The following is a 72,089-nucleotide window of genomic DNA, read 5'->3' on the forward strand; positions in this document are numbered from 1 at the left end:
CAATGCCAATTTAGTGGTGCGCCGAAGGAAGATCCAAATGAACATCTTCGTACCTTTAATAGGATCTGCACTCTATTTAAAATAAGAGAAGTGGAGGATGAACAGATATATCTCATGTTATTTCCCTGGACTTTAAAGGGAGAAGCCAAAGATTGGTTAGAATCGTTACTTGAAGGGGCGATTGATACATGGGATGTTTTAGTTGAAAAATTTCTTAAACAATTCTTTCCGGCATCTAAAGCCGTGAGACTTCAAGGAGAAATTGTTACGTTCACACAAAAGCCAAATGAAACTTTATATGAAGCATGGACAAGATTTGGAAAGTTATTAAGAGGATGTCTGCAACATGGTTTAGACACCTGTCAAATAGTACAAATATTCTACCAAGGATGCGACATCACTACAAGAAAAGACATCGATATAGCAGCTGGTGGTTCCATTATGAAGAAAACAACAACTGATGCTTACAAAATTATTGATAACACTGCTTCCCACTCACATGAGTGACACCAAGAAAAAGATATCGTTAGATCATCTAAAGCAGCTAGAGCCGATTCTAGCCATGACTTAGATTCCATTTCCGCAAAGATAGATGCGGTTGAGAGACGAATGGAAAAGATGACTAAAGATATCCACTCAATACGAATTAGTTGTGAGCAGTGTGGAGGACCACATTTGACAAAAGATTGTCTCAGTATTGAACTAACAATGGAACAAAGAGAGAATGTTTCATACATAAACCAAAGGCCTGGAAATAATTATCAGAATAATTATCAACCGCCAAGACCGATCTACAATCAAAACCAGAATTATAACCGAAATGTTCCATACAACAACCAACAAGGTCCTAGTAATTAACAAGTATCCAATAATACTTACAATCAACAAAGACCTAATTTTCAAAATAAACCACCACAAACCGATGATAAAAAGCCGAATCTAGAAGATATGATGTCGAAGCTAGTTGATTCTCAAACTCAGTTTTTCACATCTCAAAAACAAACCAATGAACAAAATGCTCAAGCATTTAGAAATCAACAAGCTTCTATTCAAAATCTGGAACAAGAAGTAAGTAACTTAGTAAGGTTAATAGGTGAAAGAAAACCGGGAAGTCTACCTAGTGATACAAATGCTAACCCCCGGAATGAAACAGCTAAAGCCATTACCACGAGAAGTGGTATTACACTTAAACCACCTGAAATACCTGTAATTTCTGATGAAGCTATTCCTACTCCACAAGAACCACAACCTGAGCAAGATAAGGAAAAAGAACCGGTAGTTGAAAAGGTTAATGAAGATAACACAGTTAAGGCTAAACCTTATGTTAAACCATACCAACCACCACTTCCTTACCCGAGTAAAATGAGAAAAGAGAGACTTGAAGCTGAGCAATCCAAATTCTTGGATATGTTTAAACAGATAAATGTAAATCTCCCTTTTATTGATGTGATTTCAGGAATGCCTAGATATGCTAAATTTTTGAAAGATCTAATCACAAATAGAAAGAAAATGGAAGAACTCTCGGCTGTTACTATGAATGCTAATTGTTCTGCAGTGCTGTTGAATAAGATACCAGAAAAATTATCTGATCCAGGAAGTTTCACAATTCCATGTTTTCTGGGTAGTCTTAGTTCAATAGAAGCATTGGCAGACTTAGGTGCTAGTATAAATCTAATGCCGTATTCACTATACGCTAAACTAGACCTTGGAGAATTGAAACCAACACGAATAAGCATACAACTAGCCGATCTATCAGTAAAATATCCTAGAGGGATAATGGATAACATGCTAGTTAAAGTTGGTACTTTAGTATTTCCAGTAGATTTTGTTATTCTAGACATGGAAGAAGATTCTCGAGTTCCTCTCATATTAGGAAGACCATTCTTAAACACGGCCAAAGCAATAATAGACGTGTTTGGTAAGAAATTGACCCTAAGTATAGAGGACGAGAGTGTTACCTTTTCTGTTGATAGAGCAATGCAACAACCGCAATCTGCAGATGATACATGTTATTATATGCAAACTATAGAATCACATGCAGAATTGTTAGAAGAATTTCCAGAATTACAAGGAACAGGAGAATGTTCTTTAGGAGAAGGAACTGAACCAATTGATGAAACTGAAATGTTAGCTACACTTATGGCTAATGGATATGAACCAACAACAGAAGAAATTCAAATGCTAAAAGAGGAAGACAGATATCGATACAAATCATCGATAGAAGAACCATCGACATTAGAGTTAAAGCCACATCCAAACCATTTGAAATACGCTTATTTACATGGTGAATCTAAATTACCTGTAATAATATCGTCTTCTCTTACTGAAAATGAAAAATCTCAACTCATTTCTGTGCTAAAAGCTCATAAACCAACCATTGCATGGAAGATTCATGATATTAAAGGAATAAGTCCTTCGTATTGCACACATAAAATCCTTATGGAAGAAGGTCATAAAACGTATGTGCAACACCAACGAAGACTAAATCCTAATATGCAAGATGTTGTTAAGAAAGAAATAATTAAACTGCTTGATGCAGGTTTAATTTATCCAATCTCTGATAGTCCATGGGTAAGCCCAGTTCAATGCGTACCTAAGAAGGGTGGCATGACTGTCATTACAAATGAGAAAAATGAGCTTATTCCTACTAGGACTGTAACAGGATGGCGTGTTTGTATAGATTATAGAAAATTGAATGACGCCACCAGAAAAGATCACTTTCCCTTACCTTTCATTGATCAAATGTTGGAAAGATTAGCCGGAAATAGTTACTATTGTTTTCTTGATGGTTTTTTCGGATATTTTCAAATTCCAATAGCACCCGAGGACCAAGAGAAAACCACATTCACGTGCCCTTATGGTACTTTTGCTTATAAATGCATGCCATTTGGACTTTGCAACGCCCCTGCAACCTTTCAAAGGTGCATGATGGCGATTTTTCATGACATGATAGAAGAATGCATGGAAGTTTTCATGGATGACTTTTCAGTCTTCGGTGATACTTTTGAAACATGTCTAGTTAATCTAGAACGAATGCTTATTAGATGCGAACAATCAAATCTAGTACTTAATTGGGAGAAATGTCATTTCATGGTTAAAGAAGGCATCGTTCTTGGACATAAAGTCTCAAAGGAAGGAATTGAAGTGGATAGAGCTAAAGTAGATGTAATTGCTAAACTTTCACATCCCACCAATGTTAGAGGAGTTAGGAGTTTTCTAGGGCATGCCGGTTTTTACCGACGTTTCATAAAAGATTTTTCTAAAATTGCCACTCCTATGAATAAACTCCTAGAAAAGGATGCTCCATTCATCTTTTCAGATGAATGCATCAAATCTTTTAATATACTTAAAGAAAAACTCACTAATGCGCCAATCATGATAACTCCAAATTGGAATCTACCGTTTGAACTTATGTGTGATGCAAGTGATTTTGCAATGGGAGCCGTTTTAGGACAAAGGATTGAAAAACGATTTTAACCTATATATTATGCTAGTAAGACCTTACAAGGAGCACAAACAAATTACACAACTACTGAAAAAGAACTCCTTGCTATTGTCTTTGCTTTTGACAAATTTTGTTCATATCTCGTTCTAGCAAAAACGGTGGTTTATACCGACCATTCTGCTCTTAGATACCTATTTTCGAAACAAGATGCCAAGCCACGATTAATCTGTTGGATCTTACTCTTACAAGAGTTTGATATTGAAATCCGAGATAAAAAGGGAGCAGAAAATCTAGCCGCTGATCATCTTTCTCGTCTTGAAAATCCTGAATTAGAAGTTCTAAATGAATCGCCATACAAGACAACTTTCCTGATGAATATCTATTGAGGAAAGATTATAGTGAAATTCCATGGTTTGCAGACTATGCAAACTACTTAGTATGTGGATTCCTTGAAAAAGGATTATCGTACCAAAAACGAAAGAAATTCTTTAGTGATATAAAACACTATTTCTGGGAAGATCCACATTTGTTTAAAAGTTGTCCCGATGGAATAATACGCCGATGTGTATTTGGAGATGAAGCTAGTCAAATTTTAAACCATTGTCACACAGGACCAACAGGAGGGCATTATGGGCCTCAACTCATCGCACGAAAAGTTTATGATGCTGGATTCTATTGGCCTACAATTTTCAAAGACGCACACCTTCTTTGCAAATCCTGTGATGCATGTCAAAGGGCCAGAAAAATAGGTCAACGTGATGAAATGCCACAAAATGTCATTCAAGTATGTGAAGTATTTGACATTTGGGGTATTGACTTTATGGGTCCATTTCCAAAATCTCATAATAATCTCTACATTCTCGTTGCCATTGATTATGTATCTAAATGGGCGGAAGCACAAGCTCTCCCAACTAATGATGCACGAGTTGTAGTCAACTTTTTAAAACATCTTTTTGCAAGGTTCGGAACACCGAAAGCTTTAATAAGTGATCGAGGTACTCATTTTTGTAATAATCAACTTGAGAAAGTTCTCAAAAGATATGGAGTAACTCATAAAATCTCCACTGCATATCACCCACAAACAAGTGGACAAGTTGAAAATACCAACCGAGCTTTAAAACATATTCTAGAAAAAACCGTAGGATCAAATCCGAAGGAATGGTCCATTAAATTGGAGGATGCTCTCTGGGCTTTTAGAACAGCCTACAAAACTCCAATTGGAACCACACCTTTTAGAATCGTTTACGAAAAAGCATGTCATCTTCCAGTAGAAATTGAACACAAAGCATTTTGGGCTTTGAAGACATGTAATCTTGATTTACATGAAGCCGGACGTCTACGATTAAGTCAACTAAACGAATTAGAAGAATTAAGACATGAAGCATACGAAAATTCGTTAATCTATAAGGAAAAAATGAAGAAATGGCATGATAAAAGAATCAGAAGTTCAAAAGAATTTAAAGAAGGAGACAGAGTTCTTCTTTTCAATTCACGATTCAAGCTATTTTCTGGAAAATTGAAATCAAGATGGTCTGGACCATTCATGGTCAAAAGAGTTTTCCCATATGGAACAGTAGAGTTAATAAATTCAAATGGGATTGAATTTAAAGTTAATGGTCACAGAGTTAAACATTACATACATGGTCCGATGAAAGTTGACAATGAAGTCAATCATAATTTCACCACCCAAGAAAACCCTCAAAATGAAAACATAAATATGTTATCAACAACATATGAAAAATCAAAATTGGAAAATAGGGAGGATTCAAATTTGAGTGATGAAGAAGAATTCTTATACAAACCTCCCATTCCAAGAAACAAAGAAAAATGTGAACAAGAAGTTCAAATAGAAGTGAAAGAACCAAGAAAAGAACATTCGAAAAAGGTTTACAAACCATCTCGACTTACTAAAGCAGGAGACCCCGGTGAATTTATCATTTCTTGCTTGCTTAATGATGGTGCTGTATATAATGGACTCGCAGATTTAGGAGCAAGTGCAAATATTATGCCTCTTACCTTATACAAAAGATTAGGTATGGGTAAATTAAAACCAACTAAAATAGGTGTTCAATCATTTGACCTAACCATTAAACACCCGGTTGGAATAGCAAATAATTTACTTGTTAACGTGGGAAGTTTGACCTATGTTGCAAACTTCATAGTGATTAATATGGAGGAAAACCTTGATATTCCTCTAATTTTAGGTCGCCCATTTTTAGCAACCACCGAGGCATTCATTGATGTAAGAGAAGGTAGAATGACACTTAGGGATGGTGATAAATCGATCACCTTTGTGAACCGAAAGTTTAGATCTCCACCAACCCAAACTGTTAAACCAATAAAAACGCATAAGTATGGAGAAGATGAAGAAACACTTGATGATGATCCGATCACAAAGAACCCCGTTGATGGTAAGAAATTAGATGAACCCGTTTTTAACAGTTCAACGAAGAAACTTTATAAACGGATTCACGATGCTAGGATTAAGGGAAACTTTAAGTTATGTAACCGATTAATATCCAATTTATCACCAAAGAAAAGGCGATGTTAGTTGAATTTGTGAAAGTTACGGAGGAAATCAACAAATGGATTGAAGTAAAAGTCAAAGATATTCAAGTTGTTGATGATCCAATTGAAAATAACGTTAATCACAATTTCAACTAAGTGTGGGGAGGTTCGAATCTTTTTAGGGTAATATGTATTTCTGTTAGAGTTAGATTTTCTGTTTCCGTGTAGTTCTAGAGAATAGAATCCAAATGGTCTTTCCCTAGCAGACCCTAAAGAACTAGTCTTCTCCCCCCGTTCTGAATTTTTATTTTTTTTAGGTTTTACGAGATGAAGACTTCATGTGAACTAAACCATGGTCTAATGCTACACGCTTTGATCACTAAACGTAATAGTGACACCCTTCCAAGTGAAATAGTATCATTAATCAGTGGTAAATTGGACGGAGTAAGAAAAGAATCCAGGAACGAAAATAATAAGTTACAATTTGGTAAAGGAAAATCAAAATCCGTAGCGAAAAGAAGAGCACGACACCTTGAAAGATGTCACAAATGCGGAAAATGGTCACACGAAGGTAAATGTTCAAATAATCAAACCTATTCAAATACCGAATTTGTTACGCTATGCAGAGATGGACCATTCATATGTTTAGAAGAAAAAACGTTGAATGCTCGAGGTTACGCCTATGTAGCTATGGAAAACCAATTAGTCCGACTATCTTATGAGTGGGCTAGAGCATATCACTAAGAAATCTATCTCACATGTAAGTATGTACAGTTTTCATTTTTATTTTTATTTAACCTTTTGATAATAAACGCTAAATTGTTCGCTATAAAGTATTAAATTGGTATTCAATAAAATTAGGTCTTGCGACCGAAATTATTGATATCATACAAAAATTTATTACATCACTGTGAAATTTACCGTTTATTCTTAAGGTATAAATATCTTTAATCAATCAACCCAAAATATTTTAGAAATTCGTCATGAGTTAAACTAGGTTATGGAACCGAAATTACTTTACCGAAAAGAGGGGCGCATATTTTTGATAATATTTGATTGATTAAAGTGGGATAAAAGCCAAAAAGATTTTTAATTTTATTTTTACTTTGTTTTTCAAATTAATATATAAATATTAAAATAATATTGTAAACTTTTTAAATCAATATATTTAAAATTGTAAATATTTGAAAAATTAATACTTTTAATATAAATTTGTATGTATAAAAATAAAAATATAATTTAAGTTTGGTGTGAATTTTTAATATGAATTTTTAATTTTATGCATTTTAAATTTAAGTTTGGTGTGAATTTAAAAACAAAAAATTTACTTTATTTCGCGAAGTTAAAAATATGATTTTTAAAATTCGTCGTAAGTTGAAGACTAGGTCGTTGAACCGAAATTGCTTTACCCGAGGGAGGGACGAGAACTTTTATTATTATTATTTTTAATCTTATTGAACTAAAGTATGCCAAAAACATTTAAAAAACCCAAAAATCTTTACTTTTAAAACCGCGCTTTGAATTGACAAATTTTAAAATTTTGTCGAGGGACGGACTAGGACAACGATCCGAAACGCCCTCATCCTAAAAAGAAACAAATTTTTAAAATTTTATGTTTTATTAAGTATAAGGTTTTTATATAAAAAAAAAAAAAGCAAAATCACTGTACCCGGATCCCCATGCGATCGCATGGGAAGTGAACTCCAACCTCATGCGATCGCATGAGGCTGGAAAACAGGCCAGATAGAAAAAGCAGCGTGCTGCTCTGCTCTTCACCACAAAACACACACATATACACGAAGATACTCCCAAATCACCTCTAAAATTCGCCAAAATTCACCGTAATTCGTCAAATTTTTCGCTCTAATCATGAAATTGTTCAGAAGTTTATCAAAAAAGGTAAAAATTACACTCCTAAACTCTAAAAATTCCTAGTTTTTGTGATAATTACCAATATTTTGCCTAATGCAATTTTGTTAATTTCTAGTGTAATTAGTGTTAAATTGTTAGTATATTATGCATGTATAACCTAAATTGATGCTATTTAACATGATTTGAAGCCAAAAACTTCAAAATTTTTAGAAATCTAGGGTTTGTGTTCTTGAGCAATTTGGGGCTTTTTGATATAAACAGGTTATGGCCGATTTTTGTCATGAATTATTGCTAAATTGAGTAGTGTAACATGTTTAGGTAGCTAAATGATCCAAACATTGATCCTAAACATGATTTTTGAAGATTAAAGTGGACTTTTTATTTGCAAAATTCATGAACTTGATTAATTTGATATAATTGTCATTTGAGACTTGTTTAATTGTTAGTAATGACTATTTTAACATGTTATTTGAGTTAAATGCTTATGAACTTTGTCTACATTTTCATATGTGCTTATTTGAAAAAGTGTAGAATTGTAAAAAAATGTGAAAATGTGTATAAGTTTAATTTTGATTGAACATGTTATTGTGATTGTTTTAAGTTGTTATTTTGCTAACACTATACATATTTGGATGCACAAATTTTGTGTTTAATGTGTTTTACAGAGAGCCGATACTGGAGGTTCATCATCATCATCATCTAGACGACCTGCTCCAGAACCAGAACCAGAAATGCAATATGAACCTGAACAAGTACCACAACAGGAACAACAACATCAGCCTGATCAACACGTACCTTATTATGATCCACTACAGTTACCTAATGAATTCGTAGTATTTCCGATGCATCCGCCTGTAGAATACCCAACGATTCCTGAACACACGTTGCATCCTACATATCAAAGTAATAAATTCAAATTAATAACGAAAGATGTAGAGGTGCCTAGGGTAATTGATTGGGATCCTTTGGAAAGGGTCCAACTTGCTGACTGTGTTAGAGAACATCTGATTCAAAGGTATGGCTGTTCTTCTTTTACATATTGGGAACGATTATTCACCATTCATAGACCTGTATACAAGGAATGGTGTGTAGAACTTATGAGTACTATAGCATTAAATGTAGATGTAGATAGATTAGATGATAGAAGTTTTCTTAGGTTTATAATTGGCGGTAGGATGTACAGGATGTCCATGTTGGACATGGCTAGGGCATTACAGATATATACGCCCGCTGAATTGCTACTACCCGATTGTATGAATTTGATTTATCGTGGTGAAAGGATAGATAGGAATTTTGACGCGAACGCCGTCTGGAGGCGTATGTCGGACTATAATGTTTTTGGACGGGGAGGAACACATACCTACTTACATATTAACAAAGCAGAGCTTCGCATAATTCATAGATTTTTGGCTAACTCGATTACACAGAGAGGTCACAACAAGGAAAAATTGACCTTACATGATTTATTTTACCTAAAGTGTATTCGAGACCCAAGAGGCTTTGTTAATATCCCCTACTGTGTTGGTTTTTATTTATCTAAGATGGTTGAAGGAATACAGGAAGGGGGGATAATTGGAGGAGGTATTTTTGTTACTCTCATTGGAGAGTATTTAGGTGTAGATAAGAACCAAGGGGGTCCACTTATGAAATGTAGGGAACATGTAGAGCTTTTAGGATTGAGGGTTTATGCGGGTACTAAGGTATTGAAGAGTAGATGCAACCAGGCAATACCCTATGTAGGTAGTCATCCTCAGGTAGAGAGAGGCTCAGATGAGGAGATGGAGGAAGCGGATGACATTAGGGATGTCATTCGAGAGGCTATGACTGATGTCTACCAGCATGTAGATGAGGTAGACATGACAAACGCGGAGATATTTCGTCGGATGGAGCAGTGGCAAGCCCGGAATGATTACGAGCATTCCAGGCAACGACAGCATGATAGATGGGACTATCATCAGCGTCAGATTATGAGCCGGCTGTCACCTCAGGAGCCCTACATCTCGACCAGACCAGCTTACTCTCCTCCACACTAGCCCGAGATGAGACCACCTTATACTCTCTACGACCCTAACCAGGCATACCAGTACACCTATCACCAACCATGGAACCCGGACGATGACATGAACTGGAACCCCTATCCATGATTGATATAGTTCCTGTTGGTAATTTATATGATTTTTAATTTTTATTATTTCTGTTTATTTATGTTTAAACACATTATATTATGATACTTTTATTGTAATGTTTAATATTTTTATTATGTTGTACTAATGTTTCATATTTGATTTGAAAGTGGGATTTTAAGTCCCATTTCAAATTACCATGCATGTTTATATTTGTATTGTATGTATTTTATTTCATGTACAAAACAGGGTAAAACGGCGCATTTTCAAAGACTGACATTAAGTTCAGCAAAAGCTAGTACTTTTGACGACAAAACGAAAAACAAATGTGATGTAACAACAAGACGGAATGAACAAATGATATGCACCATTTATCATTCAGCAAACAAATGCCAATATGTTTGGAAACTTTGGTAAAATTTAATCATTTTTCTACGCTAATCACCCTCAATAATTTAAATTGTTACTGATTTCTTGCAAATGAGGACATTGCAAGATCTTAAGTATGGGAAGGGGTTAAATTCTTCCGGAATTTTAAAAATTTTTGACTTGTACACTTGGTTATCATTAAAAATACTAGTAACGCAGTAGTTGTATTAGAATCTAGTGCTCTCTGATAATAAAGAACAGCCCTAGTCTTATATACTGACTACCCAATTCTAGTAAAATTTTCAAAATTTTCAATTAAATGAATTAAAAATCATGTTTATACATATTTATGAACGATAAAACTAGGTGTTAACACCGAAATTATTGTTACCTCGGAAAGGACATAAATTGATAAACAAACCAAAATGTTAGAATTCATTTAAAATGGAATAGAGTACAATAAAAAGGCAAAGAAAAGAAAATAAAAACCAAGTGTGGGAAAAATTTACCAAGTTATTTAAAACATAAGTCACATATTTTTGTAACAAATAACTGAAGATACTTTTGCTTTGGACTAATCTAAATAGTTTTACCCGATTTACTGTAATATATTTGAAAGAAAAGATGGATCTACACGATGAATCAATTCCATCATTAAAAGGAAGTAAAGTCTTCCGAAAAAGAAACGCGCTTCTTGATTTAGGTCATGAAGTTGTCGTCCAGACCAGCTGTAGGTTGACGAAAAATCTAGAAAAGTCATCACTAAAATCAGCAGGAAATCCACGGACCTCAGCATCAAACAGGGTCGCCAAGTGGTCAGACTTATCCTAACCATGAGAGGATCTGTCTCGTAAAATGGGGAGGACGCAGTGCAAATTAGCTGGATAAGACTAATGAATCAGATCCCTAGAAAGGATAATCTCCTTAAAGATCAAAAATCAGCTTTTAAGACTGATATTACTCAATCTTTGAGATTGACCTTAAAGATTGAGAATTACAAACTCATGGAATTCAATGATATCTAAACTCGAGCTTGAACGAGAAAATATTTTGATCAAAATTACAAAATGATTTGTTTTCTGAAAACCCATTTTCAATGCGTTCATTACTATTGAACGTAAAATCATAGGAATTCACCTGGAATTCATTAGGTCACCTGAACCAAATCGGGTGTGAACTGTAAGAACGGTGGTTGCATAGCATGGTCGAAGACAGGACCTTGTGCCAAACCTAAAAATTATAAGGGTGAGCTTTACTATTGCTCCTACCAAGGATAGTAATTGCATCCGACACGTTATAGACCATAATTAAAAGCATGTCAGGGGACATTGCCTTAACAGTTGCTTGTTCAACGCTTTCCTTTACAACCGGACGGTAGTTTACTGAAAGGTAATATACGGAGCAAGTATACTGGACGTGTTGCTTTCCCAATACAAGGATAGCAAGTGGGTGACACAAAACCACAAGTTTTAAGCTAAAATTTTCAAATATGAAACCCACCAAACCCACAAAAATAATTTACAAACACCGGTGAAGGGTTATTCCAGAAAACTTATCTAGGGTAAAAGCTAGATTAAATTTTTAAAAGATCCAATGTTTTCATAAAGATCCAATTTCCTTAAAGGATCTAAATTTCTATAGTCATGTGGGACTATAAAGCACATCGTTACTACCATTGTTTATACCGTCGTATAGAAATCACTGATGTACAAAGTGTGAAGAATAAAGAAGTGATTCTAGTATTTTTATTTCAAGACTATATTGCTTGAGGAAAAGCAACGCTCAAGTGTGGGAATATTTGATAATACTAAAAATGAACATATATTTCATAGCATTATCCCTCAAGAAAGACAAGCTTTTAGTTGCAATTGTTCTATTTACAAGTGATATTTGTTTAAATAATAAAAGGTGAAGACAAAAGACAGATTCGACGAATTGAAGACGCAAACGACCAAAAAGCTCAAAAGTACAAAATTGATGTCGTGCGAGGTGTATATAAAATAGCTATTAAATTTAGCAGGAAATACTATTAAATACGATACAATTTTACACAAGATATTTATTTATTTACAAAATGGATATACTTAAACCTTGCTACAACACTTATAGGCAGTGTACCTAATTGTACAGTAGTGTAGTTTTTAGTAAGTCCGGTTCGTTCCACAGGGAATCTTTTTAAACAAAGCTTAACGCTATATTAGTTTACTTTTATAAAAATACAAATATATATATAAGTAATATTATTATTATAAAGGGGGGTTTTTACCGTTTAATGACCGGTTTGTCGATTTTAAAACTTTAGTCGCAGTTAAAACCAAATGTAAAATATTAAAAATAAATACAAGACTTAAATTAAAGCGTAAAGTAAATAACGATAATGAAATTGCGAATAATAAAGGTGTGATAAAATAAACTTGCGATAATTAAAAAGTACGATAATTAAAAGTGCAATTAAATACAATAACAATAAAAATGCAATAATTAGAAGTACAATTAAATATAAAATAAAGGAAATTAAATATGAAATAAAAGAATTATGCTTATTTAAACTTCCATAATCATGATGTTTGACGTGTTGATTTTAGTTTTATGCCCATGGGTTAATTGTCCTTTGTCCTGGATTATTTAATATGTCCGTCTGGTTTTTGTCCATAACAGTCCATCAGTCATAAATATAAAGTGCGAGTATCCTCGTCAAATTATTCTTATACCCGAAGTTAAATATTCCAACTAATTGGGGACTCAAACTGTAACAAGATTTTAATACTTTGTTTAATAATTACATCAGGATGTCGACTGAGTGTAACCCAAGGTTTTAATATTTTGTTATCAATTATACCAAGTGTCCTTGTACATAATTTCACCCCTGTTTTAATTATTCTAGTGGCTATTAATCCATTCCCGTGTCCGGTTAAATGAACGATTATTCGTACATATAAATACCCCGCCCATCGTGTCCGATCGAGTGTATATGGTAATTTATAGGGACGCCCAATTGTAAATCTTTATATTAACATTAACAAACTATCATTTAGTTAAACAAATATAAAGCCCATTAATAGCCCATAGTCTAATTTCCACAAGTGTCGTTCTTTTGTCCAAACCCCAATTATGGTACAAAGCCCAATTACCCAATTTTAGTAATTAGCCCAACATCATGATTACTTCGGATTAAATAAGCATAATAATAACTTAGCTACGAGACATTAAATTAAAAAGGTTGAACATAACTTACAATGATTAAAAATAGCGTAGCGTTACACGGACAGAATTTCGACTTACACCCTTACAACATTCGCTAACATACCCTTATTATTAGGATTAAAATTAAAATTAAAATTAAAATTAAAATATAAATATAAATATATACGATATAGATAGAGAGATGGATATATGTTGGATGATGGAAAATGATCAGAATTCGGTTGGCTTTATAGGGAGTTTCAAACTTTGGGTCTCCGCGACTCGCGGCCCATTTTGCCTTCAAACTCCGCGAGTCGCGGAGTTCGTAAATACAGCTTACCAGCTTTTGGCTCTTTGTTTGCCGACGATTTTTATTTATTTATTTATATAATATATAAATAATTATAAGAATTATTTAAATATTATATTATATTTATGTGCATAGTTGACTTGTAATTTTTAGTCCGTTGTGTCGAGCGTTGAGAGTTGACTCATGTCCCGGTTCCGGATTTTCGAACGTCCTTGCGTACAATTTAATATCTTGTACTTTGCGTTTTGAATCTTGTACTCTTGTAATTTCGAGACGTTTCTTATCAATAATTGGAACCTCTTTGATTGTCTTTTGTACTTTTGAGCTTTTTGGTCGTTTGCGTCTTCAATTCGTCGAATCTATCTTTTGTCTTCACCTTTTATTATTTAAACGAATATCACTTGTAAATAGAACAATTGCAACTAAAAGCTTGTCTTTCTTGAGGAATAATGCTATGAAATATATGTTCGTTTTTAGCATTATCAAATATTCCCACACTTGAGCGTTGCTTGTCCTCAAGCAATATCGTCTTGAAATACTAGAATCACTTCTTTATTCTTCACACTTTGTACATCAGTGATTTCTATACGGCGGTATAAACAATGGTAGTAATGATATGGTTTACAGTCCCACATGACTATAAAAATTTAGATCCATTAAGGAAATTGGATCTTTATGAAAACATTTGATCTTTTGAAAATTAAATCTAGTTTTTACCCTAGATAAGTTTTCCGGAATAACCCTTTACCGGTGTTTGCAAAATATTTTTGTGGGTTTGGTGGGTTTCAGATTTGAAAATTTTAGCTCAAAACTTGCGGTTTTGTGTCACCCACTTGCTAACCTTGTATTTGGAAAGCAACACATCCAGTTTACTTGTCCCGTATATTACCTTTCGGTAAACTACCGTCCGGTTGTAAAGGAAAGCGTTGAACAAGCAACTGTTAAGGCAATGTCCCCTGACATGCTTTTAATTATGGTCTATAACGTGTCGGACGCAATTACTATCCTTGGTAGGAGCAATAGTAAAGCTCACCCTTATAATTTTTCGGTCTGGCACAAGGTCCTGTCTTTGACCACTATGCAACCACCGTTCTTACGGTTGACACCCGATTTAGTTCAGGTGACCTAATGAATTCCAGGTGAATTTCTAGGATTTCACGTTCAATGGTAATGAACGCATTGAAAATAGGGTTTTCAGAAAACAAATCGGTTTGTAATTTTGATCAAAATATTTTCTCGTTCAAGCTCGAGTTTAGATATCATTGAATTCCATGAGTTTGAATTCTCAATCTTTAAGGTCAATCTCAAGGATTGAGTAATATCAGCCTTAAAAGCTGATTTTTAATCTTTAAGGAGATTATCCTTTCTGGGGATCTAATTCATTAGTCTTATCCAGCTAATTTGCATGGTGCCCCCCCCATTTTACGAGATAAATCCTTCTCATGGTTAGGATAAATCTGACCACTTGGCGACCCTGTTTAATGCTGAGGTCCGTGGATTTCCTGCTGATTTTAGTGATGACTTTTCTAGATTTTTCGTCAACCTACATCTGGTCTGGACGACAACTTCTTGACCTAAATCAAGAAGCGCGTGTCTTTTTCGGAAGACTTTACTTCCTTTTAATGATGGAATTGATTCATCGTGTAGATCCATCTTTCTTACAGTAAATCAGGTAAAACAGTTTAGTTTAGTCCAAAGCAAAAGTATTTTCAGTTATTTGTACAAAAATATGTGATATATGTTTAAGATAACTTGGTAAATTTTCCCACACTTGGCTTTTATTTTCCTTTTTATCGTCCTCTATTCCATTTTAAATGAATTTTAACATTTTGGTTTGTTTCACAATTTATGTCCTTTTCGAGGTTACAATAATTTCGGTGTTAAAACCTAGTTTTATCGTTCATAAATATGTATAAACATGATTTTGAGTTCATTTAATTGAAAATTTTGTAAAATTTTACTAGAATTGGGTAGTCAGTATATAAGACTAGGGCTGTTCTTTATTATCAGAGAGCACTAGATTCTAATACAACTACTGCTTTACTAGTATTTTTAATGGTAACCAAGTGTATAAAGTAAAAATTTTAAAAATCCGAAAGGATTTAACCCCTTCCCACACTTAAGATCTTGCAATGCCCTCATTTGCAAGAAATCAGTAACAAATTAAATTTTTGAGAGTGATTTGTGTGAAAATGATTAAATTTTACCAAAGTTTCCAAATATATTGGCGTTTGTTTGCTGAATGATAAATGGTGCACATCATTTGTTCATTCCATCTTGTTGTTATTTCACATATATTTTGCATCATGTCGTCAAAATTAGTTGCTTTTGCTGAACTTAATGCCAGTCTTTGAAAATGCGTTGTTTTACCCTGTTGTGTACATAAGATAAACTGCAAACATATACACATATTTTTGAAGTTTGGTATATTACCCCACATTCAAAAATTATTAAAATCTAAGAAAAAAAGTTAGAAAATTATAAAAACTATTACAATATTAACATAAGTATTAAACGTATCAATATTACAAATTACAAAATAAATAAAACTAAGTAGACTAGGGATGATACTGGTACCAATAGGGATTCCAAGCATAACCATAGGTGCTATAAAATGCTTCGGCAGGGTTATACGTAGGATATGGTGGTTGCATCTCTATAGACCAGGAAGGGAATATGGGTTTTGGTGTAGGAATATAGTTTCTACCTATATATTGGCAATGAGCTATGATTTGGTTTTGATGAACTTGCCAATCTTCAAATGCTCTCTGTCTAGCATTTTTGTACTCCTGTGAAGCTATAAACCTTTGCATTTCTTGCATTTCATTTCCCCCTCCTACATTACCTTGCTGTTGGTTTCTCTCAAGTTGTGGATGTCTACCATGGTATTGGACTGCGGCATTATTTCGCCTCTTCAAAACTTTCACACCATGGTATACATTTAAACCTATAGTATCGCGGGGTTCTGGTTCTTCGACTAATAATCCCCCCGACTTATATCCGCACCGAGATATTCAGCAATCAAAGTAATAAAAATACCACCTCCTATTATGCTATGCGGTCTCATCCCCCTAACCATAGCTGATAAATAATAACCCACACAATAAGGTATACTTACAGCGCTTTGTGGGTCTCGAATACACATATGGTAAAACAAATCCTGTTCATTTACCTTTTCCTTGTTCTTACCTCTTTGTGTAATCGAATTAGCTAAAAACCTATGAATCACTCTTAATTCAGCTCTATCTATATCCAAAATAAGAGTAATTTCCCCCTTTGAATCGGTGATGGCTTGTCATTTGACTCCATACACCGTGTGTATCAAAATTTTCATCTATCTTTCTACCGTTTAGTATCAATCCTCTACAATCGGCAGATGCTAACTCCTCAGGCGTATATATACGTAAAGCCTGAGCCATGTCTAGTAAAGACATGTGACGCATCGAACCTCTAAACAAAAATCTAATAAAAGATCGATCGGTTAAACTAGCTACCCAATCATTTAATTCTATACTACACAACAATTCTTCACACCATACTTTATATACAGGTCTACGCATGGTGAATAAACGTACCCAGTCATTAAAACTAGAATTACCATACCTCTGTGCAAGTAATTCCCTAATTGGCCCGGCCAATTCTACAGCTTCTAATGGTCCCCATTCTATGACCCTAGGTACCTCAACAACTTTAGAATGAAGAGTATGCAACCCCCTTTGATACTTTGGATAATCTATCCAAAGTCTGTTAAATCTCAGGTTCGGATGCAAATCTTCCAAGTGCATATCAGAAAATGTCATGACTGGATGAGGTATATCTTGCTTGTAGTAGTTATCCACCTCCTGTTTTTCTGCATTCTCAGCAGGAGCATTGCGAGCTTGGGATGAAGATTCACCCCTTTCAGTCTGCAAAACACATCAAACACAATTTTTGTGCATCCAAATATGCATTAGTGTCAGCAAAATTATCAATCAAAATAATTACAATGACATGATCAATTTATATCAAACTTAAGCTCATTTTCACATTTTTATCAAATCTACACTTTTTCAAATAAGCATATACGAAAATGTTCGCCAAGTTCATAAGCATTCAACTCAAATAACATGTCAAAATAATCATTATTAGCAATTAAACAAGTTTTAAATGACATTATCTCTTAAAAATCAAGTTCATGAATTTTAGACTTGAAAAAGTCCACTTTAATTCTCAAAATCATGTTTAGGCTCAAAGTTTGGATCATTTAACTACCTAAACATGTTACACTACTTAATTTAGCAACAATTCATGATAAAAATCGGCCATAACCTGTTTATATCAAAAAGCCCCAAATTTGCTCAAGAACACAAACCCTAGATTACTCAAAATTTGAAGTTTAAGGCTTCTAATCATGTTAAATAGCATCAATCTAGGTTATACAAGCATAATACATAAACAATTTAAGCATAATTACACTAAAAAGCATCAAAATCAAATTGGGGAAAAAATTGCTCAAGAACACTAATTTTCGGATTAAATGGTGTTTAGGTGTAGAAATTTACCGTTTTTCTTGAGTAATTCCTTGATAGCATCCTTCTCAACATGATTTTAGTAAAAGATTTGATGATTAACGGTTAAAAATTGTGATTTTGGGGTGTATTTTTCGGGTTTTTGCGCAGTGTTTTCGCAGTGTTTTTCTTGTTTGAGGTGTGCAACTGAGCTGTTCCAGCTCCTTTTATTTTTTTCTGTAATCCGATCCCTCCGCGAGTCGCGAGGTATATACCTTCAAACTCCGCGAGTCGCGGAGTTTGTTTTTTTTTGTTTTTTTTTTTTTAAACATCTTATACTAATTAAAACAATTAAGTAATTAATTTTAAAATTTTGTTTCCCTTGTTATTTAGGACGAGGTCTTTTCGGATCGATGTCCTAGTCCGTCCTTCGACAAAATTTTAAAATTTGTCTTTTTGTAGCGATTGTTTTAAAAGCTAAGATTTTTGGGTTTTTTAATGTTTTTGGCATACTTTAATTCAATAAGATTAAAAATAATGATAATAAAAGTTCTCGTCCCTCCCTCGGGTAAAGCAATTTCGGTTCAAAGACCTAGTCTTCAACTTACGACGAATTTTAAAAATCATATTTTTAACTTAATGAGATAAAGTAAATTTTTGTTTTTAAATTCACACAATTTAAATATAAAATTCAAAATTAATATTAAAAATTCACACCAAACTTAAAATTTGAAATGCATAAAAATAAAATTCATATTTTAAAAATTCACACCAAACTTAATTTAAAAATTCATAGAATATATTCACACCAAACTTATATTAATTTTTCAAATATTTACAATTTTAAATATATTGTTTTTACAAAGTTTACAATATTAATTTAAGATTTATATATTAATTTTAAAAACATGGTAAAAATAAAATTAAAAATCTTTTTGGCTTTTTATCTCACTTTAATCAATCAAATATTATCAAAAATATGCGCCCCTCTTTTCGGTAAAGTAATTTCGGTTCCAAGACCAAATTTAACTCATGACGAATTTTTGAAATATTTTGGGTTGATTGATTAAAGATATTTATACCTTAAGAATAAACGTTAAATTTCGCAGTGATGTAATAAATTTTTTAATGATATCTATAATTTCGGTCGCCAAACCTAATTTTATTCAATACCAAATTAATACTTTATAGCGAACAAATTAGCATTTATTATCAAAAGGTTAAAAATAAAAAATAAAAAAAAATAAATAAATAAAGACTGTACAGACCTACCTGTGAGATAGTATTCTCAGTTATATGATCTATCCCATTCATAAGATAGTCGGTTTAATTGGTTTTCCATGGCTACATAGGCGTAACCTCGAGCATTCAGTGTCTTTTCTTCTAAACATATGAACGATCAGTCTCTGCATAAAGTAACAAATTTGGTGTTTGAATAGGTTTGATTATTTGAACATTTACCTCCATGTGACCATTTTCCGCATTTGTGACATCTTTCTAGGTGTCGTGCTTTTCTTTTTGCTGCTGATTTTGATTTTCCTTTACCAAATTGTAACTTATTATCTTCGCATCTGGATTCTTTTCTAACTCCGTCCATTCTTTCTCTGATTACTGATACTATTTCACTCGGAAGTGTGTCATTATTACGTTTAGTGATCAAAGCGTGTAGCATTAGACCATGGTTTAGTTCACAGGCAGTCTTCATTTCCTAACAAACCTAAAAAAAATAAAAATCCAGAATGGGGGGAGAAGACTAGTTCTTTAGGGTCTGCTAGGGAAAGACCATTCGGGTTCCATTTTCGAGAACTACACGAAAACAGACAATCTAACTCTAACAGAAATACATATTATCCTTTAAAGACTTGATTCTCCCCACACTTAGTTAGCTGTGGTGTCGAAATTGTGATTAACTTCGTTGTCGACTTCCATTGGACTATCTATGTAGTGTTTAACTCTGTGACCATTAACTTTAAATTCAATCCCATTTGAATTTATCAATTCTACTGTTCCGTATGGGAAAACTCTTTTAACTATGAATGGTCCAGACCATCTTGATTTCAATTTTCCAGGAAATAGCTTGAATCGTGAATTGAAAAGAAGAACTCTGTCTCCTTCTTTAAATTCTTTTGAACTTCTGATTCTTTTATCATGCCATTTCTTCGTTCTTTCTTTATAGATTAACGAATTATCGTATGCTTCATGTCTTAATTCTTCTAATTCGTTTAGTTGACTTAATGGTAGACGTCCGGCTTCATGTAAATCAAGATTACATGTCTTCAAAGCCCAAAATGCTTTGTGTTTAATTTCTACTGGAAGATGACATGCTTTTCCATAAACAAGTCTAAAAGGTGTGGTTCCAATTGGAGTTTTGTAGGCTGTTCTAAAAGCCCAGAGTGCATCCTCCAATTTAATGGACCATTCCTTCTTATTTGATCCTACGGTTTTCTCTAGAATACGTTTTAAAGCTCGGTTGGTATTTTCAACTTGTCCACTTGTTTGTGGATGATATGCGGTGGAGATTTTATGAGTTACTCCATATCTTTTAAGAACTTTCTCAAGTTGATTATTACAGAAATGAGTACCCCGATCACTTATTAAAGCTTTCGGTGTTCCAAACCTTGCAAAAAGACGTTTTAAAAAGTTGACTACAACTCGTGCATCGTTAGTTGGGAGAGCTTGTGCTTCCGCCCATTTAGATACATAATCAATGGCTACGAGTATATATAGATTATTATGAGATTTTGGAAATGGACCCATAAATTCAATACCCCAAATGTCAAATACTTCACATACTTGGATGACATTTTGTGGCATTTCATCACGTTGACTTATTTTTCCGGCCCTTTGACAAGCATCACAGGATTTGTAAAGAAGGTGTGCGTCTTTGTAAATTGTAGGCCAATAGAATCCAGCATCATAAACTTTTCTTGCTGTTAGTTGAGGCCCATAATGCCCTCCTGTTGGTCCTGTGTGACAATGGTTTAATATTTTACTAGCTTCATCTCCAAATACACATCGGCGTATTATTCCATCGGGACAACTTTTAAACAAATGTGGATCTTCCCAAAAATAGTGTTTTATATCACTGAAGAATTTCTTTCGTCTTTGGTACGATAATCCTTTTTCAAGGAATCCACAAACTAAGTAGTTTGCATAGTCTGCAAACCATGGAATTTCTTTATAATCTATCTTCAATAGATATTCATCAGGAAAGTTGTCTTGTATGGCCGATTCATTTAGAACTTCTAATTCGGGATTTTCAAGACGAGAAAGATGATCAGTGGCGAGATTTTCTGCTCCTCTTTTATCTCGGATTTCAATATCAAACTCTTGTAAGAGTAAGATCCAACGGATTAATCTTGGTTTAGCATCTTGTTTTGAAAATAGGTATCTAAGAGCAGAATGGTCGGTATAGACCACCGTTTTTGCTAGAACGAGATATGATCGAAATTTTTCAAAAGCAAAGACAATAGCAAGGAGTTCTTTTTCAGTAGTTGTATAGTTCGTTTGTGCTCCTTGTAACGTCTTACTAGCATAATATATAGGTTGAAATCGTTTTTCAATCCTTTGTCCTAAAACGGCTCCCATTGCAAAATCACTTGCATCGTACATTAGTTCAAATGGTAGATTCCAATTTGGTGTTATCATGATCGGCGCATTAGTGAGTTTTTCTTTAAGAATATTAAAAGATTTGATACACTCATCTGAAAAGATGAATGGAGCATCCTTTTCTAGGAGTTTATTCATAGGAGTGGCAATTTTAGAAAAATCTTTTATGAAACGTCGATAAAAACCGGCATTCCCTAGAAAACTCCTAACTCCTCTAACATTGGTGGGATGTGGAAGTTTAGCAATTACATCTACTTTAGCTCTATCCACTTCAATTCCTTCTTTTGAAATTTTATGACCAAGAACGATGCCTTCTTTAACCATAAAATGGCATTTCTCCCAATTAAGTACTAGATTTGATTATTCGCATCTAATTAGCATTCATTCCAGATTAACTAGACATGATTCAAATGTATCACCGAAGACTGAAAAGTCATCCATGAATACTTCCATGCATTCTTCTATCATGTCGTGAAAAATCGCCATCATACACCTTTGAAAGGTTGCAGGGGCGTTGCAAAGTCCAAATGGCATGCGTTTGTAAGCAAAAGTACCATAAGGGCACGTGAATATGGTTTTCTCTTGGTCCTCGGGTGCTATTGGAATTTGAAAATATCCGGAAAATCCATCTAGAAAACAATAGTAACTATTTCCGGCTAATCTTTCCAACATTTGATCTATGAAAGGTAAGGGAAAGTGATCTTTTCTGGTGGCGTCATTTAATTTTCTATAATCAATACACACACGCCATCCTGTTACAGTCCTAGTAGGAATAAGCTCATTTTTTCATTTGTAATGACAGTCATGCCACCCTTCTTAGGCACGCATTGAACTGGGCTAACCCATGGACTATCAGAAATTGGATAAATTAAACCTGCATCTAGCAGTTTAATAATCTCTTTTTTAACTACATCTTGCATATTAGGATTTAGTCTTCGTTGGCGTTGCACATACGTTTTATGACCTTCTTCTATAAGGATTTTATGTGTGCAATACGAAGGACTTATTCCTTTAATATCATGAATCTTCCATGCAATGGCTGGTTTATGAGCTTTCAACACAGAAATGAGTTGTGATTTCTCATTTTTAGTAAGAGAAGACGATATTATTACAGGTAATTCAGATTCACCATGTAAATAAGCGTATTCCAAATGGTTTGGAAGTGGCTTTAACTCTAATTTCGGAGGTTCTTCTATCGATGATTTATATCGATATCTGTCTTCTTCTTTTAGCATTTGAATTTCTTCTGTTTTTGGTTCATATCCATTAGCTATAAGTGTAGCTAACATTTCAGCTTCATCAATTGGTTCATTACCTTCTCCTAAAGAACATTCTCCTGTTCCTTGTAATTCTGGAAATTCTTCTAATAATTCTGCATGTGCATCTATAGTTTGAATATAATAACATGTATCATCTGCAGATTGTGGTTGTTGCATTGCTCTATCAACTGAAAAGGTAATACTCTCATCCTCTATACTTAGGGTCAATTTCTTACCGAACACGTCTATCATTGCTTTAGCCGTGTTTAAGAATGGTCTTCCTAATATGAGAGGAACTTGAGAATCTTCTTCCATGTCCAAAACAACAAAATCTACTGGAAATACTAAAGTACCAACTTTAACTAGCATGTTCTCCATTATCCCTCTAGGATATTTTATTGATCTATCGGCTAGTTGTATGCTTATTCTGGTTGGTTTCAATTCTCCAAGGTCTAGTTTAGCGTATAGTGAATACGGCATTAAATTTATACTAGCACCTAAGTCTGCCAATGCTTCTATTGAACTAAGACTACCCAGAAAACATGGAATTGTGAAACTTCCTGGATCAGATAGTTTTTCTGGTATCTTATTCAACAGCACTGCTAAACAATTAGCATTCATGGTAACAGCCGAGAGTTCTTCCATTTTCTTTCTATTTGAGATTAGATCTTTCAAGAATTTAGCATATCTAGGCATTCCTGAAATCACATCAATGAAAGGAAGATTTACATTTATCTGTTTAAACATATCCAAGAATTTGGATTGCTCGGCTTCAAGTTTCTCTTTCTTCATTTTACTCGGGTAAGGAAGTGGTGGTTGGTATGGTTTAACATAAGGTTTAGCCTTAACTGTGTTATCTTCATTAACCTTTTCAATTACCGGTTCTTTTTCCTTATCTTGATCAGGTTGTGGTTCTTGTAGAGTAAGAATAGCTTCATCAGAAGTTACAGGTATTTCAGGTGGTTTAAGTGTTGTATCACTTCTTGTGGTAATGGCTTTAGCTGTTTCATTTCGGGGGTTAGCATTTGTATCACTAGGTAGACTTCCTGGTTTTCTTTCACCTATTAACCTTGCTAGGTTACTTACTTCTTGTTCCAGATTTTGAATAGAAGCTTGTTGATTTCTAAATGCTTGAGCATTTTGTTCATTAGTTTGTTTTTGAGATGTGAAAAACTGCGTTTGAGTTTCAACTAGATTCGTCATCATATCTTCTAAATTCGGCTTTTTATCATCGGTTTGTTGTGGTGGTTTATTTTGAAAATTAGGTCTTTGCTGATTGTAATTATTATTGGATACTTGTTGATTGTTAGGACCTTGTTGGTTGTTGTATGGAATATTTCTGTTATAATTCTGGTTTTGATTGTAAATCGGTCTTGGCGGTTGATAATTATTCTGATAATTATTTCCAGGCCTTTGATTTATGTATGAAATATTCTCTCTTTGTTCCATTGTTAATTCAATACTGAGACAATCTTTTGTCAAATGTGGTCCTCCACACTGCTCACAACTAATTCGTATTGAGTGAATATCTTTAGTCATATTTTCCATTCGTCTCTCCACAGCATCTATCTTTGCGGAAATGGAATCTAAGTCATGGCTAGAATCGGCTCTAGCTGCTTTAGATGATCTAACGATATCTTTTTCTTGGTGCCACTCATGTGAGTGGGAAGCAGTGTTATCAATAATTTTGTAAGCATCAGTTTCGGTTTTCTTCATAATAGAACCACCAGCTGCTATATCTATGTCTTTCCTTGTAGTGATGTCGCATCCTTGGTAGAATATTTGTACTATTTGACAGGTGTCTAAACCATGTTGCGGACATCCTCTCAACAACTAAACCATTTCAAATTCCTCAGTAAGTTTTGACAAAGTGAGTTATGTAAAGGAAATGTCCAATAACCTGCTGTCTGTCTCTCAAGTGTGTGATAAGAGGCACAAAGTTTTATTTGATGAACAACAGTGTTACATCATGAGAAAAGATTATAAAGTTCCAGAAGATATGATTCTTATGACAGCACCAAGATGTCAAGACTTGTACATTCTGGATATGTCAAAGGCTTATGTGAATGCAGCTACAGGGCATTAGGTTTTTGTGTCCAAAGCTTCTGAACATGAGTCTATGTTATGGCATAAAAGGATAGGTCACTTGAGTTTCAGGAAAATGAACCATTTAGTTCACAATCATTTAGTGGAAGGGGTAAATGTAAAAGGGTTTCAGGCCCCTGATAGTTGTGTGCCGTGTAAGAAAGGGAAGCAAGCTAAGAAACCACACAAGGATAAGAAACATCACTCCATTGATACTCCTCTTGAGATGCTTCATATGGATCTATTCGGTCCAGTTAACAAGAAGAGCATCACTGGACATTCCTATTGCTTAGTGGTTACTGATGAATTTTCACGGTTTACATGGGTTGTGTTGCTGAAAAGTAAAGATGATACTTTTGAATAAATCAAGTTCTTGATCACGAGGCTTGAAACGTTGTATAAATTGAGGGTTAGAAGGATCCGAATAGATAATGTGACAGAGTTTAAAAATAAGAAAATGGAAGAGTATTGTAATGAAAGAGGAATTCAACAACAATTCAGTTCACCTTACACTCCGCAGATGAATGGTGTTGCTGAAAGAAAGAATCGTACTCTAATTGAGACTGCTAGGACCATGCTAGCTGACTCAGAATTACCAGTTACCTTTTGGAGTGAAGCAGTTTTGAATGTGTGCAATACGATGAATAGAGTGCTTGTTGTGAAACGTCACGGCAAGACATGTTAAGAAGAAATTTTTAGCGAACGCTGTTTGATAAAAAAATTTATATACTGTGTTATTTGGTGTTAATGGACAGTAACTAACTTGATTTGCCTTATGTTCAGGTGAAAAAAGATAAGGAAGCCGCTCAGTAGTAGATTATCTGAGTTGGTTACTGGTAATCGGTGAGTGGGACTAACTGGAGAATATAGTATAGGGTAGCATGTTATATTATGATTGCCATGCTTGTTAGATATACTTATTTATGTGGTTAGTTATTACGATGTGATGACTGCATGTTGGTTGATGCTTATCTGCTGGAGCCCAGTGCGTCCCTATTGTGTGGTGGCCTCGGAAGGAGAGATCAACTTACGGGTTGGGTTCCTCATGTGGTGGCCTAGACAATCGTGGTGTATATATATGTGAATGACGTGTCCATCGCGTGTGGATTATATATATACATACGGTGGTGGAGGAACTTCTGGTAAGCCCCAGTCCGATCAGCTGGTGATTAATGGTTTGGCCGAGCTGCCAGAGTCTCTGTAGACGGCACTTGGGTGATGTTTGTGTGTTAGACTATGTGACATGATTAGTATATCACTTATGTATGCTATGGCCTGTAGTTAGTCGTACTCACTTAGCTTCGTGCTAATTCCCCTCCATCTCCTCCCTGCAGGTTGATAGCTTTTGTAGATAGTGCTTTTTGGGAGAAGACGGGCATGGTGATGTTATGTTTGACAGGGTTAACTCTGATGTGATTTTCTAGGTTATGAACCGTGTACTTTTGAAAGCATAATGTAATTACGTCTTTTCCAGTTAAATATGTATTTTGTAATGACACGTGACACTGGTTGTGTTAACAATAGTTAATGTTTATTTTGTAATTAATATATAAATGCTTTCGCCACGTGTAAAAAAAATATAGCGGTGTCTCAGATAATCTATTTCATAATCAGAAGCATGAATCGAAAAATATTGTCAATGTTCCTATTATGGATGAGTCATCAAAGGCTTTAGCAGTTACCTATGATGATGAGTCCTATGACTAGTCTATCGATGTAACTGGTGCTTTCGATCGTAATGCAAATGTTGTGAGGATTCAAATGTCTGAGGAAGAGGCAGCAAAAGAAAAGGCAGAAAGGGAAAAGATGGGTTGTGTTGGAAGAGATAAACAATGCAAATGCCTGGGATGTAAAATGGAAGTACGATTGGATAGGGCATGGTACTGGGCTAACTATTTGCATAGAGGGTATGTGAATAAGAGAGTTCTGGAAAGTTTAAATGGGCAAAGCATAATGATGGTGATGTATGGACTATCAGTGACTCTTCCAGCTCGGACGATGAATCAGGGAAGTTTTGTAATCAAATTGGTCAGAGTTCTGGTAGCGTTACAAGTAGAAATGTCGCAGAAAGGTTTAAGTTTGAGAAAAAGGGTTCGTCGGATTTTGGTTCGGATAGCTCGAGTTCGGAGTCGGAGTCAGAATCCGAATCAGAGTCTGGTTAAGCGAATGAGAAAGCTCCACGCCTATATGCATTTATGGCTGACTCGTCAAATAAAGCTAAGGTAACACTTGAGACTGATTCTGTTTGTACTAATTGTGTTAGCTTAGATAAGCAGCTTAATGAACTTAGAGAGTCTGTTAATACATGCAATAGATGTGTAACTATAGAGGATTAGGTTAAAGGATTGTTTGATATTTGCTTAAACTGTAATAATTGTGTTACTTTAGAACAGGAAATCGATATCCTTAAAAAGGGTAATCAGGTTCTTAAGAAGCAATATGAGGACAATTTGTAGTTTAAGAATATAGAAAAAGAGTTTAGGGAAATAATTAAGACATTAGACGATCAGGTGACCGGTTTGAAATCAAATGTGTTGTTAAATACTCAGACCATAATGAGGCAGATTAATGAAATAGATGAGCTTAAGAGAGATAAAGAATCCTTTAGGATTAGTTATGAAACTGAAAAAGATAAGGCTTATATCTACAAGAGATCTGCTTTTGTGCTAGAGTATTGTCAAAATGTAGGAGGAAAAGAAACTAGTGGTGATTATAAACAGTGTCCTCCTCCATTTGAGCATGACTATAGTTTCTCACCTCCTGAGAAATAGTTCGGTGAAGATTGTGTTCCCATTCAACCGATTGAACAAGATAAGGGTAAAGGGATAGGTACATCAGAGGCTCCTAATGTATGAGTAGATAAGTCTGAAAAGTAGAAAAACCTAACCCTAAAACTGTTAAAATTTTGAAAAACCCTGCAAATCAGAGACTGATAAGGATTAGGAACCGATCGCCAATTAAATTTGTTAAGGGTCCTAATTTTGAGGAGGAGGACTTCTTGAAACCGGCTTGTAATTCACAATCAAAGTATGTTCCTCCACCGAAACGGTCTCCTGAGAGAACTCCTAAGAGATCCCCTGTGAACAGGAGGTCGCCACCCAGATATCTAAGAAATAGATCTCCACCTGCTCGTAAACTAGCTTCGATTCCTATTTAAGGGATGATAATGTAGAAACTGTGCGTTCATGTTTGCATTGCGGGTTAGGAGGTCATATGGCTATTCTTTGTTCAAAACGATTCGTATCTCCGAGAAGGAGGATTGAGCTGAGTCCCCCTAAATGTTTTCAAAAGTTTCGACCAGCTTCTCCTCCTAGGAATCAAATGTTGTCTAGACCTAACTCTCAAGGGTCTAGTCAACATGTGATTTATAAGAATCCATCCAAGACTGAAAATAGTAAAAGGGTTAAGCAAGATAATATTTATTTTAAGAAACCCTTACATAAAAGCCAAGTATGGGTAATAAAGGAGGGTTCTGATGGGGCTTGTGGTTCGGGTACCACTTTCAGGGAAAATGAAATGGTTGTTAATGTAAATGGGAAACCCATTGCCGAAAAGGCATGGGTATCCCCCTCAAACTAATCATTTTTCAAATTGTTTGTGCAGGTCGCCTACAGTCCAAACAAAAACACTTGGATTGTTGATAGTGGGGCGTCCAGGCACATGACAGGAAACATATCTCTGCTGAATGATGTTAAATCTATTAAGGGTGGACCTGTTTCTTTTGCGGGTGATCAAGGAGGGTTTATAACTGCTCAAGGGATGATTTCAAATTCCTCGGTAAGTTTTGACAAAATGAGTTATGTAAAGGAAATGTCCAATAACCTGCTGTCTGTCTCTCAAGTGTGTGATAAGAGGCACAAAGTTTTATTTGACGAACAACAGTGTTACATCATGAGAAAAGATTATAAAGTTCCAGAAGATATGATTCTTATGACGGCACCAAGATGTTAAGACTTATACATTCTGGATTTGTCAAAGGCTTATGTGAATGCAGCTACAGGGCATCAGGTTTTTATGTCCAAAGCTTCTGAACAAGAGTCTATGTTATGGCATAAAAGGATAGGTCACTTGAGTTTCAGGAAAATGAACCATTTAGTCACAATTGTTTAGTGGATGGGGTAAATGTAAAAGGGTTTCAGGCTCCTGATAGTTGTGTGCCGTGTAAGAAAGGGAAGCAAGCAAAGAAACCACACAAGGCTAAGAAACATCACTCCATTGATACTCCTCTTGAGATGCTTCATATGGATTTATTCGGTCCAGTTAACAAGAAGAGCATCACTGGACATTCCTATTGCTTAGTGGTTACTGATAAATTCTCACGGTTTACATGGGTTGTGTTGCTAAAAAGTAAAGATGATACTTTTGAATAAATCAAGTTCTTGATCACGAGGCTTGAAACATTGTATAAATTGAGGGTTAGAAGGATTCGAACAGATAATGTGACAGAGTTTAAAAATAAGAAAATGGAAGAGTATTGTAATGAAAGAGGAATTCAACAACAATTCAGTTCACCTTACACTCCGCAGATGAATGGTGTTGCTGAAAGAAAGAATCGTACTCTAATTGAGATTTCTAGGACCATGCTGGCTGACTCAGAATTACCAGTTATGTTTTGGAGTGAAGCAGTTTTGAATGTGTGCTATACGATGAATAGAGTGCTTGTTGTGAAATGTCACGGCAAGACATGTTAAGAATAAATTTTTAGCGGACGCTTTTTGATACAAAAATTTATATATTGTGTTATTTGGTGTTAATGGACAGTAACTAACTTGATTTGCCTTATGTTCAGGTAAAAAAGATAAGGAAGCCGCTCAGTAGTAGATTATCTGAGCTGGTTACTGGTAATCGGTGAGTGGGACTAACTGGAGAATATAGTATAGAGTAGCATGTTATATTATGATTGCCATGCTTATTAGATATACTTATTTATGTGGTTAGTTATTACGATGTGATGACTGCATGTTGGTTGATGCTTGTCTGCTGGAGACCAGTGCATCCCTTTTGTGTGGTAGCCTCGGAAGGAGAGATCCACCTGCGGGTTGGGTTCCTCATGTGGTGTCCTAGAAAATCGTGGTGTATATATATGTGAATGACGAGTCCGTCGCGTGTGGATTATATATATACATACGGTGGTGGAGAAACTTCTGGTAAGCTCCAGTCCGGTCAGCTGGTGGTTAATGGTTTGGCCGAGCCGCCAGAGTCTCTGTAGACGGCACTTGGGTGATGTTTGTGTGTTAGACTATGTGACATGATTAGTATAGCACTTCTGTATGCTATGGTCTGTAGTTAGTCGTACTCACTTAGATTCGTGCTAATTCTCCTCCATCTCCTTCCTGCAGGTTGATAGCTTTTGTAGATAGTGCTTTTTGGGAGAAGACGGGCATGGTGATGTTATGTTTGATAGGGTTAACTCTTATGTGATCTTTTAGGTTATGAACCGTGTACTTTTGAAAGCATAATGTAATTACCTCTTTTCCAGTTAAATATGTATTTTGTAATGATACGTGACACTGGTTGTGTTAACAATAGTTAATGTTTATTTTGTAATTAATATATAAATGCTTCCGCCACGTGTAAAAATATATATATATATATATATATATATATATATATATATATATATATATATATATATATATATATATATATATATATATATATATATATATATATATATATATATATATATATATATATATATATATATATATATATAGCGGTGTCTCACATAATCCATTTCATAACGTGAATTGAAAAATATTGTCAATGTTCTTAATGTGGATGAGTCATCAAAGGCTTTAGCAGTTACCTATGATGATGAGTCCTATGACTGGTCTATCAATGTAACTGATGCTTTCGATCGTCATGCAAATGTTGTGAGGATTCAAATGTCTGAGGAAGAGGCAGCAAAAGAAAAGGCAGAAAGGGAAAAGATGGGTTATGTTGGAAGAGATAAACAATGCAAATGCCTGGGATGTAAAATGGAAGAACGATTGGACAGGGCATGGTACTGCGCTAACTATTTGCGTAGAGGGTATGTGAATAAGAGAGTTCTGGAAATTTTAAATGGGCAAAGCATAATGATGGTGATGTATGGACTGACAGTGACTCTTCTAGCTCGGACGATGAATCAGGGAAGTTTTGTAATCAAATTGGTCATAGTTCTGGTAGCGTTACAAGTGGAAATGTCGCAGAACGGTTTAAGTTTGAGAAAAAGGGTTCGTCGGATTTTGGTTCGGATAGCTCGAGTTCGGATTCGGAGTCAGAATCCGAATCAGAGTCTGGTCAAGCGAATGAGAAAGCTCCACGCCTATATGCATTTATGGCTGACTCGTCAAATAAATCTAAGGTAACACTTGAGACTGATTCTGTTTGTACTAATTGTGTTAGCTTAGATAAGCAGCTTAATGAACTTAGAGAGTCTGTTAATACATGCAATAGATGTGTAACTCTAGAGGATCAGGTTAAAAGATTGTTTGATATTTGCTTAAACTGTAATAATTGTGTTGTTTTAGAACAGGAAATTGATATCCTTAAAAAGGGTAATCAGGTTCTTAAGAAGCAATATGAGGACAATTTGTACTTTAAGAATATATAAAAAGAGTTTAGGGAAATAATTAAGACATTAGACGATCAGGTGACCGATTTGAAATCAAATGTGTTGTTAAATACTCAGACCATAATGAGGCAGATTAATGAAATAGATGAGCTTAAGAGAGATAAAGAATCCTTTAGGATTAGTTATGAAACTGAAAAAGATAAGGCTTATATCTACAAGAGATCTGCTTTTGTGCTAGAGTATTGTCAAAATGTAGGAGGAAAAGAAACTAGTGGTGATTATAAACAGTGTCCTCCTCCATTTGAGCATGACTATAGTTTCTCACCTCCTGAGAAATAGTTCGGTGAAGATTATGTTCCCATTCAACCGACCGAACAAGATAAGGGTAAAGGGATAGGTACATCAGAGGCTCCTAATGTATGAGTAGATAAGACTGAAAAAGTAGAAAAACCTAACCCTAAAACTGTTAAAATTTTGAAAAACCCTGCAAATCAGAGACCGATAAGGATTAGGAACCGATTGCCAATTAAATTTGTTAAGGGTCCTAATTTTGAGGAGGAGGACTTCTTGAAACTAGCTTGTAATTCACAATCAAAGTATGTTCCTCCACAGAAACGGTCTCCTGAGAGAACTCCTGAGAGATCCCCTGTGAACAGGAGGTCTCCACCCAGATATCGAAGAAATAGATCTCCACCTGCTCGTAAACCTAGCTTCGATTCCTATTTAAGGGATGATAATGTAGAAACTGTGCGTTCATGTTTGCATTGCGGGTTAGGAGGTCATATGGCTATTCTTTGTTCAAAACGATTCGTAGCTCCGAGAAGGAGGATTGAGCTGAGTCCCCCTAAAAGTTTTCAAAAGTTTCGATCAGCTTCTCCTCCTAGGAATCAAATGTCGTCTAGACCTAACTCTCAAGGGTCTAGTCAACATGTGATTTATAAGAATCCATCCAAGACTGAAAATAGTAAAAGGGTTAAGCAAGATAATGTTTATTTTAAGAAACCCTTACATAAAAGCCAAGTATGGGTAATAAAGGAGGGTTCTGTTGGGGCTTGTGGTTCGGGTACCACTTTCAGGGAAAATGAAATGGTTGTTAATGTAAATGGGAAACCCATTGTCGAAAAGGCATGGGTATCCTCCTCAAACTAATCATTTTTCAAATTGTTTGTGCGGGTCGCCTACAGTCCAAACAAAAACACTTGGATTGTTGATAGTGGGGCGTCCAGGCACATGACAGGAAACATATCTCTGCTGAATGATGTTAAATCTATTAAGGGTGGACCTGTTTCTTTTGCGGGTGATCAAGGAGGGTTTATAACTGCTCAAGGGATGATTTCAAATTCCTCGGTAAGTTTTGACAAAGTGAGTTATGTAAAGGAAATGTCCAATAACCCGCTGTCTGTCTCTCAAGTGTGTGATAAGAGGCACAAAGTTTTATTTGATGAACAACAGTGTTACATCATGAGAAAATATTTTAAAGTTCCAGAAGATATGATTCTTATGACGGCACCAAGATGTCAAGACTTGTACATTCTGGATATGTCAAAGGCTTATGTGAATGCAGCTACAGGGCATTAGGTTTTTGTGTCCAAAGCTTCTGAACAAGAGTCTATGTTATGGCATAAAAGGATAGGTCACTTGAGTTTCAGGAAAATGAACCATTTAGTTCACAATCGTTTAGTGGAAGGGGTAAATGTAAAAAGCTTTCAGGCTCCTGATAGTTGTGTGCCGTGTAAGAAAGGGAAGCAAGCTAAGAAACCACACAAGGCTAAGAAACATCACTCCATTGATACTCCTCTTGAGATGCTTCATATGGATCTATTCGGTCCAGTTAACAAGAAGAGTATCACTGGACATTCCTATTGCTTAGTGGTTACTGATGAATTCTCACAGTTTATGTAGTGACCCGAACTTTTCCAAGTTTATATATATTAATTGAGATTGATATTTACATGATTAAATATTTCCAACATGTTAAGCAATCAAACTTGTTAAGGCTTGATTAATTGAAATATGTTTCATATAGACAATTGACCACCCAAGTTGACCGGCGATTCACGAACGTTAAAACTTGTAAAAACGACATGATGATATATATATGGATATACATATGGTTAACATGAGATTATGATAAGTAAGTATCTCCATAAGTATATTAACAATGAGTTATATACATATAAACAAGACTACCAACTTAAGGATTTCGAAACGAGACATATATGTAACGATTATCATTGTAACGACATTTAAATGTATATATATCATATTAAGATATATTAATATATCATAATATCATGATAATATAATAATTTAACATCTCCTTAGATATAATAAACAATGGGTTAACAACATTAATTGAGATCGTTAACTTAAAGGTTTCAAAACAACACTTACATGTAACGACTAACGATGACTTAACGACTCAGTTAAAATGTATATACATGTAGTGTATTTAGATGTATTAAAATACTTTTGGAAGACTTCAAGACGTATATCAAAACACTCATACTTAACGAAAATGGTTACAGTTACTTTCCCATTCTTTTCTTTCATCAAGAATTCTAGTCGTATTCTTACCCGTATTATACACAGCTTCAAAACGTACTTACTATGGGTATATACCAATAGGAACTAGCATGGGATTCCACTCTTGATTATGTCATGTATGACTAATCAATTTTAACTTCTACCATGAGCTAGTCAACTAACTAGAACTCCTTTTAACCCCACTCACCACTCACCAATTACCACTCATCATTCACTCCATTTCACTTCCAATTCTCTTTCTAATTCTCTCTCAACACACACACACACACTATTATGAACGTATTTTTCCAGTAGTTAATCATCATCTTCATCAAAAATCACTTCAAGAATCAAGCTATAATCATCATAGGAAGAACACTTCAAGAACACTTCAAAAAATCCCTTCAAGTTTACTAATTTACTTCCAAGCTTTCTAATCCATTCCGAGTAATCATCTAAGATCAAGAAACCTTTGTTATATACAGTAGGTTATCTTTCTTATTCAAGGTAATATTCATATTCAAACTTTGATTCAATTTCTATAACTATAAACTATCTTAATTCGAGTAAAAATCTTACTTGAACTTGTTTTTGTGTCATGATCCTACTTCAAGAACTTTCAAGCCATCCAAGATCCTTTGAAGCTAGATCATTTCTTGTCACTTCCAGTAGGTTTACCTACTAAACTTGAGGTAGTAATGATGTTCATAACATCATTCGATTCATATATATAAAACTATCTTATTCGAAGGTTTAAACTCGTAATCACTAGAACATAGTTTAGTTAATTCTAAACTTGTTCGCAAACAAAAGTTAATCCTTCTAACTTGACTTTTAAAATTAACTAAACACATGTTCTATATCTATATGATATGCTAACTTAATGATTTAAAACCTGGAAACACGAAAAACACCGTAAAACCGGATTTACGCCGTCGTAGTAACACTGCGGGCTGTTGTGGGTTAGTTAATTAAAAACTATGATAAACTTTGATTTAAAAGTTGTTATTCTGAGAAAATGATTTTTATTATGAACATGAAACTATATCCAAAAATTATGGTTAAACTCAAAGTGGAAGTATGTTTTCTAAAATGGTCATCTAGACGTCGTTCTTTCGACTGAAATGACTACCTTTACAAAAACGACTTGTAACTTATTTTTCCGACTATAAACCTATACTTTTTCTGTTTAGATTCATAAAATAGAGTTCAATATGAAACCATAGCAATTTGATTCACTCAAAACGGATTTAAAATGAAGAAGTTATGGGTAAAACAAGATTGGATAATTTTTCTCATTTTAGCTACGTGAAAATTGGTAACAAATCTATTACAACCATAACTTAATCAACTTGTATTGTATATTATGTAATCTTGAGATACCATAGACACGTATACAATGTTTCGACCTATCATGTCGACACATCTATATATATTTCGGAACAACCATAGACACTCTATATGTGAATGTTGGAGTTAGCTATACAGGGTTGAGGTTGATTCCAAAATATATATAGTTTGAGTTGTGATCAATACTGAGATACGTATACACTGGGTTGTGGATTGATTCAAGATAATATTTATCGATTTATTTCTGTACATCTAACTGTGGACAACTAGTTGTAGGTTACTAACGAGGACAGCTGACTTAATAAACTTAAAACATCAAAATATATTAAAAGTGTTGTAAATATATTTTGAACATACTTTAATATACATGTATATATTGTTATAGGTTCGTGAATCAACAGTGGCCAAGTCTTACTTCTCGACGAAGTAAAAATCTGTGAAAGTGAGTTATAGTCCCACTTTTAAAATCTAATATTTTTGGGATGAGAATACATGCAGGTTTTATAAATGATTTACAAAATAGACACAAGTACGAGAAACTACATTCTATGGTTGAATTATCGAAATAGAATATGCCCCATTTTATTAAGTCTGGTAATCTAAGAATTAGGGAACAGACACCCTAATTGACGCGAATCCTAAAGATAGATCTATTGGGCCTAACAAACCCCATCCAAAGTACCAGATGCTTTAGTACTTCGAAATTTATATCATATCCGAAGGGTGTCCCGGAATGATGGGGATATTCTTATATATGCATCTTGTTAATGTCGGTTACCAGGTGTTCACCATATGAATGATTTTTATCTCTATGTATGGGATGTATATTGAAATATGAAATCTTGTGGTCTATTGTTACAATTTGATATATATAGGTTAAACCTATAACTCACCAACATTTTTGTTGACGTTTAAAGCATGTTTATTCTCAGGTGAATACTAAGAGCTTCCGCTGTTGCATACTAAAATAAGGACAAGATTTGGAGTCCATGTTTGTATGATATTGTGTAAAAACTGCATTCAAGAAACTGATTTCGATGTAACATATTTGTATTGTAAACCATTATGTAATGGTCGTGTGTAAACAGGATATTTTAGATTATCATTATTTGATAATCTACGTAAAGCTTTTTAAACCTTTATTTATGAAATAAAGGTTATGGTTTGTTTTAAAAATGAATGCAGTCTTTGAAAAACGTCTCATATAGAGGTCAAAACCTCGCAACAAAATCAATTAATATGGAACGTTTTTAATCAATAAGAACGGGACATTTCAGTTGGTATCCGAGCGTTGGTCTTTGAGAACCAGAATTTTGCATTAGTGTGTCTTATCGAGTTTGTTAGGATGCATTAGTGAGTCTGGACTTCGACCGTGTTTACTTGAAAAATGATTGCTTAACAAATTTTGTTGGAAACTATATATTTTTAACATGTGAATATTATGTGATATATTAATCTCTTAACGCGTTTGATATTATGTGATAGATGTCTACCTCTAGAACAAGTCCCATTGACTCACCTAATAATAATGAAGAGTCAAATGTAAATTGGAATGATTCGTGGACTGATTCACAAGTTCCCGAAGAGGAACCGGAAGAAGAGTCGGAACCAGAAGAAGAATCGGAACCGGAAGAAGAATCGGAACCGGATGAAGAAATAGAACCGGTGGGGGAAATAATAAAACGGTTAACTAAAAGAAAATCCTCAACCAACCGACCAAGGTTAATTATGGTCAATGGTGTTTCCGCTAAGGAAGCAAAATATTGGGAGGATTACCAATTCTCCGATGAATCGGATTCTGACGAGAATTCCGATGATGTTATAGAAATTACCCCAACTGAATTTAAAAAGGCAAAAGAAAATAATAAGGGAAAGGGCATAAAAATAGAGAAATCTAATTCCAACCCCGATGAACTTTATATGTATCGTCAACCCCCGAAGTCCTTAAGTTGTAACAATGACCCGGGAACCTCTAAACCACCAGGTTTTTCTAAACCAATGTGGATAACGACGGCTCGTATTAGGGGAACATCATATATCCCTAGAAACTTGGCAAAACGAACCAAAACTGAAGAAGAAGAAACAAGCGAGCCGGAATAAGATAGTTGTATTCGTGTGGTGTAATATATGTAATATAGTGTGCTTATGCTTTATGATATATGTAAAAATTGCTTGTATTAATAAGTATTTTTTTTATGAATCTAACTCTTGTCTATTTTACAGTATAAAAAACAAAATGGATAGACAACCCAATATTTTAAGAGACCTACCCGGAGACATGATTGATAAAATCTTGTCTAGAGTCGGTCAGAATTCTTCGGCACAACTATTTAAGGCGAGATCAGTTTGTAAGACATTCGAAGAACGTTCCAAGAATGCCTTGGTTTATAAAAGGCTTTCGTTCAAAAGATGGGGGATATCACATTGGGAAATCCATAAGTTACGATGTGTTTACTTTGACGCATATATTACGGGGAACCCAAATGCTATTTTACGCAATGGGTTAAGAAATTATTTTGACTCAATATATCCTAATATTGGACTTCGTGATTTAGAAAAAGCGGCTAACATGCAACATAAAGAGGCATGTTATGCTTACGGATTAGTAATGTTCGCTTCTCACCAAAGTGAGAACAAGAACATCGGCCTACAACTATTAAACAAAACGTTCCCACAAGTGACGGAGTCGGTAATTGGGGTAAGAAATGAGGTTTTTAGATTGTTACGGGACTGTTGGACATTACGTAACCCTCGTCCCTTTGATGACGTTACAACACGCTGTCTTATCAACGGCCATAATGGTTATGTTCCACAAGACCACGGATGGGAAGTAGTCCTAGTAAAACCAGAATGCATGACTTGTTTCTGGACGTATGAATTATGTGTCTTTATTGCCTTTGCTGAACGACTTGTGTACTAGCTAGAATTATCTTCACAACTATCTTGTATCAAAGTTATTGTGTGCTATATTTCATGCTTTATGTAAAATAAGCGGTATTGTAAGTTTGTAAAATATTGTATAAAAGTTTGAACGCGAAATATTATTATAATCAGTTTTTCATATAGAATTGTAGTAGTTGAATTGTATATTAGCTACTAAGTATGAACTTAACGGGTAGGTACTACCCGAATTTAAACTTATAAAACGCTAATATGAAGAAAAAGCTTTTATAAATGAGTTCATATTATGCTACGAAATACTATTAACTACTCTTAATATTCTGTATGATTAACTTGTTCCATTTGACTATTTTGAAGGAAATGGCACCGACTACTCGACACACCGTGAATATGAATGAAGAGGAAACCTTACTTTTCTAGCTTCAAACATAGCTGCAGTACAGGTTGCGCTACATACCAACAATAACCTTGGATCTAGCAGTACAGGAAATCGTGTAGGATGCACCTACAAAGAATTCACTGCCTGCAAACCTTTAGAATTTGATGGAACCGAAGGACCGATCGGATTGAAATGGTGGACCGAGAAGGTCGAATCGGTGTTTGCCATAAGTAAGTGTACTGAAGAGGTCAAAGTAAAGTACGCTACGCATACCTTCACAGGTTCTGCGTTAACATGGTGGAATACCTATCTAGAGCAAGTGGGACAAGACGATGCGTACGCACTACCGTGGTCAGCATTTAAGCACTTGATGAACGAGAAGTACCGTCCCAGAACCGGGGTCAATAAGCTCAAGACAGAACTTAGAGGGTTACGAACCCAAGGATTTGATATTACCACGTACGAAAGACGATTCACAGAATTGTGCCTATTGTGTCCGGGAGCATTCGAAGATGAGGAAGAGAAGATCGACGCGTTTGTGAAAGGATTACCGGAAAGAATCCAAGAAGATATAAGTTCACACGAGCCCGCCTCCATACAACAGGCATGTAGAATGGCTCACAAACTAGTGAACCAGATTGAAGAAAGAATTAAAGAACAGACTGCTGAAGAGGCCAATGTGAAGCAAGTCAAAAGAAAGTGGGAGGAAAACGGTGATAAGAATCACCAATACAACAACAACAGCAATTACAATAATAATCGCAACAATTATCCCAACAATCGCAACATCAATCGCAACTACAACAAACGGCCCAATAACAACAACAACAACAACAACAACAACAACAACAACAACAACAACAACAACAACAACAACAGCAGCAGCAGCAGCAACTACAACAATCATCCCAACAACAATAATAACCGCAACAACAACAACAACAATCAGAAGCAGCTATGCCAAAGGTGTGAAAAAGTATCACTCGGGGTTCTGCACCAAATTTTGCAACAAGTGTAAAAGAAATGGTCATAGCGCGGCGAAGTGTGAGGTCTACGGACCAGGGGTTAATAGAACATAAGGAACAAATGGTGTCGGAATGAGTAATGGCGGAGCAAGTAGTGTCGGAGCAAGTTATGCCAATGTAGTTTGTTATAAATGTGGAAAACCGGGCCACATTATTAGAAATTGCCCGAACCAGGAGAACACGAATGGACAAGGCCGCGGAAGAGTTTTCAATATTAATGCGGCAGAGGCACAGGAAGACCCGGAGCTTGTTACGGGTACGTTTCTTATTGACAATAAATCTGCTTACGTTTTATTTGATTCAGGTACGGATAGAAGCTATATGAGTAGAGATTTTTGTGCTAAATTAAGTTGTCCATTGACACCTTTGGATAGTAAATTTTTACTCGAATTAGCAAATGGTAAATTAATTTCAGCAGATAATATATGTCGGAGTCGAGAAATTAAACTGGTTAGCGAAACATTTAAGATTGATTTGATACCAGTAGAGTTAGGGAGTTTTGATGTGATAATCGGTATGGACTGGTTGAAAGAAGTGAAAGCAGAGATCGTTTGTTACAAAAATGCAATTCGCATTATACGAGAAAAAGGAAAGCCCTTAATGGTGTACGGAGAAAAGGGCAACACGAAGCTACATCTTATTAGTAATTTGAAGGCACAAAAACTAATAAGAAAAGGTTGCTATGCTGTTCTAGCACACGTCGAGAAAGTACAAACTGAAGAAAAGAGCATCAATGATGTTCCCATTGCAAAAGAATTTCCCGATGTATTTCCGAAAGAATTACCGGGATTACCCCCACATCGATCCGTTGAATTTCAAATAGATCTTGTACTAGGAGCTGCACCAATAGCTCGTGCTCCTTACAGAATCGCACCCAGCGAGATGATAGAACTGCAAAGCCAATTACAAGAACTTTTAAAGCGTGGTTTCATTCAACCAAGCACATCACCGTGGGGAGCTCCTGTTTTGTTTGTCAAGAAGAAAAATGGTACATTCAGGTTGTGTATCGACTACCGAGAGTTGAACAAACTTACCATCAAGAACCGCTACCCACTACCGAGAATCGACGACATATTTGATCAACTACAAGGCTCGTCTGTTTATTCAAAGATTGACTTACGTTCCGGGTATCATCAAATGCGGGTGAAAGAAGATGATATTCCAAAGACTGCTTTCAAAACACGTTACGGTCATTACGAGTTTATGGTCATGCCGTTTGGTTTAACTAATGCACCAGCTGTGTTCATGGACCACATGAACCGAGTGTGTGGACCATACCTTGATAAGTTTGTCATTATTTTCATTGATGACATACTTATTTACTCAAAGAATGACCAAGAACACGGTGAACATTTGAGAAAGGTGTTAGAAGTATTGAGGAAGGAAGAATTATACGCTAAGTTTTCAAAGTGTGCATTTTGGTTGGAAGAAGTTCAATTCCTCGGTCACATAGTGAACAAAGAAGGTATTAAGGTGGATCCGGCAAAGATAGAAACTGTTGAAAAGTGGAAAACCCCGAAAACTCCGAAACACATACGCCAGTTTTTAGGACTAGCTGGTTACTACAGAAGGTTCATCCAAGACTTTTCCAGAATAGCAAAACCCTTGACTGCATTAACGCATAAAGGGAAGAAATTTGAATGGAATGATGAACAAGAGAAAGCGTTTCAGTTATTGAAGAAAAAGCTAACTACGGCACCTATATTGTCATTGCCTGAAGGGAATGATGATTTTGTGATTTATTGTGACGCATCAAAGCAAGGTCTCGGTTGTGTATTAATGCAACGAACGAAGGTGATTGCTTATGCGTCTAGACAATTGAAGATTCACGAAAAAAATTATACGACGCATGATTTGGAATTAGGCGCGGTTGTTTTTGCATTAAAGACTTGGAGGCACTACTTATATGGGGTCAAAAGTATTATATATACCGACCACAAAAGTCTTCAACACATATTTAATCAGAAACAACTGAATATGAGGCAGCGTAGGTGGATTGAATTGTTGAATGATTACGACTTTGAGATTCGTTACCACCCGGGAAAGGCAAATGTGGTAGCCGATGCCTTGAGCAGGAAGGACAGAGAACCCATTCGAGTAAAATCTATGAATATAATGATTCATAATAACATTACTACTCAAATAAAGGAGGCGCAACAAGGAGTTTTAAAAGAGGGAAATTTAAAGGATGAAATACCTAAAGGATCGGAGAAGCATCTTAATATTCGGGAAGACGGAACCCGGTATAGGGCTGAAAGGATTTGGGTACCAAAATTTGGAGATATGAGAGAAATGGTACTTAGAGAAGCTCATAAAACCAGATACTCAATACATCCTGGAACGGGGAAGATGTACAAGGATCTCAAGAAACATTTTTGGTGGCCGGGTATGAAAGCCGATGTTGCTAAATACGTAGGAGAATGTTTGACGTGTTCTAAGGTCAAAGCTGAGCATCAGAAACCATCAGGTCTACTTCAACAACCCGAAATCCCGGAATGGAAATGGGAAAACATTACCATGGATTTCATCACTAAATTGCCAAGGACTGCAAGTGGTTTTGATACTATTTGGGTAATAGTTGATCGTCTCACCAAATCAGCACACTTCCTACCAATAAGAGAAGATGACAAGATGGAGAAGTTAGCACGACTGTATTTGAAGGAAGTCGTCTCCAGACATGGAATACCAACCTCTATTATCTCTGATAGGGATGGCAGATTTATTTCAAGATTCTGGCAGACATTACAGCATGCATTAGGAACTCGTCTAGACATGAGTACTACCTATCATCCACAAACTGATGGGCAGAGTGAAAGGACGATACAAACGCTTGAAGACATGCTACGAGCATGTGTTATTGATTTCGGAAACAGTTGGGATCGACATCTACCGTTAGCAGAATTTTCCTACAACAACAGCTACCATTCAAGCATTGAGATGGCGCCATTTGAAGCACTTTATGGTAGAAAGTGCAGGTCTCCGATTTGTTGGAGTGAAGTGGGGGATAGACAGATTACGGGTCCGGAGATTATACAAGAAACTACCGAGAAGATCATCCAAATTCAACAACGGTTGAAAACCGCCCAAAGTCGACAAAAGAGCTACGCTGACATTAAAAGAAAAGATATAGAATTTGAAATTGGAGAGATGGTCATGCTTAAAGTTGCACCTTGGAAAGGCGTTGTTCGATTTGGTAAACGAGGAAAATTAAATCCAAGGTATATTGGACCATTCAAGATTATTGATCGTGTCGGACCAGTAGCTTACCGACTTGAGTTACCTCAACAACTCGCGGCTGTACATAACACTTTCCACGTCTCGAATTTGAAGAAATGTTTTGCTAAAGAAGATCTCACTATTTCGTTAGATGAAATCCAAATCAACGAAAAACTCCAATTCATCGAAGAACCCGTCGAAATAATGGATCGTGAGGTTAAAAGACTTAAGCAAAACAAGATACCAATTGTTAAGGTTCGATGGAATGCTCGTAGAGGACCCGAGTTCACCTGGGAGCGTGAAGATCAGATGAAGAAGAAATACCCGCATCTATTTCCAGAAGATTCGTCAACACCTTCAACAGCTTAAAATTTCGGGACGAAATTTATTTAACGGGTAGGTACTGTAGTGACCCGAACTTTTCCATGTTTATATATATTAATTGAGATTGATATTTACATGATTAAATGTTTCCAACATGTTAAGCAATCAAACTTGTTAAGACTTGATTAATTGAAATATGTTTCATATAGACAATTGACCACCCAAGTTGACCGGCGATTCACGAACGTTAAAACTTGTAAAAATGACATGACGATATATATATGGATATACATATGGTTAACATGAGATTATGATAAGTAAGTATCTCCATAAGTATATTAACAATGAGTTATATACATATAAACAAGACTACTAACTTAAGGATTTCGAAACGAGACATATATGTAACGATTATCGTTGTAACGACATTTAAATGTATATATATCATATTAAGATATATTAATATATCATAATATCATGATAATATAATAATTTAACATCTCATTAGATATAATAAACAATGGGTTAACAACATTAATTGAGATCGTTAACTTAAAGGTTTCAAAACAACACTTACATGTAACGACTAACGATGACTTAACAACTCAGTTAAAATGTATATACATGTAGTGTATTTAGATGTATTAAAATACTTTTGGAAGACTTCAAGACGTATATCAAAACACTCATACTTAACGAAAATGGTTACAGTTACTTTCCCATTCTTTTCTTTCATCAAGAATTCTAGTCGTATTCTTACCCGTATTATACACAGCTTCAAAACGTACTTACTATGGGTATATACCAATAGGAACTAGCATGGGATTCCACTCTTGATTATGTCATGTATGACTAATCAATTTTAACTTCTACCATGAGCTAGTCAACTAACTAGAACAACTTTTAACCCCACTCACCACTCACCAATTACCACTCATCATTCACTCCATTTCACTTCCAATTCTCTTTCTAATTCTCTCTCAACACACACACACACACTATTATGAACGTATTTTTCCAGTAGTTAATCATCATCTTCATCAAAAATCACTTCAAGAATCAAGCTATAATCATCATAGGAAGAACACTTCAAGAACACTTCAAAAAATCCCTTCAAGTTTACTAATTTACTTCCAAGCTTTCTAATCCATTCCAAGTAATCATCTAAGATCAAGAAACCTTTGTTATATACAGTAGTTTATCTTTCTTATTCAAGGTAATATTCATATTCAAACTTTGATTCAATTTCTATAACTATAAACTATCTTAATTCGAGTAAAAATCTTACTTGAACTTGTTTTTGTGTCATGATCCTACTTCAAGAACTTTCAAGCCATCCAAGATCCTTTGAAGCTAGATCATTTCTTGTCACTTCCAGTAGGTTTAACTACTAAACTTTAGGTAGTAATGATGTTCATAACATCATTCGATTCATATATATAAAACTATCTTATTCGAAGGTTTAAACTCGTAATCACTAGAACATAGTTTAGTTAATTCTAAACTTGTTCGCAAACAAAAGTTAATCCTTCTAACTTGACTTTTAAAATTAACTAAACACATGTTCTATATCTATATGATATGCTAACTTAATGATTTAAAACCTGGAAACACGAAAAACACCGTAAAACCGGATTTACGCCGTCGTAGTAACACCGCGGGCTGTTTTGGGTTAGTTAATTAAAAACTATGATAAACTTTGATTTAAAAGTTGTTATTCTGAGAAAATGATTTTTATTATGAACATGAAACTATATCCAAAAATTATGGTTAAACTCAAAGTGGAAGTATGTTTTCTAAAATGGTCATCTAGACGTCGTTCTTTCGACTGAAATGACTACCTTTACAAAAACGATTTGTAACTTATTTTTCCGACTATAAACCTATACTTTTTCTATTTAGATTCATAAAATAGAGTTCAATATGAAACCATAGCAATTTGATTCACTCAAAACGGATTTAAAATGAAGAAGTTATGGGTAAAACAAGATTGGATAATTTTTCTCATTTTAGCTACGTGAAAATTGGTAACAAATCTTTTTCAACCATAAATTAATCAACTTGTATTGTATATTATGTAATCTTGAGATACCATAGACACGTATACAATGTTTCGACCTATCATGTCGACACATCTATATATATTTCGGAACAACCATAGACACTCTATATGTGAATGTTGGAGTTAGCTATACAGGGTTGAGGTTGATTCCAAAATATATATAGTTTGAGTTGTGATCAATACTGAGATACGTATACACTGGGTCGTGGATTGATTCAAGATAATATTTATCGATTTATTTCTGTACATCTAACTGTGGACAACTAGTTGTAGGTTACTAACGAGGACAGCTGACTTAATAAACTTAAAACATCAAAATATATTAAAAGTGTTGTAAATATATTTTGAACATACTTTAATATACATGTATATATTGTTATAGGTTCGTGAATCAACAGTGGCCAAGTCTTACTTCTTGACGAAGTAAAAATCTGTGAAAGTGAGTTATAGTCCCACTTTTAAAATCTAATATTTTTGGGATGAGAATACATGCAGGTTTTATAAATGATTTACAAAATAGACACAAGTACGTGAAACTACATTCTATGGTTGAATTATAGAAATCGAATATGCCCCTTTTTATTAAGTCTGGTAATCTAAGAATTAGGGAACAGACACCCTAATTGACGCGAATCCTAAAGATAGATCTATTGGGCCTAACAAACCCCATCCAAAGTACCGGATGCTTTAGTACTTCGAAATTTATATCATATCCGAAGGGTGTCCCAGAATGATGGGGATATTCTTATATATGCATCTTGTTAATGTCGGTTACCAGGTATTCACCATATATATGATTTTTATCTCTATGTATGGGATGTATATTGAAATATGAAATCTTGTGGTCTATTGTTACAATTTGATATATATAGGTTAAACCTATAACTCACCAACATTTTTGTTGACGTTTAAAGCATGTTTATTCTCAGGTGAATACTAAGAGCTTCCGCTGTTGCATACTAAAATAAGGACAAGATTTGGAGTCCATATTTGTATGATATTGTGTAAAAACTGCATTCAAGAAACTGATTTCGATGTAACATATTTGTATTGTAAACCATTATGTAATGGTCGTGTGTAAACAGGATATTTTAGATTATCATTATTTGATAATCTACGTAAAGCTTTTTAAACCTTTATTTATGAAATAAAGGTTATGGTTTGTTTTAAAAATGAATGCAGTCTTTGAAAAACGTCTCATATAGAGGTCAAAACCTCGTAACGAAATCAATTAATATGGAACGTTTTTAATCAATAAGAACGGGACATTTCAGTTTACATGGGTTGTGTTGCTGAAAAGTAAAGATGATACTTTTGAATAAATCAAGTTCTTGATCACGAGGCTTGAAACGTTGTATAAATTGAGGGTTAGAAGGATCCGAACAGATAATGTGACAGAGTTTAAAAATAAGAAAATGGAATAGTATTGTAATGAAAGAGGAATTCAACAACAATTCAGTTCACCTTACACTCCACAGATGAATGGTGTTGCTGAAAGAAAGAATCGTACTCTAATTGAGATTGCTAGGACCATGCTGGCTGACTCAGAATTACCAGTTAGCTTTTGGAGTGAAGCAGTTTTGAATGTGTGCTATACGATGAATAGAGTGCTTGTTGTGAAACGACACGGCAAGACATGTTATAAGCGGTTACTAAAAAGAAAACCTCACATTAAACATCTCGAACCGTTTGGTTCTCTTTGTACTATAATGGTTAGAGATACAAGTGGGAAATTCAATCCAAAGGCTGTTACAGGTAGCTTCTTGGGTTATGGGAATGCGTGCAAACGGGTTTATAATTTGGAATCAAGGTGCGTTGAGGACTGTACCGAAATCGATGTTCAAATACATGCAGCAATTCTAGCCGGTAAAGGGTATACGTGGCAGTTTGATTATGATAAGTTGTTTGATTCATTCAATCTTCCAGAGGATGACTCTGATGATGAAGAGATTGCTGCACAAATGATGTATAACATGCGTATCTCTACTGAATGTATGTCTGATGTGCGTGTAAAATCTCAAGTGCCTAGTGCAACTGATAATAAAGCACTAGTGACAGGGACTAATGATGATGACTCAGATTCGAGTGATTCAGTTTCGGCATTAGAGGAATCGACTTTACAATCTGAGGGGGATGATGTGTATCTAGATGAAGTTTATGAGGATTTGGTGGATGAGGAACCCACTAGAACTATGCTAGAGGAACCTATTCAGCATGAGGAACCTTTACAAACAGTTACTGTGGATCTTTTACAAACCAATACAGATGACACCACTGAATCAGGCGGACTACGACGGTCTGGTCGATCGGTATCTCTTCCAAAACATTTTGATGATTATGTGATTAACCCTGCAGGTGTTTCAGGTGCTAATACAGGTGAATCTTCTGCTTCGGACGAGTGTGTAACACCCTCTGCAAATGTTGTTACTGCTTTTTATACTCAATTGAATTAGACTGGAAGAATCTTCAGGAATGCGTACTGTGCTTTTGTATCGCAAATTGAACCTGAAGACGTCAAATATGCATTGCAGTATGATGAGTGGGTTTCAGTTATGCAGGAAGAACTTCAACAATTTAATAATTTGGGTGTTTGGAGGTTGGTAATACCACCTACAGGCTGTAAGCCGTATGGTCTGAAGTGGGTATTGAAGAATAAGAAAGATGATCAAGGAATCATGATCCGGAACAAAGCAAGATTGGTTGTTCGAGGTTATCAACAAATTCCAGAAGTTGATTATGATGAAGTATATGCTCCGGTTGCCAGACTTGAGGCAATACGGTTGTTTTTGGTATTTGCTTCGTGGAAAGGATTTAAAGTTTATCAAATGGATGTTAAGAGTGCATTTTTATATGGTACTCTCCAGGAGACTGTGTTTGTGACTCAGCCACCGGGCTTTGTTGATCCACATCATTCAGAGAAGGTGTATCTCTTAGAAAAGGTGCTTTATGGTCTTCACCAAGCCCCGAGAGCTTGGTATGCTACTCTGTCAAACTATATGATAGAGAACGGTTTTAGATGAGGGCTCATCAATCAGACTCTATTTATTAAGGAAAGGGGTGACGACATTATGTTGGTACAGGTATATGTGGACGATATCATCTTTGGGTCAACCGATCAGAAAATGGTTGATGAGTTTCAAGATGTAATGCAAAAACGATTCAAGATGAGTTCACTGGGAGCCATTAATTTTTCTTGGGGTTGCAGGTTGATCAAACAGAAAAAGGCATTTTCCCACATAAATTGAAGTATGTAGCTGACATCTTAAGCCAGTTCAAGATGGAAGATGAACGAATTGCCAAGAATCCTCTGTCGGTGAATCACGAGATTACACCAGAAAATACAGGACCAAAAGTCAATCCAATACTATACAGGGCTATTATTGGTTCTTTGATGTATCTTACGGCATCCCGCCCAGATATCATGTTCGCGACTTGTTTGTGCACTCGTTATCAGGCATAACCGCATGTGAATCATATGTTAGCAGCAAAGAAGATCATGCGTTATCTGAAGGAAACTCCAAGTTTGTGCTTATGGCATCCAAGAAAGGATGGGTTTGATCTAACGGCATTTAGTGATTCTGATGATGGGGGTTGTAAGAGAGATTTCAAATCCACCTCGGGTGGTTATAGTTTCTAGGTAGCAGGTTGGTAAGTTAGCAGTGTAAGAAACAAACGGCAGCCGCACAATCAACGTGTGAGGCTGAATATATTGCAGTGGCAAGTTGCAGTTCTCAGGTTGTCTGGATTCAAAAACAACTTCGGGATTACGGTTTGCAAATTTCTAACACTCCTATATATGTTGATAATACTGTTGCTATTGTTGTTACTAAAAACCCAGTTAATCATTCTAAGACCAAACACTTAGGGATCAAGTACCATTTCATTAGGGACTGTTATGAAAAGAAATTAATCGATGTCCTACAAATAGGTACTACAACCCAAAGGGCTGACTTGTTTACGAAAGCATTTGACCGACCTCGTTTTCTATTCCTGTTAAATGTGTTAGGAGTGAAATATAGGGTGGAGGTTGTGTCCGACAGGGAGTTATTGAAGTAACCATCCAATCCGTATCATTTTTATATATACATTTGTATTTTGCATCATTTTTGCATGATACTTAGTTTATTTTTCTGTTTTGCATGATCATTTTATTTTCTGTTATGCATTTTTTAAATTGAAAAACCTAAAAAGATTGTGTTTATTTGCTTTCTGTTGTGTAGAATAGTTGAGAAAATTGCTTCATCAGAAAATACAAAAACATTGAAAAATGAAAAAGCCATAAAAATCAGAAAATGAGAAGTTGCTATGTGAAAATGGGAAATGATTGTGTTACTGGACTTGCATGTTAATCGTTCTATGTAAAAAGTAAGTAGTACATGATTAGTTAATGAATGTTGGTAAATTTTGATGATTGAATTTTGGAATGAGAGGATCACTTGTGCATAAAGTAAATAATCTTGGCAAGAAAATCGCGGAAAGGTCTACAGCGGTTGACGGTAGTCACCTACCTATCACTGAGAATGTATTGAGAAATGATTGTTCAGGAACTCAACAGACGGTTGAGGTCTCCCCTACTACGATTTATACTCTAGTGAAGGATTGCCAAGTAAGTCTACAAGGTGAGTTTACACTATTCGAACCTATACCAGTTTCTATTTACCTTTATTACTTGGGCCGAAATGCTTTAGGTTAGTCAGGTATTCAAAGGGGGTTGTTCTCACTATGAACGGGTCGAAAAATGCAATTCTGTATCACAGACATTTCATCGGTTTGAGATAGTTATTGAAGGAGACTGCTTCAATGTCAAAGATTAAAATTGCAGTGTGGTTCATCTCTAAGTGTGGTGCATCATCATCAAAGTTGTATTTGTTGTTTCATTTCAAGTTTATCTTCATTTATGTTTAAGTTTGCAAAAGCAAAAGAGCAACATCAGAAAATCCAAAAAAAAAAAAAAAAAAAAAAAAACTAAACAGGCATTGGTGCATCCGTAAGAAATAGGCCATACCCGTACGGTTACTCTTGCAACCGTATCTGTCTTCATTGCAGCCGTACGGGTACACATCAGAAACCCTAATTTTGATTTTTGGCTAATAATTTTTGTGTTTGCGATATTATGGCTGTGTATTTCAGATATGTCTGGGACTCCTATTTCAAATGTTCCTACTGCCAGGGCTACCGGTTCGGGTTCTGGTCAGCCACGTGCTGAAAAGAAGTCTAAACCACAAAGGGTTACAAAGTCTCGATCTAAGAAAGCTGTTGAGCATAATAATGAATTGCAGGTAGGACCCAACAACAACATGCTTGCAAACTTGAATAAGATTGATTCTTTAGCTGACTATCATAGGATTATGGAGTTTCTTGAGCGTTCTCGTATCTACACGGCTATCACATTTGATGTGCCAGCTTATGTTTCTCATCAACGTGAGTTTTGGAAGAATGTTACTTTGTCTAAGGCCATGGATGGTGAACGGAGAGTTGATGTGCTAAACAGTGTTGTTCAAGGTAAGCTTATTGTTGTTACTGAAGGGAATATCAGGAGGCTGTTAAACTTTCATGATGCAGCGGATATGAAATCTAGGCTGAATTTGGGACTTGTCAAAGGCTGTTTTCAGAGATGCAAATATTCTGGGGATTTGACAAAGTCAAAAGTGTTGAAGTCAGGTTTCTGTCCAACTTTCAAATACTTGGCTCATGTTATCGTTCACTGTCCGAACTCGAGAAGGGAAGGTCATGATGATTTAAATTTCGTGATGCAATCTATGATGGTGGATTTAATTCTGAATCTTCCATTTAAATTCTCTGGGGTTATTTTTGATTACGTGATCGAGAACAGCAAGTTTAAGTTTGATCCTTATCTGCTTTATCCTCGATTTCTCCAGCTTGTTATCAATTCTCTGCATACCGAGCTTATCAAGGAGGATAAGGACCTCATTAAGCTGAACGTTATGACAAATGAATTGGTGAGGCGTATGATTTATTACAAATGTAAAGTGGCACCACCAAACCGTTCTTTGTTTGGTCATTTGAAAAAGGTTGACTATGTGGCAAGGAACCCAAGGATGTGGAGGAATGAGGATAGTGATTCTGACAAAGAGGATATTGTTCCAGATCTTGCTAAAACGGAGGATGAAGGTGAGGTTTTCGAGGTTGGTTCTCACTCAGGTCGAACAGCTGATGATTTAGAGAACTTCAGTTTGGAAGATGAGGTGACTGAAGGTGGTGAGTTATTGATGCCTTTAAAAAGAAAATAAATTCAGGTGGATGAACCTATGAGAAGGCCGAAAAGAAAGAGAAATCATGTGAGACGGGTTGTTGATCCTTCAGGAGGGGCTTCTGCTACTCAAAGAGCTGAGGTGCCTCCTACTCAACATGCTCAGGCACCTCCAGTACCACCTACTCAACCTACTCAACAAGTCACAACATCTCCAGCTGCTTCTACATAGTAGGGTAGTTCATTGGCTCTAGCAAATGCTAATCCTGCATTTGTTACTCTCCAGGCTACTGTGCTCAATCTGGTTAATAAGGTTGGTGATGTGATAAAGAAGAATAAAGACAAAAAGAAGGAGGTGAGCGAGTTACAAGCTAAAGTAGACTCTCTGACCTCTGAACTTGAGAAATCACAGAAGTTAGCTGCTGACCTAAAACAGTTAACAGAAAAACAGGCTAAGAGGATCAGACAGTTGGATCGTCATGATAAGAGGTTCAAGGGTAAGTTAGAGGCTGATCCTCAAGAGGGGTCAATTCGTTTGAATATGGAGCATATTGATGATGATCTCCTGTCTACCGAAAGCAAATACTCTTCAGACTCTTCATCAGAGGGGACTGAGAATGTAAGTCAGATACAGGAGGTATATTTTCCTAAACCTCTGTCTGTAGATATTCATAAGTTAACATATTTTTTGGACCATCAAGGTACAGTGATTAGCTCGCTAGACTATGATGTGGATGGGGGGGAAATTGTACATACAATGACAGATGAAGAGGTAGCTAGAATGTTTGGTATAGAGGTAGATAAGTTGATTGTTGTTGAAAAGGCTCCAAATACTGCTGGTACATGTGAGAAGAGGCATTCAGGTGATGATAGTGCTGAAGAAGTTATTGTTAAAGATGCTTCAGGTGCTGAGAATGTAGCTGACAATGTTGATGAAGATGACTTACCGGAGTTTGCTGATCTTTTTAATCAACAAAGTGATGATGTTTTGAATCGAAAAGTGGATGAGAAGCGAACTGCTGAGGAAGGTGAGTCATCTGGTGTGAACAAAGAAGGTGAGAATCTTGACACTGTAAACAAACAGAAAAACAAAGAATGGAGGGAGTATCAGAGATCCTGCACCAAAAACATGGTTTAAGAAAGTACCGTTGGAACTAAAATACAAGTTATATTATGATCGAACGGGAAAGATTACAGGGGGTAATATTCTTAGTTGGGCGTATTTGAAAGATTTGAATTGCTTTGCAGTACGTAGAGAGAATGGGATGGATTACTTTAAGCATGTTGTTGATATAAAAACACTCCCATATTTTGAGATGATGGAACTTACAAGATTGACACTGCTCTATCATGAATCTGATGGATGGGGGCAGTGGATGCAGTTTAAGATTAGAAAAGAATTCAAGTACGGCTGGTATGTGTTAGAGCCGCAGTTTCCAAAAGTTTCTTATCGTACTGATCAATCTACCAGGAACATAGTTCGAGTGGTTAGGTGTAACAACCCGACTTTTTCCGTTTGCTACCGTTAATTGTCCGTTAGGTATTTAACGGTGAGTGCTTAGATTTGTATATTTAATAGAATTAAATACATACTTATTAGAGGAATGTTTGAATTAATATGTTATATTAATTTATGAATTATTTTAGTTAGCGAAATAACTAGAAACGTTACGATTAAGTTTATCGTCTAGAAAGCTTTTCACTTTACGGAACTCAGAAAAACGACACAATAATTATTTTCGATAATTATTGACTTTAAGAAAATTATTTTTAATTTATTATTTATTTAATGAATTAAACTCGGTGATTGCGTTTCAACGATTAGTTAATGTTCCGGAGACCCGGTACGATTAACGGCAACGAAATGAACCACACGCTTATGAGTAATTTAGCAAAACCGAGCCCAGAACACCCCTAGGTGGGCCATTCGGCCGACCACCCCCCCTTAGCCCCTTAGAATTTGTGACTTGGGCTCCTAGTGTGCTTGTGGACTTGTAATTAGGCCCTAACCCAACATTTAAATAACAAGGAAATCCCACAAACCCTCATTCTTGTTTTTTTTGGTCGATTTTTCTTCCCCCCTTCCCTCTTGTGACCGTCAACACCCATCACCACCATAACTCCATCATCAACTCAAAATTAGATAAAGTTTTGTGCATCAAAGTTGCTCGTTACATCGTTCTACATCTAGTATTGTGCATTAATTGTGCTAGAAAGGTATAATTGTAAACCCTAATCTCTATAAATCAGTTTTTTGATCAATTACATAGTGTATTAGAGTCTAGTGCTCAATTAATGATGTCTAGTGTTGTTAATTGTTGATTGATTGCGTAATTAACGTTGTTTGATTGAAAAACGAATTTGTTTATTGATGATCTGATTAAATTGATATGAGATCTGACTTTTTAATATGTTTAATTAGAAATATTTCGAAAAGTTATTAATTTTAGACTCCGATTTTGTGTGATTTCGTTATCGTATGCTCAAGATATGCGTAATCGAAGTTTACGTTAGGGTTTGCATGAAATCCGAATTTTCTGAGTTGCATGCTATGTGTTTTAGCTTGTATAAAGTGTACTAATGAAAATTTATGCAATTTAGACTAAATATTTGCGTTGAAAGGTTATGTAATGCTTCCGTTATTATAAAACGAATATTTAATTTGTAAAGTATGCTGAATCAGTTTTTAAGTTTGCATAAAAATTTCTAGAATGAACTAGGAATTGATTTAGACTTTGATCTTATGTAATATGCTACTTTATATATTACTTGACATGTTTCTTTTGTATGCGAACTCGCGAGAACGTGATTTTCCATGAGTTAAATGCTCGTCTAAATGATATGTCCGATTGATGGTCAAAAACTGATGAGTCTGAAATGTTTTGCAAATCTGTACGAATTGGCTAAATAAATACTTCTAATTATTTTATCACTTAAATTTTGTGATGTCTTGAGATGACACCAATTATCCGTTCATTAAAATCTATTTTCTATATTTTTTGAAAAATGTTTAAAAACTGACGCGCGAGCAGAAATTTCTGTAATGAACTCAGACTTGATCTCTTCTGACTTCTGACTTTTAATTATTGTATGAGGCTTTGGCTGGACTTTTTGGAATCTATTTTAAGTCTAATTATGATTTGGAGTTGGTCATAATTTTATGAATTATGTGCTATGTGCTATGAGTGTATTTCTTTACGACGTATGATTTTCGAAGGATTACTCTAAGGTACGGAAAATGCGATTTGCTGAACTACGAGCGTTAACATGTTATACGACCTATGTTTGACTTATTGACCATGTTTGCATGACCTACTGATATGTTTGACTTTAGTCGACCACTTTCACCGAGTTGACTTTTGGTTTGACTTTGGTTGACTTGCTTGGATTAGTTGACTTTTACTTATTCGTTGAGTCAGTCTGAGCACTAGGACTTTGCGTACACTATGGGTTGATGAAGTTTGACCTATTAGTATATACTTAAGATGATTTACTTGATTAGGTTGCGTTGTTCAATCGAGAGTTTCGACAACAGTACGATTTGCTAAGATCTTTACGAGTGCTTTTGCTAAGGTGAGTCTACAGTCCCTACTACGTATTTACAGGGATGAGATGCATGCTTTTTACAAATGTTTTACGTGTTTGGCACAATAACTTACTAAGAATATACATATGAGTTCAGATCAAAAATCCCTTAGCTTTATTATATTAATTACTTTGTAAGCTCGACTTATAGGGACGGTACCGTTAGGTTTGACAAACCTCACCGCAACGTTAAACAGATGCTTATGTAGTTGTAACACGTACACTTGATCGGTGTATCGCCAGTATAGGGTAAACTAAAGATGTGTGCTCGGCTCACGCAAAGGTTAAAGCTTTATAATCAAGTGCTCATGATAATGTATACTTTTTCAATAATGTTTTCTAAGAAAATCTTGTGGCCTTACTTAAGAAATGATTTACTAAACCTGTAGATTCACTCAACGTTTTTCGTTGACGTTTTGCATGTTTCATCTCAAGTACATATAGCTAGTGCTTCCACTTTATTTGAAGTTTTATGCTGTTTGCTGCTAGAACTGGATGGCGTCCAGCATGTTTATCATTTTCATTTCAAGAACATATATTCGCATTTAAACAGTTTTCTTTTAAGATGTTTGGGTTCATAGACATTAGTCATTGACGTCAAATGTTTCCAGTTACATTATCTTTAATAAATGACTTTGTTTTAATAATTAATGTGAATGTGAATACTTTTCGGAAACGTCTCATGTAGAGGGTGTGACTGTTAAACTGTGGGACCAGGAGTTAATATTCTATTAGTGGATTCTGACGGGGTATTACATTTGGTATCAGAGCCAGTGGTCACACCACTTTGAATCAGTGTAGCTCCATGATAAGATAAATACGTACACTTAATCAGTGTAGCGCCATGCTAAGATAAACACGTACACTTAATCAGTGTATCGCCATGATAAGGTAAACTCGTACACTTAATCGGTGTAGCGCCATAAAGCTTTATAATCAAGTGCTCATGATAATGTATACTTTTCCTATGATGTTTTCTAAGAAAATCTTGTGACCAAACTTACGAAAAGATTTACTAAACCTGTAGATTCACTCAACTTTATGTTGATCTTATCAGCACTCATTAGATTACTATTACCTAGCTCTATGGAATATAAGTTTTCTAGTGACGATACAACATTCTTAAGATTATGGCAAAAATTTCTAGACACAAAGCTTCTATCAGCTCCGGAATCGAAAAGTACATAAACATGTTGATTATCGAGAAGAAACGTACCCGTGACTAGCTTAGGATCATCACGAGCTTCACTGGAGTTAATGTTGAAAGCTCTTCCTCTTGCAGGTTCATTAGTCTTACTAGTAGTTGGGCAATCCTTCCGAAAATGACCTTCTTTTCCGCACCCATAACACATGTTCGTACCAGTTTTACACTCGGTAGCCAAATGTCCACTCCTCTTGCACTTGTCACACTTTCTCAAACAATCCCCTGAATGATGCCTATTACACTTAGCACACAACGGGAACTTTCCCTTATAACCAGAATTAGCATTTGGGGTTGCAGCATTACTCTTAGCAGTATCTTGTTTCTTAAAGGGCTACTGATCGTAATTCTTCCCTGAGTTGTTGTTATTATTCCATTTCCTCTTAATATCATGAGTTTTAATCTCATTTGAGGCAGGAGTCTTTCCTCGCTGTTCAACCTGATCGATTAACTCACTAGCCATCTCGACAGCTTCTTGTAAAGTTCTCGGCATCGAAGTAGTCACACCACTTTGAATCTTCTCGGTCAAACCATTCGCATAAAGAGTGATCTTACGGCGTTCCGGAGTAACCATATTTGGACACATGAGAGCAAGCTCAAAGAATCTCTTGTTGTAGCTAGTCAAATCAGTACCCACTAGCTTCAGGTTTTGGAGTTCTCGCTCCATCTTAACAGTTTCAGTGTAGGGACAATACTCTTCAATCATCTTTCATTTCAAATCCTCCCATGGAGTCTCAAAAGCCTGATCCATACCTACGGAATTTGCATAAGTATTCCACCATGTCAAGGCGCCATCTGATAACTTAGAAGTTGCAAACTTCATTCTATCCGCATCTCTACAACCACTGATACGGAAAACTGACTCGATCTTATCAAACCAACGAGTCAAACCAACTGGACCTTCGGTGCCATTAAAAGAGCTTGGTTCACAACTCGAGAAAGTCTTATACGTACACCCTGCTTGTCCGTTGTTCTGAGTATTGGTCGCATCCTGGTTTCACTGATTCGTAGCATTCACATTATTGCTGTTGGTTCCATTACAGAGTTTTGCCACGGCCTCGGTCAATCCTTCGGTAATCCACCGACGAACATCAGCTTGGGAAACTGGCTTGGGCAGCATTATCCTTCTGGTCAAGATAATACATTCGATTAGTGTCAATGAAATCGATATATAAAATATACTAGCAACGGAACGATGCATAGTAACTAATATTAAATCACAACGATTCTAGTAGGACTAGTGATATATAGTAGCGATACATAGCGTTTAGTAGTAGCAGTAGTAAGAACAATGTACACTAGTAATCATTATCACTAGTTAGCAATAGCAGTAGCAACACTAAACATAAATCTTCATTAATAACCCAATACTTAAAGAAACAAACTCTTCATTCAATAATCATGCATAACCAACGAAAGTAACATATTTCTCATGTCATAAGTAAAACCACATAAGTAAAGCCACATTTAACAATGTATGTGCGAGCATCATATAATAAACGATAATAATCAAATAATGTTCAATAGCGTGGAACAAGTCTAGTCGAGCGATCTCTATTTGCGTTTCCGGAGTTCCTTCAGCAAGTACTCGACCATTCTTTCCTAATTTTCGACTCACAACGTGAGGTTACTAGGGTTATTTTCATTAGCAGCAGCAGCAGAGGTACTAGGTTTAGAAGTAGATGTAGAAGCATCATAGGGATGAAAACGGCGACACATCTCAAGTGACTGGTTATCATAGAGAAAACTCTTATAAAATGGGTTATTACGCCGAGCAGGTCCTTTCGGTATCCTACGGTGGCCTCTCGGTCCGTAGGGGTTAACATAATTAGGTTTAACAAAAGGTGACTGGGGTGAATCGGGTACATCAGGTTCGGATTCGGATTCGGGCTCCGATTCTTCCTCGGAATCCTCTGCCGGTTCCTTTCCTTTAGGCTCATTCTCATGCTCGGTTTCCATCTCGGGTTCCGATTCGGTATCATCCACAAACTCTAGTATCGTATTTCCTTGCACTTGCACGGTTTCCTCGGATTCCGTGTCGGAGTCGGTAAGAATAATAGGATTGGAATAAGTCATCTAGCACTCAAAGAAAAACACAAAGTTAGTCACTTAGTAATCATGCCATAATAGATACCAAGTAACATAGTAATTTATTTAACTAGGGTTCATGTAACTTAACAAGTCTATGGTTACAGTCTAGACGCACTAGTTGTCCTAACGTTCGACTCTCTAATGCAGCCTAGTCCTAGGTAATCGATCTGCTCTGATACCAAAGACAGTGTTTAGGACACGCTATGGTCATCATGAATTTACCGTAATGCCGTTTGGATTGACGAACGCACCAGCTGTGTTCATGGATCTCATGAACTGTGTGTGTAAGCCATATCTAGACAAGTTTGTTATAGTGTTTATCGATGATATATTGGTATACTCTAAAAATGAGAAAGAACATGAGCAACATCTCCGTTTGTTACTAGAGATGCTCAGGAAGGAGCAGTTGTACGCGAAATTTTCGAAATATGACTTTTGGTTACGAGAAGTGCAATTTTTGGGTCATATCGTAGGAGTCAGTGGTATTCAAGTTGATCCTGCGAAGATAGAGACAGTAAAGAAATGGGAGACTCCTAAGTCTCCAACGCATATACGACAATTTTTAGGACTTGCTGGTTACTATAGAAGATTCATTGAGGGATTTTCTACTATTGCCCGACCATTAACAGCATTGACACACAAGGGTAAGAAGTATGAATGGACCGAGTTGCATGAAGCTGCATTCCAGTTGTTAAAAGAGAATTTAACGACTGTGCCAATTTTGTCTTTGCTCGAAGGAACCGAGGATTTCGTAGTCTACTTCGATGCTTCACGACAAGGTTTTGGTTGCGTGTTGATGCAACGTACGAAAGTGATTGCTTATGCATCCCGACAATTGAAGATACATGAGTTGAACTATACGACTCACGATCTAGAACTTGGTTATGTAGTTTTTGCACTGAAAATGTGGAGACATTAACTGTATGGTACTAAGTTCACTGTATTCACTGATCACAAGAGTCTGCAGCATATTTTCAATCAGAAACAGCTTAATATGAGACAGAGACGTTGGATCAAATTGTTGAACGATTACGATTGCAACATTAGCTATCATCCCGGTAAGGCTAATGTAGTGGCAGATGCTTTGAGTAGGAAGGAGAGAGTTAAGTCTATTCGAGTTAGAGCGTTGAATTTGACTACTTCTCAGATACGTGACGCACAATTAGAGGCGTTGAAAGAATAGAACGTTGCTACCGAATCATTTCGAGGAATTGATAAGAAGTATGTTACTCGAGACGATAGAACCCGGTATTTTATCGACAGGATATGGGTAACGAAGTTTGGCGGATTAAGGGAACTAGTGCTAGAAGAGGCACACAAGACGAGGTATTCTATTCACCCTGGATCTGACAAGATGTACCAAGATCTTAAGGCACTGTATTGGTAGCCTAATATGAAAGCCGAAATCACTACTTATGTTGGTAAGTGCTTGACTTGTGCTAAAGTTAAGGCAGAGCATCAGAAACCGTCAGGTTTGCTGACACAACCAGAAATTCCCCTATGGAAGTGGGAGAATATTACAATATATTTTATCACTAAGTTTCCTAAAACGGTAGGAGGTTATGATACGATTTGGGTTATCGTTGATCGTCTTACAAAGTCTGCTCATTTTCTACCGATTAAGGAAACGGATAAGATGGAGAGGTTGGCACATATTTACATAAAGGAAGTAGTTTCACGACATGGAGTGCCGCTATCCATTATTTCTGACAGAGATAGTAGGTTTACATCTAGATTTGGGCAAGCTTTGCAAGATGCCATGGGAACTCGTTTAGACATGAGTATAGCCTACCATCCGCAGACTGATGGGCAAAGTGAGAGGACGATTCAGACACTAGAAGACATGTTAAGAGCATGTGTGATTGATTTCGGAATTGGATGGGATAGACATCTACCGTTAGTAGAGTTTTCCTATAACAATAGTTATCACGCAAGTATAAAGGCAGCGCCTTTTGAAGCACTGTATGGCAAAAAGTGTAGATCACCTTTATGTTGGACTGAGTTAGGAGATAGTCAGTTAACTGGTCCAGAGATTGTGCATGAAACGACTGAGAAAATCGTGCAGATTCGAGAAAGAATGAAAATAGCACGAGATCGTCAAAAGTGCTATGCAGATCTTAAAAGGAAAGATTTGGAATTTCAGGTTGGAGATAAGGTTATGCTTAAGGTGTCACCCTGGAAGGGTGTAGTGCGCTTTGGAAAGAGAGGAAAGTTAAGTCCGAGGTATATTGGACCGTTTGAGATTACCGAAAGAATTGGACCGGTAGCGTATAGATTGAAACTACCGCAGGAACTTAGCGAGATTCACGATACTTTTCATGTTTCTAATTTGAAGAGATGCTTATCAGATGAAAGTTTGGTAATTCCATTAGATGAGGTGCAAGTAGATCCTAAGCTTAATTTCATTGAAGAGCCTGCTGAGATTATGGATCGCGAGATTAAGCAACTAAAGCAAAGCAGAATTCCACTGGTAAAGGTTAGATGGAATGCCCGAAGAGGACCAGAATTCACGTGGTAGCGTGAAGACCAGATGAGGCTTAAGTATCCGCAACTGTTTCCCGAGGAGACGACTACGGCGGATGACCACTAAAATTTCGGGACGAAATTTTTCATAACAGGTGGGTAATGTAACAACCTGACTTTTTGAGCTCTTCCCTGAAACTGGTTATTATTTCTTTGGCTTATGAAAGCCAATTCTTCTTTTTGAGCCATGGTTAACCCGGCATCACAATCTTTTCCTAAGTGGAGACCTCCACAGAATTCACAACCTACTTTCATACTATGGATTTCCTTGGTGATTTTGTCCATGTTTCGGACAACACCATCTATTTTTACACCTAGGGAGCTTAAGTCATCATAAGCACCGGCGCTTTGGACTTGAGCATTTCGAGTAATTGGGCGTTCTTGATGCCACTCATGAGAATAATCGGCTAGTTTCTCGATTATCTCATAAGCCTCTTGCTCGGTTTTGTCCATAAGAGAACCACCGGCCGCTTGGTCAATTGAAATTCGGGTTGCTACATCACAACCTTTGTAAAAGATTTGGACCTTTTGAAAGGTATCCAAACCATGGTTTGGACAACCTCTTAGCATTTTGGAAAATCGATTCCATGCTTCGTACAGGGTTTCCATCGGCTTTTGACAGAATTGGGTAATTTCGTGTTGGAGTCTCGCGGACTTGGATGCTGGAAAATATTTCTTAAGAAATTTTTCCAACATACCATCCCACGTTTCTATCGTAGCCTCGGCCAATGAATCTAACCAACTTCTTGCTTCCCCTTGGAGTGTCCAAGGGAAAAGTCTTAATAATATGGCCTGGTCAGTTTCTGGTTTAAGTTTAAATAGAAGACATATCTCTTGAAAGAGACGAATATGTTCGTTTGCATCTTCATTTGGACCACCACCAAATTGACACCTGTTATTAATCATTTGAAGAATAGGTCCTTTTATTTCAAAAGTTACCTCACCAGTGGGTGGAGTAATAGCACTACCTTGTCCGGTCCGGGTTGCTTTCATCTTTGCTGCCATTGATTGTCGTGGTACCAACGGTCTTTCTCCTTCCATTTCAAAATTTGGGGGTTGAACGGGTTTACCAAAGTCTGAATACCGAGGCTTGATCGTACTTGATTCTGAATCAAAGGTTTCTTGCTTTGATGAAGATTCAAAAATTTCAAGTACTTCTTTTGAAATCCTACCAAGCTTTCTATCAGGTTCTGTAAACGGTGTAAGTAATGGAGATTCTGAACTTCGGGTATGTGGCATATGCGACCTATAAACTGTCAATCACACAACTAACAAAAATTATTAAACATACCGATTCTATAAGTTTAAAGATCAAAGATTATTAAAAATTTAAAACAATTAAGAAACTACTTAATCACAAATCAGTTAATAATTCTATTTTGACACAAAACTGTTCCCCGGCAGCGGCGCCAAAAACTTGATGTGCGAAAAGTGGTATATGAATTATCGTATGGAAAATACCGGTTTTAGAGATTGCTACACACTAACGGGCAGTGTACCCGATCGTGTAGTAGTATAGAAACTGGTTTAGTTCCGTGTATCGTTCCAAGGACAGTTATATCAGTCAAACTAGAATTAGAAACTATATTATGATTAACTAAGTGAATTAAAGTAAAAGTACAAGTTTTATGTTTTGTGGCTGTTTTAACGATTTAGCCAAATCAAAGAAGGTTAAATGTAAAAACAATATTTTTAGTCTTTTGGTTTATAAGATACAAATAAATGCAAATAAAGCAAGTAAGATAGTTTTGAATTAAATCAAAGAGATGAAATGTTTATCTAGATATTTTACCCTCGGTATTGGATGTAAATTAGATATTAAGCCCTGATTGAATAATTATGTGTGTAGTTATCTAATATGTTCACTAAGAGTTCTCTCGGATAAACACGCAAATACAATAACAAGATCAAGGGTTCCCTTTTCACTATAGTTTTTGTATTTGTAATCAAATAACTATAAGTATGCTAATCACCTAAATCGACTCGCCAAGAGTTCTCTTTAGCAAGTACTCAAACTAGAATTACTAAGCGAGGGTTCCCTATTACTTAGACCTTTTCGTTTGTGACTAGTTGATCAACAAGATCAAAGACTTGAATAACAATTGTCTTTGCGTTCGCTCTACACAATTCATTCCTATTTTGTTTAACCGTTTTAATCTAGTTTACCCCCTTGGTCCGGTTTAGCAAACAATCAATCTAAGACAAGTTGATTGTAAATCAATATGATACATCAACAAGAGTTCTCTTTATCAACAACATATCAATTAACTAGATACAAATGGTTTTAACAACAATAAGCATGGTTCTTAATTCAAGCTTCAATCTATCACGCATAATACATTCAATCAATAAGATTACATCCAATACCTTGGTTATTAATCTAGACAAACATTATAGAAACTAGCCAACAATCATGGTAACAGACAACAATACAATCAAATTATAAACTGAAATCATTTCTGAGAACAAGTGAATAACCTACAAGAACAAGAGTTCTTGGATGAAGAAGATGTTGATGGATGATGCCTTGATGTTTAGCCTCTTCAAAGAGGTTGGAATTCTCCAAATAGCTCCTGAAAATCGCCTCTAAAACTCTCTGGTGCGTAACTCTTATGAAACAGTCCCAAAAATGAAGTTTTAAAGTGGAGAAATTAGGTAAAAAGCAGAAAAGTCGGGTACACCTACTACGGGACGTCGTCCCAAAAGGCAGGACGGCGTCCCGATAAACAGACCTAGACGGCGTCCCGAATGTCCAAGACGGCGTCCCACATCAAAGGGCAGGACGGCGTCCCCATTCCCTGGACGGCGTCCTGCTTAGCTAAAGGGCACTGTTTCGTTTTCTTTTTAATATTAGCTCATTTGGACGAAGCCTAACATATCGGAAGCCTTGTTTTATCATTTTAGAGTGCTACCTTGACCCTAACTCGTATCGGGATCGACCAATGTCATAAATCATCAAAATTCTTTGCAAATCATTCTTCCGATACAAATTCGCGCATCTTGGCTTATCACTTGTAGATCACCTTCATTATCTTCGATTCTAGAGCGTTTTAAGTGATATCACGATAGATATATATGATGTTAATGAGCAATATCAAAACACCCCACACTTAAACCTTGCTTGTCCTCAAGCAATTCTTTCGTTACAAAGTAGAACAATATTAAACACAATCACACAATATAGATTACAAATATTACATGAATCACTCGAAGCACACGAAACACACACGTTGAAATGAAACACAACTCACACTATATACACTATGGAAACACACGCTTTAAGTATAGCACACTTTTATTGAAATCACACGCACGCTATATTCACAATGGAAACACACACATTTTTGGTAGATTAGAGCCAAATATCCGAAAAATTTGATCCTAGGGAAATCAGGACCTTAATGAAAACGTTTTATGGTTTTGAAAATATCATCCTAGTTTTTAATACTAGACACGTTTTCCGATTTTGTCGGGTTTTCTGAATTTTGAAAAATGAGTGCGGGTTTCCCGCTATTGGTCAAGCCAATCCCTCCCACGGTACCTAACATCGCGAGATGTCGGTAGAAAATAATGTGCTTAGGAGGATACACATTACGTCCGGATATCATCGATAATCATGAGGTAATCATCTAATCCGTTAAGTCAATCATAAAGATTGAAGTTTATCATGCTTAAAAGCTGATATATTACCTTTCTGGAGGTTATCCTTCCGGGGATCTGATAAATCACTAACATTTTGTGTATACATGGTGCCCCCCCGTTTTACTAGTTAATCCCCCTCATTGAGACAAACCTTGACTACCAGTTTCCCTGTTTGACGTTGAGGCCTGGTAGATTTACAGTCGATGTTAGTAATGACTTTTCAAGAGTTTTTGTCACCCTACAACTGGTCTGGACTACATCTTCTGAATTGAATCAGTAAGTGTGTCATTCGGAAGACTTTACTTCCTTGAGGATGGAACAGATACATCCTATTGGTTAAAATAGGTGGTCGGACGCAACATTGTCCTTGTTAGGAGAAACAATGAGGATCGCCCTTAGGGTTTTTGATCTGGCGCGAGATCCGGTTTCCGACCACGCTATACAATCACCGCTCTCTCACGGTTTACACTCGTTTTGGTACAAGTGACCTACAAGTTAGCTTACTAAACTAGTAGGATTTTCATTCAAATAATTGAATGATGGAGCAACTTCAAAGACTATTAATAATTTAAAATGTAAACCAACATTTATTTTCTAGATTTTAAGACCATAATGTGTATAACGTGGTTTTTTTGGGCTTTTAATCGTTTTTAAGGCTACTTGAAAATTTTAAAAATTTTTAAATAAGCTTATAATCAATTAAGTTTATAAAATATCTTTTAAAAATTTATATTTATAACGGAAATTCGGTTGTTATACCTGATCTTAATCCGTCGATAAATTTTAAAATCAATTTTATAAAATCAATTTTACAAGTTATGTTGCCTTGAACGCCTTAATTTTAGTAAAACGAGTTCCTGATAAATTTCTACTCCCCACCCCACACTTGAGATCATGCAAGTCCCTCATTGCATGAAATCAGAAAAAAAAAATTAAATTTAGAGGGCAAAGTGATAGGGTGATTGTAGAAATTTCCAATTTTTTAACCTGTAAATAATGGAACAAGTAGACGGATGCCGCTGAACTTACTGCCAGCATAAGAGCATCGTCTAGTCCGCGATTATCATCATACACACATCATAATATCAAATGTCGCTGAACTTAATGCCAGTCTTTGAAGTTCAATCATGCTGCACAAATGAACAAACCACACAAATCACAATAAAAATAACGGTGTTTTTACAACCACATCCGTTTATCAAACCACACCATTAGTATATTATTACAAACCAAAATTGTATCAAAATACATCACACAAATAAAATAGTCTAAAAACAAGGTACAAAATGATCCAATAGGCACGCAGGCCTAGTTATCAAACGGCCAAAAATAATTACCCGAACCATCGCAGTACGGGCGCCCCTGTGGATATTGCTGCTCAAATCTGTTCCGAGCATCCTGCAACGCAGCGGTATTATCATAAATCGGGTGAGGCGGAGGTGGGTTTTGAGGATCCGTGTAATATTGGGGTGTCAGACGTGTCGTCCCATAGTACTGCTCGGGGTTGGAATAAAACAACTCTGAGTTATGGTTATTCCAATCAATACCATAACTCATCCATCCCTGATCGTGCACTTGAGCAATCTGTCGTTGCTCCATTCGCTGCTGACTATCCCACATTCGATCGTTGTGCATCCTTTGTTCGTTCGGGCTTAACCTCATGTTATTAACACTACCAACCAAACTGTCCCAACTTGATTGGGACGGATGCCACGGAACCTGTTCACCAACATTAGTTTGTGCCTCCATTTCCGCCTCCTCTTCCTGTTGCTGCTCTTGCTGAACACCACTGCCACTTGCGCAACCTGCACCAGCTGCCACAAAGGGTACCAAATGCCCATTTCTGTCTTTCATAATGATTTCGGCATTAATATAAAAAACCTTTTTCAATGGTTTCATCACACTCGTAAATTCCTGTAATCTGTAGAAATCAATGTTAAAGTGTCGGGCAAATCGGGTTATGTAGTGCCCCCCCAGAAGTGGCTTCCGTAGCCGTGTCTCAGTCGCAATGGCAAGGAAATAATTACCGATTAGCCCAGGAATGTCGGTATAGGAACCCCGCTTGATTTGATCCATAATCCACAAATCTAATGTTTTCACCTTCTCATTACCCTCAATCCTCGCATTAAACGTGCATGCGATGAGTCGATGAAGCAGCCTATCATCCCGGGCTGCGATTTCGTTGTACCGGTGTTTGCTTGATCGAAAATGTGCAGGCGCATTATTTGGCTTACAAATTCTGCGCCAATAAGAAGTGTCATCAAACTGATGTCGGCCAACATAATCAGAAGCCCTCAAGTATTCACCTAACTGTGTGTCGGTGAGTTCCTCAAAAATACCCAGAATTCGACAAAGCTGAAAACTGCTCAAACCCCTGTCTTGGCCTCCTAGACGAAACCGTAGAAACTCAGTTGACAAATAATCACTTACATTGCTAAACCGCATAGTAGAGTAGAATTCTTTAAGAAGCACCGGGTAGATTGGTTCATTGATGCTAAAAACATGTTCCCAGGCGTGGGCTACTACTCTACCGTAAGGAATGGCGAGTAAATTAGTAACATGTCGGCGCATGCCCGCCTCCTCCAATGGCCCCCAGAAAAAATACCAAGTGGCATTAATCGGCCTACGGTTTATTCTCTCAAAAGTTTCGGTGTAGTCTTCGTCATTCTGTACCTGTATTAACCAAACTCGAGGATCATTTAGATCCTCCTCCGCTTCTTCTCCGGAAGACGATGATGAATGATGTTGTTGTTGTGGTGGTGGTGGTTGTCGTGGAGGAGCCAAACCTGCTGTCCTTCCTCTTTTTGCCGGTCCTCCTCTGCTTGATTGTCCCTGCAAAACATTATACACCAAACCAAAAGAACATAGAAACCGTTGTGTTAATGTTAGCTAAAAACATAACTGAGTAGCAGGAGAACTTCATCATTCAATTCCTAGTTTAAAAGCATTATGATTCATTTACACCAAAAGTGCATGTTCACAAGTTTATACCAGAGTCAACCAAAGTCAACTTGAATTCATTAACACACTTTCAAAAACGAAAATCACAACTTAACAAAGTAGCACAAACTTAGGACCTAAAGGATTCAAGTATGTTGTGTCATAGGTCATAGCATTTAACCTTGCATACTAATCATATTCATCACAAATCATAGTGCAATTTTCACAAATTTTTTTTTTTTATCTCAAATGACCATCTTAACACATACATTATGGCATTCCATTCCCTTATTTGATTCAACATGACCTTACAAATAAAAAAACAAGCATACACATTTCACAAATTCATCATATGCTTAGAAATTTACTAATATTCAAAAAAATGACCCGGCCAAATTGACATCAACATCACCAACACAATCAAATACTTCACAAGAATCATAAACATCATACAATAACTCATCATCACAAATTAAGTACCCTAAATTCGGATTTAAAATCTTCAAACCCTAGTATCATGAATAAACCCCTAAGAACAATTAATCTTTGCAAAATAAACACACAAGGGCAATTTAAACATCTAAGGTATGTTAATCTTAACAATAATCATGCAAATCAAACACCCCACACTTATCCTTCACCAATTTATAGATATAGACATACAATTCAAGTAATTGATAAAGAAAAGTGTAAAAATGGAGTATCCATACCAAAAAGTTCATGATTTAAAGCTTGAATTTGAAGAAGAAATCGCGAAATTAAGGTAGAAATTAGGGTATTTGGAGAGTGGTTCGTGTTAGGGCAGAGAGAAATAGAGAAGAGTGTGTTTTGAGGATAAGAAATGAGTGGGATATGGTTTAAAACGCGTATTTTTTTCTGACTCAGTGGTTCGAGACGGCGTCTCGGAGTACAGGACGGCGTCCTGATCTTTATAGTGGGACGTCGTCTAGGTCATGGGGACGGCGTCAAGGTTTGTTTTGTGGGACGGCGTCTAGCTTCATGGGACGGCGTCCCGTTACACTAAAACTCACTGATCAGTTTTTCTGAGTCGTTCGCGTTTCGGGGTCATACGTTAATCATTTTGTACCAAACAAAAATTTATAGCACACACAATACAAACCTAATTACAAATGTGAACCATTTTTTTACGAGTCGTTCACCAAACTCGTCCCCGTTTTGATTTAGGCATTTTTCTTGAAGTTGAGGCTAACCTCATCCTCAATTTCCAGGGGACCATCAACGTAGTGTTTGACCCGGTGGCCATTCACTTTAAAAATATCACCTTTCCCGTTCTCCATTTCGACTGTACCATAAGGGTACACCTTTCTAACAACAAACGGTCCCGTCCATCGGGACTTAAGCTTTCCGGGTGATAACTTGAAACGGGAATTATAAACAAGGACACGATCGCCTTCCATGAATTCCTTTGGACGTTTCAATCTTTTGTCGTGCCATTGTTTGGTTTTTTTTCTTGTAAATTAGAGAGTTGTCATAGGCTTCAAGCCTCAACTCGTCTAATTCATTTAGTTGGGTCAAACGTAACCGACCCGCTTCTTGGTAATCCAAATTGCATGCCCTTAGCGCCCAATGTGCTTTATGTTCAATCTCCAACGGGAGATGGCATGCTTTTCCGTATACCATACGGAAAGGAGTTATTCCAATCGGTGTTTTGTAGGCCGTGCGAAAGGCCCACAATGCATCGTTTAACTTGGTTGACCACTATTTGGGATTGGCACCAACGGTCTTTTCAAGTATGCGTTTTAATGACCGGTTGGTGTTTTCTACTTGCCCACTCGTTTGGGGATGATAAGATGTCGAAATTTTATGGATTACTCCATATCTTTTCAACACCTTTTCCATTTGCTTATTGCAGAAGTGGGTGCCCCGGTCACTTATAAGAGCTTTTGGTGTGCCAAACCTAGAGAAAAGTTCCATCAAAAAGTTTACCACTACTCGGCCATCATTTGTTGGTAGAGGTTTTGCCTCCGCCCATTTAGAAACATAATCTATGGCGACAAGTATGTAGAGGTAAGAATGTGATTTTGGAAAGGGGCCCATAAAGTCAATTCCCCAAACATCGAACACCTCGCATACTTGGATGCTTTGTTGAGGCATTTCATCCCGTTTAGTTATTTGACCGGCCCGTTGGCACGCGTCACAAGCTTTACAAACAGCGTAGGCATCTTTGAATATTGTAGGCCAATAGAAACCGGCCTCGTAAACTTTCTTCCCCGTGATTTGGGGACCAAAGTGCCCACCTGTTGGACCAAGGTGACAGTCAAGTAGAATTTCGGTGCATTCCTTCCCCGAAACACACCGACGGATTATCCCATCGGGACACTGTTTAAAGAGATATGGGTGTTCCCAAAAATAGTATTTTAAGTCACTAAAGAATTTCTTTCTTTTCTGGTGTGACATACCGGTTTCTAGGAATCCACCCGCAAGATAGTTGGCAATGTCTACAAACCATGGATCATTAATTTTCTCAACTCTCATGAGATTTTCATCAGGAAAATTATCTTGGATAACTGTCTCATGTAGAACCCCAAGATTCGGGTTCTCAAGTCGAGAAAGGTGATCGGCAGCTAGGTTTTCGGCACCCTTTTTATCTTTTATATCGATGTCGAATTCTTGCAAAAGCAAGACCCAACGTATTAAACGGGGTTTAGCATCTTGCTTAGAAAGCAAGTACTTTAAAGCCGAGTGGTCTGTGTAGACAACCGTCTTTGCTAGCACCAAATAGGATCGGAATTTGTCAAACGAAAAGACGATTGCAAGGAGTTCCTTCTCGGTGGTAGTGTAATTAAGTTGGGCTCCTTGCAGTGTCTTACTAGCATAGTAAATGGGCTTGAAATTTTTTTCTATTCTTTGCCCCAAGACGGCACCAATAGCAAAGTCACTGGTGTCACACATAAGTTCGAATGGTATTGACCAATTCGGCGATATGAGAATCGGTGACTGCGTGAGCTTTGCTTTAAGAAGAATAAAGGCGGTAAGACACTCGTCCGTAAAGACAAATGGAGCGTCCTTCTCAAGAAGTTTGTTCATGGGAGTTGCAATTTTGGAAAAATCTTTAATGAACCGCCGGTAAAAACCGGCGTGCCCCAGAAAACTTCTAACACCTTTCACATTCGTTGGTGGTGGTAATTTGGCTATTACTTCCACTTTAGCCCGATCCACCTCAAGACATGCACAAGAAATTTTATGACCCAATACAATTCCCTTTTTTACCATAAAATGGCATTTTTCCCAGTTTAGTACAAGATTTGATTCTTCACACCTAATCAACATACGCTCAAGATTTTTAAGACATGAGTCAAAAGAATCACCGAAGACTGAGAAGTCATCCATGAATACTTCCATAAAATCTTCAATCATGTCATAAATAATAGCCACCATACATCTTTGGAAGGTAGCAGGAGCATTGCATAAGCCAAAAGGCATACGCCGATAGGAGAAAGTACCATAAGGACATGTAAAGGTCGTTTTCTCTTGGTCCTCGGTTGCTATAGGGATTTGGAAATATCCCGAGAAACCGTCAAGAAAACAATAAAAATTCTTTCCCGCTAATCTTTCCAACATTTGATCAATGTAAGGAAGGGGAAAATGGTCTTTTAGGGTAGCATCATTTAATTTTCTGTAGTCAATGCATACCCTCCAACCCGTGATAGTCCTGGTAGAAATTAATTGGTCTAATTCATTTGTGACAACGGTCATGCCACCCTTTTTGGGCACGCATTGGACCGGACTCACCCAAGGACTATCCGAAATTGGATAAATAAGACCCGCATCTAGGAGTTTTACAATCTCCTTCTTAACAACTTCTTGCATATTGGGGTTGAGTCGCCTTTGTCTTTGTACACACGGCTTATAGTTATCTTCCATTAATATCTTATGTGTACAATAAGAGGGACTTATACCCTTGATGTCATGAATTTTCCATGCTAGAGCCGTTTTATGGGCTTTTAACATGGAAACAAGCTTAGATTTCTCACTTACAGAGAGTTCGGATGAAATGATCACCGGGAGAGCAGAACCTTCTTGTAGGTAAGCATATTCCAAGTGACTTGGAAGTGGCTTTAGTTCCAAAACGGGAGGTTCTTCAATCGATGTTTTACATCGGTATTCATTCCCTAAATCCAACTTTCTGTACTCTTCATCATTTGGCTCATATCTGTTAGCCATCAAAGTGGTCAACATCTCCACTTCTTCCACCATTGTTTCATCATCACCTTCCGCAAAAATGCATTCTCCTGTACCGTGCAATTCTGGAAATTCCTGCAATAACTCCGAATACGTGTCTA

Source organism: Rutidosis leptorrhynchoides, chromosome 9, assembly GCF_046630445.1.
Source record: "Rutidosis leptorrhynchoides isolate AG116_Rl617_1_P2 chromosome 9, CSIRO_AGI_Rlap_v1, whole genome shotgun sequence".
In the NCBI taxonomy this organism is placed as follows: domain Eukaryota; kingdom Viridiplantae; phylum Streptophyta; class Magnoliopsida; order Asterales; family Asteraceae; genus Rutidosis; species Rutidosis leptorrhynchoides.